The 63674-nt window shown below is 44.8% G+C and overlaps 2 protein-coding genes and 1 long non-coding RNA gene across 3 annotated transcripts; 1 reads left to right on the top strand and 2 right to left on the bottom strand.

The window, feature by feature from the left end:
- Positions 1 to 7138: 7138 nt before the first annotated feature.
- On the bottom strand, positions 7139 to 20462 carry barx2 (BARX homeobox 2). Its single transcript, XM_027032919.2, has 4 exons — positions 20245 to 20462; positions 13296 to 13608; positions 10119 to 10203; positions 7139 to 8664 (listed from the first exon to the last, which is right to left on the bottom strand). The coding sequence occupies exons 1-4, from the start codon at positions 20429 to 20431 to the stop codon at positions 8353 to 8355; spliced, it is 897 nt and encodes a 298-aa protein (XP_026888720.2). The 5' UTR covers positions 20432 to 20462; the 3' UTR covers positions 7139 to 8352.
- Positions 20463 to 22771: 2309 nt separating this feature from the next.
- LOC113592155 lies at positions 22772 to 57766 on the top strand. The gene is made up of 3 exons (XR_003412282.2): positions 22772 to 22917; positions 56360 to 56535; positions 57525 to 57766. It is a non-coding gene; the product is annotated as an uncharacterized LOC113592155 (long non-coding RNA).
- On the bottom strand, positions 24365 to 27456 carry rbm7 (RNA binding motif protein 7). Its single transcript, XM_035524860.1, has 5 exons — positions 27235 to 27456; positions 26411 to 26573; positions 26227 to 26314; positions 26037 to 26139; positions 24365 to 25690 (listed from the first exon to the last, which is right to left on the bottom strand). The coding sequence occupies exons 1-5, from the start codon at positions 27325 to 27327 to the stop codon at positions 25346 to 25348; spliced, it is 792 nt and encodes a 263-aa protein (XP_035380753.1). The 5' UTR covers positions 27328 to 27456; the 3' UTR covers positions 24365 to 25345.
- Positions 57767 to 63674: the final 5908 nt, after the last annotated feature.

The following is a 63674-nucleotide window of genomic DNA, read 5'->3' as shown; positions in this document are numbered from 1 at the left end:
AGAATCGGCTGCACTATGACAAAGTCTGCAATAGCTTTCCAGTCCGAGTCGATGCCCGTAAAACCGTTTAGAGGTGTAATGTTGTTCCTTTTTCCCCTCCTGCAGATCCCCGCCGTACCTGTCGAACTAGGCGGGAGCTGTCAGCCTGAGCTCCTCTTACCTGCACGCTCATGACTTTAGCCTTGCTTTCTTTTAAGGAGCCGGGTGCATCCTAAAAATCCACAAGGCGCTTAATCGTGCCGAGCACGAGGACGATTATGTGCAGAGAGCTTGTTTTCTTTAAAGGTCGCCTAGATTTTTATATATAGTTCTGTGGTTATTAACCCAAACGTTATTTACTGCCACTTTATTTTAGAGTCCATTACTTTCAAGGTTTCCGTAAATCATAACAAGTGCATGGACGAAAAAAAAACATGCGCACATGGTAAGAGGGTGTGTGTGTGTGTGTGTGTGTGTGTGTGTGTGTGTGTGTGTGTGTGTGTGTGTGTGTGTGTGTGTGTGTGTGTATGTGTGTGTGTGTGTGGGTGTGTGTGTGTGTGTATGAGTGAGTGAGAGTGTGTATGTGCAGTTCTCTAAAGTTTTCTAACAAATATCCAAAGCTGAATGCTCTCGGCCTGCCCTGCAGTCTTCAGACCAGCTCTCCAGGCCGGCCTACCCACAGCCTTACTTCCTTTCTGGACTGTTGGCTTTGGGGCTGTCAGTTAAATGGAGTAATCCTGCCCAACGGCTATCCCGTGACCTCTGACATCAGCCGGCGCGGGGAGCAGGTCACTGCAGGATAATCCTGACATCTATATGTGAGCACACTTGACAGGAGCGTAAAGGCTCGAAATTAAAAACAAAACAAAACAATGCATTGTGTCTCCTGGAATGGAAAAGATCGTGCGGAGACACACTAGCTGACAGGAATTGTCAACAATGGCAATGATAATAATGAGAATTAAAAATAAAAAACATGTAGGTTGACATTAACGGAGCTGACGCTCCTTCTCTCTGTTCGCGCTGAGACGTGAAGGCGAGCGCTTCGAGATCTGGTCCACTGACACTGGAACGTGCTAGCGGGGGATTAGTGTCAGGAAATCGTCAGTGGCTTCGTGTTTGCACGAGATCGAAAATAATGTATAGGATGTTTTCTTAGGCTTAGCGCTCTCAGCCAATGGAACACAAACGATTCATTCAAAGACTGAGCTCCACTGGAATATGCGAATGCAATGAGATTAAGTCTGTTTACTCCTTATGTAAAGTTTGTTCGAATAGGAAAGGGGGGAAATTATTGCGTCAGAATCCGAATATCACGTCTTCCTCGTGGGATTTGCTCATGTAAGATGGGAGCATGCTGGCCCAACAAAACACTTTTGAAATAGCCTGTCAACAAATACGTAACTGCACAGCAATTTCCAAAGGCAGTTGATCCTACATTACACAGTGCATGGCCAGCCGCTCTCGGGGGCGCGCGCTCAGGGGCGCTTTCTTGGCTTGGAGTACTGCTTCCTGGTGCAAAATGAGGAGTGCGCATTTCGTGATTAAATGAAGCGCGTTAGAGTCCCTTAATCATTACTGGGAAAGCAGAGAAAAGGGCCTGCAAGAGAAGTGGTGGAGAGGGGAAGGAATGCTAGGAGAGGCATGGGATGTCTCTTCAAAGTCGCACAGCCAAGTTGGCTGCACAAAGAACCAGCTCGAAAGACTTTATGATTTTGGCTCTGCACTGGCGGGAGACTTCAAGGCCGCTGAGTGGAACGCGCCGAATGAAAGGCCTGAACTAATGCACACCGTAGCCCAGTTAGGAGCAGCTCCAGAATCCTGGAGCAGAGTGAACTGCAGTAACAGTCTCTCTCTCTCTCTCTCTCTCTCTCTCTCTGTCTCTCTCTCTCTCTCTCTCTCTCTCTCTGTCTCTCTCTGATGTCTGGCTGCAGCTGTGTAGCATGATGACTTATCGCTTCAGCAGTTGTGCGACAGTAACCGCTCCCGCTGCGGCTGCTCACCCTACCAATATGACTCCGTCATTGCAGGCTGGTGCGTTACAGCCTGGTGGGTTACAGCCTGGTGGTTTATAGCCTGGTGGGGTTAGTGCCTGGTGGGTTATAGCCTGGTGGGGTTAGTGCCTGGTGGGTTATAGCCTGGTGGGGTTAGTGCCTGGTGGGTTATAGCCTGGTGGGGTTAGTGCCTGGTGGGTTATAGCCTGGTGGGGTTAGTGCCTGGTGGGTTATAGCCTGGTGGGGTTAGTGCCTGGTGGGTTATAGCCTGGTGGGGTTAGTGCCTGGTGGGTTATAGCCTGGTGGGGTTAGTGCCTGGTGCTTTATAGCCTGGTGGGGTTAGTGCCTGGTGGGTTATAGCCTGGTGGGGTTAGTGCCTGGTGGGTTATAGCCTGGTGGGGTTAGTGCCTGGTGGGTTAATGCCTGGTGGGTTAGTGCCTGGTGAGTTACAGCCTGGTGAGTTACTCGGGCACCCGCAACACATGCAGATGGTTTTACCTTGTGTTTCTGTCCATGTGAGAACCAGCGGGTGACTCCCTTGACCCTATTGGAACATGTAGTGTTACAAAATCATTTACAGTTTTGAGAAACGTCATGGGGTGTGTGGTGGTTGTGAGGTGAAGGAAAGACAGAGGAGGGTCATGGTCCACTGTGCAAAGGCCCCTGGCTGGGAAAACTGCTAACGCTCACCCACCTCACAAACCCCGAAGCCTGCTACCTGCATCAGTGATGCCCTCTACGTTCCTATCATCCAAACGCGGAAATGAACTTATGACACAAGGGAGCCTATGAGGGTTTGTGTGTGTTTTTGTATATATGTGTATGTGTCTATGTGTGTCTCAGTGTGTGGGCGTGTGTGTGTGTGTGTGTGTGTGTGTACGTGTATGTATGTGTCTGTATGTGTAGGGGTGAGTGTGTGTGTGCGTGTATGTATGTTTCTGTATGTGTAGGGGTGAGTGTGTGTGTGAGTGTGTGTGTGTGTGTGTACGTGTATGTATGTGTCTGTATGTGTAGGGGTGAGTGTGTGTGTGTGTGTGCGTGTATGTATGTGTCTGTATGTGTAGGGGTGAGTGTGTGTGTGTGCGTGTATGTATGTGTCTGTATGTGTAGGGGTGAGTGTTTGTGTGTGTGTGTGTGTGTGTGTGTGTGTGTACGTGTATGTATGTGTCTGTATGTGTAGGGGTGAGTGTGTGTGTGTGTGTGTGTGTGTGTGTGTGCGTGTATGTATGTGTCTGTATGTGTAGGGGTGAGTGTTTGTGTGTGTGTGTGTGTGTACGTGTATGTATGTGTCTGTATGTGTAGGGGTGAGTGTGTGTGTGTGTGTGCGTGTATGTATGTGTCTGTATGTGTAAGGGTGAGTGTGTGTGTGTGTACGTGTATGTATGTGTCTGTATGTGTAGGGGTGAATGTGTGTGTGTGTGTGTGTGCGTGTATGTATGTGTCTGTATGTGTAGGGGTGAGTGTTTGTGTGTGTGTGTGTACGTGTGTACGTGTGTGTGTGTGTACGTGTGTGTGTGTGTGTGTGTGTGTGTGTGTGTGTGTGTGTGTGTACGTGTATGTATGTGTCTGTATGTGTAGGGGTGAGTGTGTGTGTGTGTGTGTGTGTGTGTGTGTATGTATGTGTCTCTATGTGTGTGTGTGTGAGTGTTTGTGTGTGTGTGTGTGTGTGTGTGTGTGTGTGTATGTGTGTACATGTATGTATGTGTCTGTATGTGTAGGGGTGAGTGTTTGTGTGTGTGTGTGTGTGTGTGTGTGTGTGTGTGTGTGTGTGTGTGTGTGTGTGTGTGTACGTGTGTGTGTGTGTGTGTGTGTACGTGTATGTATGTGTCTGTATGTGTAGGGGTGAGTGTTTGTGTGTGTGTGTGTGTGTGTGTGAGTGTGTGTGTGTGTGTGTATCTGCGTGTGTGTGTGGGGGGTGGGGAGGCAGACGCCTGACAGCATGTTGACCTGTATATCAGCATTAAAAGCAAGCATGGGCGGCTGGTAGAAGGCTAATCACTCCTTTAAATACGTTAGCTAAAGCTCTGAAACAAAGCCAGCAGCTGTCTGAGCCCAAGAGCTCCGTGCTGCTGTTCCTGAGGTGTTGGGGGAAGGAGACTGATTACTGCCCAAGCTGCTGATTGGTTAATGATAGGAAGGGATTCAAAGACAATCAAATTGATTGGGCCTCCCCCACAGATGATGTCAAACAGAATTTATTTTGGTGCCATAATTTCAAAGCTGAAAGGAAATCTTGCCTTTTGGAGAGAGGAGTAAATTGATTTTTAGGACGGAAAAAGAAATGACGCTGATAATGGTTTAATTTCATGAAGCAGTCAGACACTGTTTGCTGTAAGGCAAGTATTTGTAAATAAATCATATGGCGAGAAGTATAAATTCTTAATTTTTTTCTTAAATTACTTGTCTGTTTGTTTTAAAACTACAGAACTTGTACAAAAATGTACAATACTTTCTGTACCAATAGGGCATTTGCAATATGCTGAATATCGTCTACTAAGATCAGCAATGCAAAAAAAAAAAGTTTATTTAACATTGCATTTGTGCTAATTAGAAATCTTGCGAAATTCAATATACTTCCAGGCAGGTTTTTTGTATCAGACCTGGTTAAGGTGCAGTCCCACTATCGGCTGTGTATGGACTTCATTCGTGTTTACGGCAAGCACAGGTTTTCACCCTCGGCAGGGGAGGACAGGAGGGTCATTGTTTGTGTAGTTTAGGGGAGGATCCGCCTCTCTGGTGGAGATGTGGTTTCAGTTCGTGGCACGCAGAAAACGCTTCCCCTGTCAGAACAGCGATGGAAGGCGATGCACGGATGTGCCAGCAAGCTTTCCTTCCCCCGCCGAACTGGAAAGCACTGGGGAGGGAGCTAAGCTGACAGGTGAAGACGTGCGATGGATGGAGGGTTTGGGGCTCTGGGCAGGCAGAGGCGGGAAGATTGACGTTACGGCACCCTGCCTGACCCTCGCCTGAACCTGGTGGGGTTACGAGAAAATTACAGCCTTTTCAATTAGGGCTGCTCTTACCTGCTCTTACCTGTTTTCCATTATCCTTCCTCACCTCGCCGCACAACAATTACCCAGAGTGCCACGGGCCTGCTGTGACCTGCCATGCCAAAACACAGTTGTAATACCCCTCTTGCTCTCTCTCTGTCTTGTTCTCTGCTGGGAGTTGCACGTGCACTGATCAGATACCATGTCTTTGTAGTCATGTACCGAATCCAGCAGGCTGAAGTTGACTAACCAAGGATTTCTTTGCACAGTCCCCTGCCTACAACTCTTACCGACAGTGGTGATAACATACAGGCATGATCGACACTAAAAGTCCCGAATGAAGAGCTCCAGTCTCTCCACGGCGATGAGGATGTAAATGTTGCCAGGATGCAAGCGTGCTGGGGAGATGAAGGTGCTTCATTCCTGCTTCAGTCTCTGATCCTCACGCACTGAAATGAAGCCAAAGGAAACAGAGGCTCCGCCGCCGCCTACGGCCTGTTAAGGTCGTCAGTCATCGCCATGTCGACCGTGTCACTGTGCAACGTGTGTGAACGCTGCTTGTACTTCGTGTTGGTGTGCTTGTGCACCTGTGAGGTGGTGGAAAGTCGAGCGAACATCTGTTCGCAGGGGAGTCGAGTCGAAGTCAGTGATCTGTTTGCAGTGGAGTTGCAACAGTTGGGCAGGTTGTTTTCTTGTGTCCTGAAATGCTAAAAACAGCTGTTAAATATTTGCAATGATTGAGAGGATTTAAATCCAATCGTTAATGATGGCTTACTACATGTATGCATGCATGTATGCACTGTGCTCTTCGGTAATGCAACTGAGCACTGCCTTTGACTTTTAAAGGTATTTAAAAACTCCTAGCCAGAAGAGCCAGTGAAGGTTGTGACATTTAGAACAAAAGATGAGTCTAAGCAGCACGTTCTTCTGGAACGTTTTCCAAAGACACGGTTTATTTATCACTCCTAGCACAGCTTCCAGTCTTTGCACCTTTACGTGACCCCACCTGCCTCTGCTAGCCTCAGGCCTACTCTTACCCTGACCCTCACCTAAATTCCTCACACGTGCACGCACCTTCGTGCATTCTCAAGCCAAGAAATTCACCCATACACACACGTACATACACGAACACCAATGCGCGTGCATTGCTAGCTCGAAAGCATGTCCAGTGTGTTTGTGTAGGAAATAGAAGTTCCCTTTATGTGTCGCTGCTAGTTTACACTCTGTCAAGCGATCATCCATGAACGCTACCTTCCCACATGAACGCTGTACTGCAAACTAGTCGGATTGGCTTGCGGTGGGGCTCTCGGGGTTACTGCGGGGCAGCTCCAAAGTGCAGGGTAAATGTGCCAGTCATCACACTGCAGCACGCTTGTTTATATGCTACTCGGATCGGCCGAGCCTCGCTACCTCAAGACGAGTCGTTTGTGTGTATGCGCACGCAGCGTTATCTCGCGTTTCGGCTGGCCGCAGACGCAGCGTAGAATAGCAGCACGAACGCCGGTAACTAGTTGTTTTATGACTTGACCGTGTCAGCTCTCCATAGCCTTTGGAAAACTGATTCTGGCAACATCTGAAAAAAAAAAACGGAACTACAGATATGCTGTGAAATGCAAGACACTTGTTCTGAATGTCCAGGGATAAGTTAGTGGGGGGTTTCTGAGACTGGAATCTTTGCCTAAAGCTTGGCGTCTTAAACAAGACACCTTCCGTTTCTGGGCAGCACATCTGCCTTGTCACCTCGAGGTGGAAAAGAAGACGACATTCCACTGGAGAAGATATGCTGCTCTGAGTGACTCCTGACCAGTGTACATGAATATCATCTTTATTAAATGTCTTTAAATATGAAACACACACACGCACACATATGCACACACGCAAGCACGCACACACACACACACAGTCAAGGTAGAAATTACATAGTTTGCTTGGGATAAAGTGAAAAACAAAATACATCATTGGCTCACCAACAAAACACATGTGCATCAGAATTTATATGAATATATATATATATATATATATATATATATATATATATATATTTATATATATATATATATATATATATATATATATATATATATATATATATATATATATATATATATATATATATCAGTTTTCATATGTATGTTTTTTTTTCCAAACAAATTCAAAAAAAAACCACAACAGCTTTACATAGACGTGGCCACGAGGATTGCGCGTAGCATGCGACGTGGAGCAAAGGCGCAAACAGCTCCGGTTGTGCCGACGGTTAGCGCAGCTGGCTGGAGGCGTGCGTCTGCATGCGTCTGCGGCGTCTCCGGCAGCTTCTCCTCTGTTTTTTTTTACCGTCATCGACAGTGATTTACTATATTCCCCCACGTCGCTGACAGATTCCGATGCTTCCGGGCTGCCTGCTTCAGCTCAACAACACTTTAGAGGGAGGACTGAGCATGCGTTCATTCCCAGACATAAGAAAAAAAAAAACACTTTACGTATCAGATAAGATAGTTCCTCACAATATGTACTTTTCCCTCTTGGACTATGTCGCTGCGAAAGGGTTTGAAAGATTTTAAATTAAGCTCGACTATACGCAAGCAGGCCTAATACATAGAGATTCCAAGACTCAGATATTCGGATATGATGATACGGAAAGCTGTCACACACTACAAAAAACGGAAATAAGCTCTTCAGACGATCCGTTAAAAATTACAGACGACAACAGGCATATTAGCTCCACTATACAGAAAATTTAGAAAGTTTACAAAATAGCTGCTTTTTACCAATTTTCCATTTAAGTCCTAAACAGAGCTCTGTTTTTGCCCATGATTGGCAAGCTTGCTTACAAAGTCATATTTGTGGATATATAAAAGACTGTACATATACCCCTGGGTTCAATACTTGTCTCATGTTTGGCATTTACTGGGGTACGCTGTTAAAGAAGAAAAGGCACTCTAAGGGCATTTTAGTATTTAAGTTATATTATCTTTGGCAGAGAGCACAGTGCTGCAGTAAACATATGGACCACATTCGACAGAAGCAATGATCTGGGATGTTGTTATGATGTAAGAAGAAATCATTCAGGAAAAAAAACAAAAAAAAACACGTATGGTTTCCCCATTTAGAACATGATGCACTTGTGACAGAGTAACGTGCAACTGCCTGTGTGATGCGATTTTGTGCGTTTGGCTGTACCCTGCCGATCATAAAATACTGATGTCAGAAAGGTAACCGAAGCATGTCAAGCAGAGTTAACTGACTGTGTTTTAGTCCAATCGGCTCGGAAGGGGCGTCGGCCTCACCCCATTCATGTCTTTGGTGCTTCGCTGATCAGAGGCACTAAGTGCTTTTGTACACTCTCAGTCCTAGGCTGCGCGGGAGAGCGGCATGACGGACACGAAGCAGGTTTAGCTCGCTGTCACGGCGTCTGGCGTTAACTGCAGGGCCTGGTCCTGGCCTGGAGTCTCCAGGGACAGGGCCAGAAGAGGCTCGCTCAGTCTGCTACTGGTGCTCAGGTCCTGAGATTGTGGCAGGAAGGCTTCCCCATGGGTTTGTAGCTGTGTCCGGGCCTCCGCCCGCACCTCCATGCGCTGCCTCTCCTCTGCAGCCAACTGTGCCAGTCGCCGCTCCTCTGCCTCGATCTCCTCCGTGGTGGGGATGGAGTTCTTCTTGGGCCGGCCTTTGGGTTTGGTGGGGGCCTCATGCCCTCCTTTCAGCACCTAAAGAAACACACACACGCGTGTGCGTGCGCGCGCACACACACACACACACACACACACACACACACACACACACACACTGGTTAAATGGGGCCCAGGTCAAAGGTGAATGTGGTTATTACAGCATTTAGGGGGAATGTGTGGCGCTGAGGGACCGTGTTGGTGCGCTCATTAATCTCAGAAGAAACATGCACCACAGCTTTGGTTCCTCGATCAGGCTGACAGCACTGACACGGCCCTTCACTGTCCTTTAAATCATCACACACACACACACACACACACAGTGCCCCTTGGCTATAGCTTGACATTTTGCTGTATTTGGAGTAGTCTGGGGAGAGCAGGTTAAAAACTGTGTAATGGATTTTTAATGACACGGTCCAGGTTCTCTGATAGGTGGTCCGTTTTGTTGTGAAACCAGAGGTACTCGGTGAGTCACACAATGTGAAGGGAGATAATGATAATGTGCAGATAATTTATAGCACCAGAAGTAACTCAAAGAGAGGGTTGTGCCCATCCGAGATAAAGATAAAGATAAAGATATAGGCAGGGAGACGCTGATTGCCTCTGCTAACCGCTACAGAGCCTCCATTTCTCCCATTGCCTCATCTGTTTTATGCCAGTTAGGCCCAACCCCAACTAGTATTACTCTGCCTTTTGGTTATAAATCATTTTACCAATAATGAAATGTCAAAATTATCGTTCTGCTGCACTACAAGAATCCTCATTTTGTAATTCGTATCATAATGTGTGTTAGATATGTGCGAAAGTATCAAAATTTCATTTTATTACTGTATTATTTATTATTTTATTGTATTGTTGTCTTGTTTTTTTGTATTATTTTATTACATTATTTCCTTATTATGTATTTGGTATACTGCCTACTATACTGGAATGTATTATGTATTATGTATTTCATATTCTAGTATACTGGATTATGTATTTGGTATACCTTCTAGTATACTGGATTATGTATTTGGTATACCGCCTACTTTACTGTATTATGTATTTGGTATTTCAGTGTACTGGATTATGTATTTTGTTTACCTTCTAGTATACTGGATTATGTATTTGGTATACCGCCTACTCTATTGTATTATGTATTTGGTATTTTAGTGTACTGGATTATGTATTTTGTTTACCTTCTAGTATACTGGATTATGTATTTGGTATACCTTCTAGTATACTGGATTATGTATTTGGTATACCACCTACTATACTGTATTATGCATTTGGTATTCTAATATAATGGATTACGTATTTGGTATACCTTCTAGTATACTGGATTATGTATTTGGTATACCGCCACCTATACTGTATTATGCATTTGGTATTCTAGTATACTGGATTATGTATTTGGTATACCACCTACTATACTGTATTATGTATTTGGTATTCTAGTATACTGTATTATGTATTTGGTATACTGCCTACTGTACTGTATATATTTCACTTACCATTTTCTTCCATTTCATGCGTCTGTTCTGATACCAGGTCTTGACTTGGAGCTGAGTGAGTCCCAGAGACTGAGCCAGGTCCAATCTGTGCCCAAATACACACACACACACACACACACACACACACACACACACACACACACACACACACACACACACACACACACACACACAAACAAATAAAAACAGTATGTAATTTGCCACAAGACACATAGAGCAAATACATAAGATACCACAATATCCAATACAATATAGCACAACAGGAAGAGCCAGCACTAGAGCAGGTATAGAGCAGTCTTATCACTGACTTTGGACACGAACAATGAAGCTGCTATTGTAAATGTCACCTCTGAGAGATGTGGGCAAGGCTCACTCAAAAACATGCCTTTTGTCCCATTTAGGAAGCAAACAACACTAGTTGTGTTAACTTGGCAGTGCAGAGGAAGGGTACTGATGCAACGAGACACCTGTTGCCCTACACTGAAAGGCCGTGGGTGGCCGTCTGTGCTCCAGGGGTCCACCTAATCGCTGAAGCTGCCCCAACCTATCAGAGAGGGGTTACATGACTGATCGCAACGCTCTTCTCAGACTGACTCAAATCGCAGACCTCCCGTCCTGTTTATTTCAGCAGGAAAAGGTAATCCCATCAAGGGCACTCCCAGCTCGGCTCGGGGCAGCCGACGTTCCCTCTGCCACTCCGGAGTGCTTTTCCATGACTTCCATGACTAATGTGGCAATTGGTTGGATGGTAACACGATAGCCGCGGCAAGGCATATGGATGGGGGGGGGGGGGGGGGGGGGGCGTATCAAATGCTGCAGGCTATCAAACGGTCGGCCGGAGATTCTTGCCCATGTCTGCCCTCAGAGTGTCTTCTGACAGGCCAGAGAAGTTAGCACCGAAGTGATCAGTCACTTCAAATGTGGTACAGAGATCTGCTGGAAATTAGTAGATTATCACATTCTCTCTTTCTGTCTGTCTCTCCCTCTCTCTGTTTCTCTGTCTTTCTTGCTCAATCTTTTGTTCCACTTAAAATGTAATCTGTTACAGTCAAAAACTTCAGTTTGTCAGCAAACAAAACTACATTTATAAGGGTGAAAACCTTTGACTGAACCACACTGTAATTCTGTGCTGCTGTCTATCAAAATCAAGATGAAGAGAACCTACAATTGAAAACGTCCCATAATCTCCATCTCCATCATGTAAGGCTGGACCTGCCTCTCTGACTTATTGCTCAACATTAGCGTTCAGGGAAGAAACACACACACACACACACACACACTCATATATATACAAACTACTTTACCCTTTACCTAGATAGCTTTAAGGGTTTTGTTCTTAAAGCTTACATTATGAAAGTTATTTTTGACTAGGTCTTGATGATTATAATCGTTTCTGCTTCATAAAAACAATTATGACAAAATGACATAAATCATTATGATCTGTTGAGGCATGTTGCTCATTACTTTTATGAGGTTTTGATTGTCTAGTTGCTTACACGTGCTCAGCTCTGAGGCAAATGAATTCTGAAATTTAAAAAAAAAAAAAAAAAAAAAAAGAATCACATTGCCTTGTAAAAAGAGCAACCTGAAAGGGGAAGAAACAGGCCAAGTGATAGTGAGAAAGCAAGAGATAGAGAGAGAAACAGACAGAAAAGAAGGAAAGAGACCTAGAGAGAGAGAGAGAGAGAGGCTGTGTGGGGCCGTGGCAGCACTCAGACCTGAGGCGGTGTGGTGATCCCCTCATTCGAGCAGGAATTCCCCCAGTTTGGGTTTCTCATTCAGCTGGGACTTCAATTAGCTCTAAGTAGTAGTAAAACCTAGCAGCAGATGTAAGCGTATATCTGGTATGCGTGTGTGTGTGTGTGTGTGTGTGTGTGTGTATATGTGTTTATGTGGGGGCATGTCTATGTGTGTGTGTCTACGTGGGGGCATGTCTGTTTGTGTGTGTGTGTGTGTGTGTGTGTGTGTGTGTGTGTGTGTATTAGTGAATTAAAACCAGAGTGTATGCAGGTGTTTGAAGCTGCAGGTTTCCAGGTGAAGTGTGATTGTGGGTGGGCCAAGCCCCGGACCCTTTCATCATCCACTGTCACATTTTCTCTCCGAAGAGTTGGCCTCAGCTCAGCTGAATACTCACAGCCCAAAAGCCTGTTTCTTTTTCAGGCAGAAACAAATACATCAGTGCCTCTGACTGAGCAGGGCCGAAGGACTCATACATTCCCCAGCCCTGGTAGGTCGGACAGTGGAGGGCTTTTGGGGACCTCTGTCTGCACGTTTGGGTCATAAAACGCGAAGCCCAAATTAAAATGGAAAACGCGTAAAGATGGAGAAGAACTGAGCCGTGAGAGGTGATCTAAGACATCTAGATTACCTCATCACCCTGCACAAACCTCTAAAGTGGTTTATATACACCTGCATGTGTATTAAATGATTGGCATAGAATCAGTGTAATACATTTCTGTTTGCTGTTATTGGCATATGTCCCTGTTCTCTTGAATGGGGATAGTGTTTCTCTTAAAGGCTTTCTGATGGTATTCAAATGCAGGGTTATATATAACCCGTGTCTAGAGTACAGCACGTAAAGTGCGTAATCCTTTGGCTCACGCTAGTTAACCTCGCTCAAGACGTTCCCAAAAACATTCATCAAAATGTCACAATGATAATCGGTGCTACTGAGTGGCCAACATCTGCTTCGGGTTCTGCCTTTCTAAGTCTGAAAATCCATTACCCTTACATGTCATTGAAAGTTCTGGTTTCTACTGGCTTTAAAGTCTTGCGCCATAAGCCCGTATGACTGATGACCGCGCTGAAGGTTGTTTGATTTACCAACACTGAAAACATTCTGATACTTGTTTGCCATAATGGACTTTAAAAAGTAGGTCTTGCATGGTCGTATGCATCGCAGTAACTACTAGCTGTTCCACAAATACAGACATCAGGATGTTATCAGTCACTGGCTCACAGTTCCCATCAGTCAACAGCTTCTGCATACCTTTTGTGGTGTTTTACTGCAGACCTGGTATCCATTACCACATCATAACTGCACTTTGGTGCATTTTCATACATTGGAAAAACAATAAAATAAATCACCATTTTGCATAGTTTTTAAAAGTAAAAGTAAACAGGAAGTTGCCCGTGTTGTGAGGTGAGCTGGTTGAGCCACTTTGGGCAGGTGCTCACCTGTCTGGCGTGGAAAGATACTTCTGCTTCTGAAACTTCTTCTCCAGACCCATGAGCTGCAGCTCGGTGAAGATTGTGCGACTGCGGCGGGGCTTCTTTGGGCGGGGCCCACTAAGCTCCGCCTCTGACTCGCTGCTGATGCTGACGGGAGTCTCGCTGGTCACCGGCTCTCCGGCCCCTGGGTGCTGGGGCGACAGCAGGGGTAAATGGGTGACCCGGCCAGGCGGAGAGGCCTCAGCGAGCTGGGGCACGCTGCCCGGAGGCTGGCGGGTGATGACGGACAGTAGGGGGTATGCCCTGAGTGACGAAGGGCCTGGGGGTATGAGAGAGACAGGTGAGGTAGGGGCAGTGGGGCAAAGGGGAGGTAGGGGTAGTAGGGGAGGTAAGGGAGGTAGGGGCAGTAGGGAAGTTAGGAGCATTAGCGGCAGTAAGAGAGACGGGGGGGGGGCAGGCAATAAACAAACAAGAACATTCTCATTTGTCAAATAATGACAACACATATGGGAAAATTCATAAGAGATAACATTTAAATGAACTTTGACACACTGAAATAGTATAGTTTTTAATATTGAGTATAGAAGAAGATATGGTTCTCTTCGGGTCTCTCAGATGGTCTGAGGACAGGATTTAACAAGAGTAAAAAAGGATTTTGTGGGTAACACCCAAATGACACTGCAACTCAGTCCAACAGTGTACATAATCTATGTTCAGAACATTGACCCTAAATTGCACCATGAGACCCATTGTGTTGCTTTCATCGTGAGGCTGTATATAGTTGTTGCATGGCCAATTTAAGCAACCATTATGTCCAACTGAAATAAATCCCCCCTAATGGCGAGTCCCCTGTCACTTTAATGGTAGAGAGAAAAGTGAAGAGGTCCGACCCCCCTGATGTAGGTGACTGAACCGCACTGCGAACCACACTGTGATGATGACGCAACGGCTGTTTTACACAGAACCTCTGAGCCCCTGCAAGATAATGACTCTACTGTGATACTTGTGTTCGTGGTCGCAGTGCACTCTGGGTAATAAATTTGCGAGGGGACTCTGTGTTTTTGTCCCTGGGAGTGATCCCCTAACCCGAACCTTAATCTCCTCCTTTCTCTCTCTATCTCTCTCTTTCTCAGACAGAAATTAGACGCCAGAGTCCATAAAATGCAGAGCAGGACTTAACTAAGCTGAGAGTAATAACAGGTTTATAGAAGGTCACCGCAGAAATACAATGATCCTTGTGTTATTAACTCATTAGAAAAGAACAGAGAAAGAATGAAAGAACAGTGTGAGATTTATATTTATGTGACATATGACTCCCGGGATAACCCACTCAAAGCAATGTTTCACTCAGTGTTTCACATAGTTTGATCACTTAGCGATAAGCCATGAATGGTGCACCTTTTCATTATTTTAGTCAGCAGGTGCCTTACTGAAGAAGCATTACAAGTTCACAAGCTGACTGATGGAAAGATCAATGACTGGGTAGCAGCTCTAACTCACACACACACAACACACAGGTATGTACACATGTTTGCATGCATGTGCACGTAGGCAAGCATGCACACACAGCGAGGATGACTTCATCTCAGAGGGGCTGAGCTCACCACGAATGTTCTGCATGTTCAGACATGGAACCTCTTCACCTTTTTATTTTTTCCCTTCTTCTCCCTCACCATCTCTTTCTCTCTCTCTTGTACACAGACACAATTCAATATACATTTCCAGAAATTAAGCACTTTTTACACTTTACACTTTTTAAGTGTAAGGGTTTTAATACATAACAGATCATTGGAAATCTAGACTGATCACCATCATACACTGGCCCTCGTCCTTCAGTCTGGTTGTAAAAGCTGTCAATACTGAATGCATTCTTACTGAGTGCAGAAATATGCAGGCTCTGTTTACATGTGCACACTTCATGGGAACAGTGTTTCCACCGATTGCACGAATGCTGTGCTCTTCTTAGTGCTGTGTGAACGCTAACAAGGACATACTCTTCACACGGGGCACCTTACATCATTCACACGGGCTCTGATGTCAAGCTAAAGATTGGGACGTCGATAATAACCTTTATGGTCCATTAGCCTGCATCAGGAGATGAATGTATTCATGGACAACACACGTTCTAAAATGAACCTTGAGATGAGATGTGAAATTAGCCATGGGGAAACTGGTAGTTACAGTTCCTTATTGCAACATGCCTTGGATTTTGAATAGCTTTGCGCTGCAGCGTTCAGCCCCATTGCCTGTCAGTCATCTATTGTGGTCTGACTGTCAGAGTTTACACAGCCCTTCTAAGAAAGGCGAAACCTGTGTTTTTTCAACTGAACCCGGTAGCAAAACTTTAAGCTCATGATTGCTCTCCACCAGTCCCGTTCAATTTCGCTACGGCTCCTCGAGGGATCGGATGCCGTGGAGATGAGTTCACCTGGCACTCGACGTGCACTTGAGCTTTCGGTAAGACGGTATGCAGTGTTTTTGCTTCAGATGAGTGCTGACAGCATGAGTGGAGGTTCATTAGATGTCTGAAATTTTTCACTCTCCACTCAGTAGCTATCAAACCAACTTAATGGATGAACCTGAATGAGTGTTCGGGGGTTGGAAAGGAACACATTTCTTTTCGGTATGACGTTTGGTGATGAGCCAAACGTTTAGTCATTTCAGCCATGCATGACAGATTTCTGATAAAGTAGCATAAGCCAATCTGATAAGAGTTATTTTAGTCTTAACAGAGAGGCCGCCACCACCACACTCTCGGTCTGAATGTCCCGGCCGCGTTCTGGATAGCTTGTCGTTAACAATATCTCTTCTGGTCAAAAGGTAAGCGCTGGGGTGGAACACGATAAGGAGAATGTCGGGCGGAACAGCTGTCAGTATCGCCTTGCTTCTAAGTGTTATAGAAGTGCTAAGACTTGAAATACAAGCCTGTGAATTTTCTTTCAGCACTCTTAAATTCCCGTAGGCATAAAACCCCAGATCCCCAGATGGATCACCTGTAGGTCTCAGCCCCAAAGACACAGAGGCAATAGTATGAAACAGTATGAAAATCAGAGCCTCACCTTTTTTTTAGGTACCATCGCACAGTAACACTGCTTGTGTGTGTGTGTGTGTGTGTGTGTGTGTGTATGTGTGTGAGTGTGTGTGTGTGTGTGTATGTGTGTGAGTGTGTGTGTGTGTGTGTGTGTGTGTGTGTGTGTGTGTGTGTGTGTGTGTGTGAGTATGTTTCTTTCCTTTTTAAATGATGTCTTCCTTGTATCTTACAGAACTACACAAGGCCCACCTTGCTGTAGCTTTTCAAGCAAGCAGCAGGTCTTCTCTGTTCTCGGTGTGCAAAAGAAGCCCTGCTTTTCACCGTCCTGGTCATAGGAGATTACGCCAGCACGATCTTCATCTCCCTCGTCTCTCTGCACAAACGCTCCGGATAAGCTTTCTGCCTGTTTCTCGCTGAGAGACGAGACTCTAAATGAAGCCGTGTGGCCCACCATTACACTAGCCCTGGCTCAGAAGGGCTGCTTTCTCTCTTTCTCGCTCTCTAAATGGATTCTGCAGAGACCCAGGATAGCTTGGCTTTGAACACTTGGTCCCTTCTCCATCAGAAATACAATCTTAGATAAACAAGATAAACAATAAATAAACAAGATAAAAAAATGCAGTCTTAAATAAACATGTCTGTTCAGTCAAACTGTAAAGGTGGCTCATTACTCTTGCCGTGTGGCCTCGGTTAATGGTGGGAAAGTGATTAGCGTGATTACATGCTGATTAAGAAATTGATATGCAGATATTCTTATCTCCAAACTGTAAAATAATAGTTTTGCTGTATCCCATTTAACAGAAACTATTTAAATCACCGTTGTCATGGGACATTTAAGAACACTAAGTAAGGGTTATCATTTACCCTATGGATGTTTGAGTTTGAAGACATTATTTGAATTACTCTAAACAAGATCTGAGTAAGACAATACATAAATTAAACTATATTAGCCATCTGAGTTTGTGGACTCTCTGAAACACAACACTGAGCACACACTAACCCTTAACTTTTCATTTTCAGCAGCATTTTCCTGTACTCTCCCTTCCCGCAATTTACTGACACACACCCAGTTAATCTGTATATGTTACAGCGGCCCCTTCTGGTACGACGTGGTCACAGCAGTGGATGGCATCTTCGAGATGCCACGGCTCTGCTGTGTGTGTCGAAAGCCGTAAGGCAACGGGATCTCGGTGAGTGCCAGCCACTGTGCCAGCCAAAGTCTAAATTCAGAATTACAAGCCACTGGAGTATTGGCGTATAGAATGTCTCACACCAGGTCTGCTTAAAAAGAGACGGTGGGCGTAGGGTTCCGATATTTGGAATGGACACCCAATCCTTCTGCCCCAAGCTGCCAAAAACTACAGACTACCTCTCCAGCATATAGGTAGCCCTATACATTAAAGAAGATAGGAAGCAACGGAACACAGGGTGTGTGTGTGTGTGTGTGTGTGTGTGTGTGTGTGTGTGTGTGTGTGTGTATCTGAGAGAGAGAGAGAGAGAGAGAGAGAGAGAGAGAGAGAGAGAGAGAGAGAGAGAGAGAGAGAGAGAGAGAGTTGGGGATATTTTGTGTTATTTTGTCTCGTCGGCCACGTACTGAAGTGTAATGGCTCGCCATTTCGCCGTTTACTCCTCAGGTATAAGGAATAGAGTTGTACAACGTCAGCTCTAAATAAGCTATTTCAGATTTGTCACAACTACTGGACATGTACAACAGCTGGTACGAATATCGCGTACAAAAAATATCTTAAGGCATGGTCAGGTGGGCAAAAACACCGACATTATGCAAGAGGACACAAAAGCGTTGTGTTGCGTTTAGTAAATCTGAAAGTAGATAAATTAGTAGATCATAAGTAAAAACAGTAGTTCATAAGTAAAAAAAATAATCAGTAGGACGAACACTTAGTCTGACCATTTTACACGGCAAATCGTGTATTCCGTATCACTTCAAGTAAACTGGTACAGCTGCATTTTAGCTGAACTCCCTGTCGCCAATGGTCATAACGATGCGAGATGTTATGTGCCCTAATGCTGTGGCCTTGTTTCGCCCTGTGGGAATTTTCACGTGGAACTGTAGAGTTAAGCCCCTGCTAAAATCGGCGGACAACGCGCAACTGGTGCAAGAATTCACAAATGCGCTGAAATAATTCCTTATCCTTATACTAATTACAAAAGTACTGCCACGCATTAACCACCGCGCGCTGCTAAGTGACGCGTCTTCCTATTTCTGAATAATTGGATTGCGCGGCAGACTTGTGCAAAACTGCCCGACCACTCATGGCCTATAAGCAAAATACGCATGAATGTTTATAGTGAATTGTTCACTGATTGCAGTCAGAATCTAAGAGCAAAGCCTTGAGCCTAGGTTGCACGCAATTATGTGTGTGTCACACACCTATTCCAAGTATGAAACAACGGTGCGACAAAAAAAGCAACTGAACGCTCGAGCCTTAGGGCAAGAGCGAGATGTTTTAAAAGACAAAAGTTAATTACTGTGGACTAATTGCCGCGGTGTGTCAAGGGAGGAACATTTTGGGTAGCACCTCCACGGCAGTGCGACAGTAACATCGCTTTTTTTGGTTTTCTATTTATTTTTCTTTTTTTAGACGAGATACTGCGATCATTCCATATTTTGGCGTGCAGCTTTCTTTAAGTCCAAATGATTCTAAGAAACACATCTTTTGGGCTTATTGCTCAAAACATACCAAAATCTGAGAAAGCAACTCGTGCTTTAGAGCCCACACCAACAACCTAAAAATGCGCATAATAGCGAGTTATACCACGCGGCTTTGACCAGAACCTTCTAAATGTCGACGTCATAACGCGGGGCAGCCTACTAAGGTGTTTTACGTTCAATCAACAATAAAGTTAAGCGATATTGTACTAGTCCAAAAGAAAGTTGCATTTTATTTATGTTATCCAACGGATAATCAATTACCAACACAATTTTTCTGAGATAGTTTTTCATATTTTAGTATAAGAAATAATGTAGCCTGTAGTTTAAAGATTCTACTTAATAATACTTATTAAGTATTATTATACTTATTATTAAGTTTATATATATATATATATATATATATATATATATATATATATATATATATATATATATATATATATATATATATATATATATATATATATATATAAAAAGTATATATAAAAGTAGAATAAAACACCTGTCCAAAAAGAAATCTGATGACCTGTAAACCATTACTGGGCCGGGAAGCACAGCACACCCGGGGTTTGTAATGTTCGGTATTGTGTAGATAATTGCTTTTTCTTTTTTTTTTGTTTCATGAATCCGTTAAATAATTTGCAATCGACTCGCTTATATCGCGTGTGTATGCTCCAAACGTTCTCTGCTGACCTGATTTATGAGTTCCTCCGTGTAAGTGCGCTCAGGCGCTCGTTTGCGTGCTCCACCGCGAGCTCCGTAGCTAAGCACAAACACGTCTGCTCTGAAGCTGTCAAACCCTCGCACGCGCGGACCAGCTGGCCGTGCGTGGGCCGTAAGCGCACGAGCATTTAACCCAATTAGAACAAGACCAATCGCTAAAATGAACTGGTAATAAATTTCACACAGGATGTCGATTTTACGCGGGGCGTCTGCCCTGTTATCGTTTATTATTGTTGTTGTTATTTAAGCGATAAGTTCTCTCGGCGCATATAAAGACCTGAAAAGATTTTACAGACTATACAACTCCGAACAGGTGCGCCTCACCTTTATAGACAATTTCAGTGGCATTTTGTGACCAGTACAGAAATTGACTGTGCTTTAAAATAATTTTCGGACTAATATGAAACGTCACCAAACATTTCTTACAGATTTATGTTTAATGACATCGATGCATGTATTATTTTGTGATGTGCTGTGTAAATGGCTGTTTTTCGTTTAACCAAAAAGAACTAAAACAGATAACTTACCAGAGCACGTGTGCAGCGGTTTTGGTCGTACTAGCAGAGAAGGGCACACCGAGTAAAGAGAAAGTTTCTCGAAGTAATCACAAGTTTCCTTGGAAAGAATTTCATCAATCATGAAAGTCTTGTACCGACGTCTGGCTGCTTTGAGTTGCCCGGCGTTGGCAGGTCTTAACTCGGCTTGGCAGTGCATTGTGTCCCGTCCTGCTTGTCCTTGGCGGAGTTATTTCACTGGATCAAAACTCAGAAACTGGCAGTGTGCAAAACGGTGTCAAATTCGTGAGATGCAGTTGGTTTAGACAAGCATTGTGCATGAGTCGATTCCGGATTTGTAGCGCGCTGTTCGCCTTGGTGGCTGTGCTCAACTGAGAGACCGCCTCAATAGTGAAGCCCTCCTCACTCGCTCACATACTTCCGTGAGCTCGAAAACTCTGAGCGTGCGCTGCACTCAGAGCAGCCGCTATATAACCCAACTCCCGACACTGTTCCAAAAGTGGGCACACGCTATGTCAGTCTCTCTCTCTCTCTCTCTCTCTCTCTCTCTCTCTCTCTCTCTCTCTCTCTCTCTCGATGCGATCGATTTCCTTTTTTTCGTCCTTCAATGCTCGATGATTCAATTAAACATGGCATATGTAATCCAATAAACCAACAGTACGATAATGAAATTATTCACAGTTCTAATAAAAAAAAACATGCATAAGCAATCTGTCTTCTTTTTATCTTCATTTATTATTAGTAGTAGTAGTAGTAGTTGCAGTAGAAGCAGTAGTAGTAGTGCTTTATAGATTACGTTTTTCCCACGAATATACTAGCATCAAATATTGACAAGCCCAATTCAAACTCTTATTAAAAACTAGAAACTTTCGAAACCTTTATTCGAATATGCAAAAGAATCAGCATTATGTTAACCAAATATAGGACTCGTCACTGGTCGTTGAATGCTGCATGTGTATCTTACACAGATCTAAGACGGAGTTTGAAGCATGAATAGATTTACGGAGGATGTTTAAGCAATTGAAACTGAATAGATTATATGATATGCAGTGCCTACACAACGATTAAAACGTAAAGTTAAATAAACAAAGAAGAGTTTGGGGTGTTAATATTTTGATTATCTGCTACAATAAGCGATTTTGTTGCAGAACGTTGTGTTCATTAATACAAAACATCATTTCCAATGAGTTATTTAAAATTTAAATGACAGTCATTTATTACACATTTATTACTGTCGTTGCTGCCGTCGTCATGATGTTGTTTATATTAATACGCTAATATATAGCAATTAAACTTCTCAGACAATAAGAAGTAGCCTAACTGCGTCTAGTATTATTACCAATCTTGGTATTGATTTTCCTATTACAAATAGGCCTAGATAAGCACGCTTTGGAAGTAAGCTTTGGCGGAGCTCTACAAAAAGCTCTACAAAATATTTTGGAACAATTACGTTAATTTAGACGCGTTTGTTTGTGCCACAAAATCTGAAATAATTTTAAAAGCGCGGGCGGGTTTATTTATTTTATACAATCAGATTCAGTTATTCATAGAAACCCAGGGCTCTTTGGCGGATAATGTAGGCTACTTGAACACAATATATTTAACAGTTCAGTTTCGTTGTGCAAATCATTAAAGTGTTCAGTACATTCATATATTGCAAACCTTCGATCCCTTTGGCCTCATATAGGTAACAAAGTTTTCTAAACCGTTTGAAAAGTCATATGTGCTCGTGACTAATTAATCACCCGCAAAACTGTGTATCTGTAGTGTAGGTTATTTATTACAATGTGAAAAGGACCCAATGCGATGAAGTATGACAAAGTGTGGGCGTAGGCTCGAAACCTCGCTCGACAAAGCTAAAAACAACATTAACAGACTGTAAAGAAGTCCTACATTATCTTTCAGCTTACGGGTTAGTTAGCCAGTTGGTCCCGTCATAATGTGTGACATTTATTTCCTCAATATTATAATCCATTGTTTTTTTGTTTTTTTTCCAATGTTAAATACGTTTTAATGGAAACATGTAAAATACTAAACATACACGGAACGATTCAGAAGCTGCATACCTGAATTTTATAACATGTCAATTAGAACTGAAATTTGAATTAAAATATCTGAAAATGTTTTTGTTTCCTGAGGGGATATATGTTTATAGAAATCCACATAGATATTCGCTCCTAGTGGACTTAAATTTAAATGTGAAAAAAATTAAAAAGAAGTTGTTTTATATGGCGTATTAGACTTTATTTAGTCTGTTACTATCTGAAATATTCGTTTAAAATTCACCCTAAAAAATGAAAAACAGGCCTACTGGCGAAAAATGAAGAGAAAAGGTAGACCGAATTCTTGTCTTACTGCACTATTCGTAATCTTAATCAGGCTCTGCTCTTAATATGAAACGTTTTACGTGACTGAAACGCGCATGACCAAAGAAGCCGCACATAATGGCATTTTTTAAGGTTTCATCGATCAACCCGGAAAGCCCGAATAACGTCGCATTTCATTTGTTTCCTCCGCATCGCTGTTTTGTATGCGACGAGTCCGGTACTTCGCACTTGTAGTCTCATTCCGACTTTTGCCGGTCCGAGAACTACGCGTTTGGAGGGGGCTGTTTTCGGATGGATCTCTGCTTTGATGTCGTGTCCGGCGGGGGGAGAATCAACTAAACTGAACTCCCTGGGAGAGGTTAGTGTCGGGTTCTCGTTTACAGGATTCCAAGCCGTTCTCGAAATGATTATCATTTTCCCAGGCAGAGTAAAAATAACTTACAGAAGGGCCGAGATTACCAGCGCGGTGTTCAAAGTGCGGGGGATTATTCGCAGGAAATATGAAGATCTGCGCTGGAAAGTTGACGCTCTTGGGAGTGAGTGTTTGATCAAAGGGAGGAGATGGGAACAACTGCGTTAGAGACATGGGTGGGGAGGGTCGACATGGCACCTATGAACCCCGCGACCTGATTTCTATTAGCCCGGTGATGGAAACCCGGGTTACACCGAAGTGTGTGAGCCGTTATCTTAGTCGTCGCGTCTTAAGGTCTGGAATAACGCCGAGGTCCTTCTTGGACAGGGCCATATGGGACAACGCTTCCCTTAATGTCTCCACACCGGCACGCACTTGTGGGGCTACGTGTGGGGATACTTTAGCCAGCGGCTCCCCGGCCGGTGACGCCAAGCAGCTAAATCAATTAAAGCAGCAGGTTAAATACAGAAGACAGCGCTCTCCAACAAAGCTCTTCCCGCTACCGCCGCGCACTTATCTAAAGCGCTTCTAAGCATCAGGGCGCAATTCGATCCTCGCCAAATTAGTGGTAAGACAAAGAGCCTCTATGCGCGTGGTGCAAATGCACCTCCACTTATGGAGCGCGAGGCTTTGTCGGTATGAACGAGGTGATACGCAACGGGAGCCGCTGGTAGCAGGCTAAGCTCTTTCGGAAGGGTTGCTATGACCTTAGCGTGGACGTTACAGAACTTCGTCTGTCACGTTGTCGTACGCGTGGCACTGCGGGCGACAGATGCATCCTTCAGCAGCGCGAGGCGTAACATGAGCGCTAAGGTCTTCTTGATTCGAATTTCGGCCACGTGGAGTTACGTCTCTTTGATGTTCTATGGGGGGAAATTAGCCTGGTAGATGCAGACTTGCAAGTAGCTGAATGCATATGATTTCCACGGAGTGTAAAAATAACGCTAGTCGAAACTACATGCTTTCTCACATCAAGCCATACAGCCGTACCCCAGCTACGCAGCAAACTTGCTTTGCGGTAGTATGCCAATGTGCTCATTTTGTAAACATCCAACATGACACACCCATGCCAACGCTCATATAAGTCTACTCATCCATTTTGAAAAGTTGTCAGTACCTAAACGTTTACTTGTGGTTGGCTATGCGTAGTTTGTCCAGTGAAAAAAACAAGCACGTTTTGACAGCCGAATCGTTTTGGAAACATTAGGTGTGTATAGCATACGCTAAAACCTACCTTTGCTGAACAAGGTGTAGGCTCGTGCGTTTATTTCAGTTCTAAGCGTGCTTCTTGTTCTTACCTAAGCGAATGCACAGAAAAAAGTAAGGAACAAACTGGAGGAAAACGTGTGCTTTACGACGTAAAGCACAAATAAATGGACACCGATGGCAAATCGACCATTTCATTGAAAACGCTGCTGTGTTTATTTTTGCAGTATTTCTCTGGTCAGAAGAGAAAAATGTCACTGTACACAGGTTTAACAAGTTCATATTTGAAAATCTGAAACAAACTATCTCTGAAAGGCAAAAGAGCACTAGGAACACTACTTTCAATACCAAAAATCTCCTGAGAAATCACAGAATGAAAAAAAATCTGTTGTCTTTTTCTAGCAAACAGTTTAGGAATCAGGTATAGCAAAATCCTTATTTTGCCAGAATACATATAGTCACCATAAGAAAAAAATCCCTGCTGCTCAAATGCATGAATGCCCTTGTGTACTATCCATTCACCATACAAAAAGATGTATTGCTGATTGCAATGGGTTAGAAAGCCAGTGACCAGCCTGTCACTGCTTGCCCTAAAAAAGTAGACCAACGTATTACGTGATAAATTCCAAGATAAATCTGGCCCATCAAAACACAATTACTGGGCCCAAAATCAAAATTAAATTGCTCTATATAGGCTACATCTCTCATAAAATCCCATAGGGAAAAAAAAAAACCAAAACAAAAAAAAAAACGAACTAGACTGACATATTGGAATCTACCTATTCTAGCAAGCATTAAAACTATTCAGAATACATATTAAAAAAAATGAAGTGATATTTTCTGTGAATTACTTTTGACAATGTGGATGCTTTTCTTTTTAGTCATATTTTAATGCATCATCTTTTTGTACTAAATAAAATTATTAGGTCATTTGTCCAATCATATCTTCGTCCATACAACATAAAGGGAGACAACACCCCTAACACACATCAGTTTAAAACAGTTTAAAAAGGTCTCATTTAGAAAACAATATAAAACAGCTGTTTTTCTTCCATTAAAAAAGCCTGTTAAAGAAGTTAGCTGTGGAGGTCTTCACCTACCTCTACATCTAGCTTGTTTAAGAGAGCTTTTTGTTTTTGTGTAATTTGGTTTTAACCCATACTCTCGCTCAGTGTCGTTTCCAGCGTCCATCTCTGCCTTCTCTAGAGTCTCTGTGTCTGTCTGGGGGGTAGTCTCTATTCCGGCTGACGCTCCGGTCGTCATGGTGATGGGACTCGCCTCGCTGGCCATCGCGGTGATGACGGTCATTGCTGTTGTGCCGGTGCTCCCGGCCATGATGGCCACCGCTGTCTTGCTGTTGGGTGTGGCGTTGGCCCCTGTGGGCGGAGCTGTCCTGTTGCCATGGGCTACAGACCCCACCCCTGAACTGCTGCTGATGCTGCTGCATGCCAAGAGCGAACACTCCATTCAGCTGCTGCAGCTGCTGCATCTGGACCTGCCACATGTTGTTTATCTGGGGGGTGGGGGGAAGAGAAATTCTAACCACTCGTGGAACTACCCGATAGCAGCTAATACAAATTTTATATATATATATATATATATATATACACACACACACACACATATACATATACATACATACATACATACACAGACACACACACACGGAATTGTGCTTGTGGTATTTATTTATCTACACCTCCTTCTACCACTTACTGACAGTGAAAAGGAAACACATCGTATGTTGTCCACCATCTATGCTTGTGATGCCTGGTGTTCTGCTTCATGTGTTTAGCTGTATTCAGCACTAGGAACACTAAGAAGAACAAGCACTTAGTAGCAAACAAAGATGTGCTCACCAGAGCTTGCCTCTGCAGACTGTCTGGTGAAGAAAAGGACCTCTGGAAGTGTTGAGGTGGGGAGTATGATGGAGAGCCCATCTGCTCTGGAGTCCTGTCATATCTGCACATTAACACAGGGCACGGACACCTTCTATAAATAAGCAGACACCAAACAAACCTCCCTACAAAATATAGCTGCGAGATATACCTGCCACCGCGATGAGTAGGTGTGTTTGCTGGACTTGGATTCTGGGAATTTGCAGGACTTTTGCCCTCTTGATTAATATGACTGCTGCCTGTCAGAGACCCATAAGAGTCATAAACACCGTTAGCGTATCTACTAGCACCCAGTTCGCAACATTAACAATCATTGGGGGGGGGGGCGCTCCCACCTGCTCTGTATTGTATGTTTAGCTGCCTTCCAAAAAGCCGGATTCCGTTAAGCAGGTTCATGCTATACGGGACAGAGACTTCATGTTTAAAGTTCACAAAGGCAAACTGTTTGGATTTCCCCTCGTTGTCCTTTGGGATTTTTACTTTGATCAAAGGACCAGCCTGCACCAGCGGGGAAAGAAATCAGACAGCTTTAGCTCTTTCATAAGCATCATCAAAACGAACACAGTAAGGTAATTGCAGCTAGCTATGGTGCGTTATTAAACCAAAAGCGATGAGCTAACCTAGCTAGCTCGCTGTCTGCCTAACAGCTACCGAGTCAAGCATCTCAGCGTTAAGATAGCAAGCTAGCTGAGCTAACTAGAACATTACGTTTCGAGTTACATTTATCAAACAACAGTTAGCTAGACTGCTACAGTAGCTACCAATGAAGAGAATAACTAGACTAAGATAGCTAGCTTGACTAACGCTAACTAACCTAGGTTGGCTAACCCCAGTTAACATACCACCATATCAAATATATTGGCTAACCTCGCTAAATGGAGCTTAACCTAGCTACTAGCTAAGACGCTACACTCAAAACCTAATTTTCCACATACAGACCACAATGCTAGCTAGGTGTAATTACAGTTTGGACCTGTCCTGACTAATCAGCTAACTAGCTAGCTAACTAACAGACTCAGTCTTCAAGGTTACTATCTAGCTAGTTGTTAGCTGATTTGCTAGCTAGCTAACTAACTACTCTTCCAATACCAAACCAAGCTATCTAGTTGATTAGCTAACCTAGATGGTTATCTAAGACTAGTGAGAACCGGCAACTTGCCTGTAAAAATAACTCGAACAAAAGCTCTTCGGTTACTTGGGGATCCAAGTTACCAACAAAAAGAGTCCGATCTGCTTCATCGGCTATCCCCATTCTGGCGAAACAGGCCGAACGCACTAACCTAAATTGCCAACTATGCGCGCTCCCGCGTTAGCAATGTTTAGATCTGCAGATTAATGCCGTAAAAACGACACCATACGTCGACAGTGACCGTTGTGCTAAGCTATTGCTTTGCGACAATCTTTAACAATTCTCTGTATAACCTTGAAGAGGCGCTGTTCCACACGCGCCTATTTATCAAGTTGTGCACCATGACGTTTCCTGCGGTTGCGGGCGTCAAACTGGGCTTTGACAATGGATGCTTCCCACATTACCTCGTTTCCTGTGCTTTTGTATTCACCCAGTGTGTGGTGATGTATAATAGACTAGCTTTTGCAGGCAGGTAGTCTCATATAACGCATTTCTGCTGTGTCGGTTTTGTGTAGCGACACAGCAGATCCAAGCCCGCAGGTGGTCCCTGTTTCTGCAAATAATGTGATAATAAGCCAGTGCATGCCTAGATCAAACCGCTGGCACAGGTATCTTCAGTAGCGCCTCGGGCATGGCATGCCCAGAGTCTAAGAGACGCAATGTAGACATGCCATCCTAATCAGCTAAGATGGAGGTCTGGACACTGGCTCCTGTATTAATAGGGCTAATTTTATAAATCTTATTATTTTATATAATTTTTTTATTCCCTCCTGTGCTAGGGACATCGGATGAGTGTCACAGAGAATTGTGATATTTAATGTGGTCTCACTACTGGTGCTGAAAATGATGAATATTCATCATATTTTCATATTCAAGTCAAAGATACACATGAATGCCTAGACATTTTGGAATCTCAGCACGCTTGCCGTCCCAACCTAGGTTTCCGTTATTTCATGACTGGTTGGGGAGTCAGTCATGTGTGCTCAGTCATAAACACCAGTGATGTATTGAGGCCACTTCTGTTGTTCTGCATCCAAATACCAACGTAGTATTTCCAACTGGCAGTTCAAAATGTACTAGGCTAGCCCTGCCCCGCGAGGCGGCACCCGTGTAACCCTCACCTCCAAAATGAGTGCACGCGTATTTCACCTGCCCACAGCAGGGATTTCATTCTCACCGGGGCCCTATTCTGCTGTGGGCCAGTGATGACATTGTTGGGCAGCTTTGCCTAGCATCAAGAAACTGGAATTCTGTGGAACAAATGATCTGAGCATGGAAAAGGGAAATGGCTATGGATGTAATGGCTAGCACGGTTGAATGTCAGGCCCTCTTGCAGTCTCACATAAACACATAAACAGGTATTCAACCTCTCCATGCTTTAATGCTTTTTGCATTAAAATATGACCTTGCTTGTGATTTGTTCATGTTTCTAGTTGACCCCAAGCGCTGGCTGTATCAGGTGCACGGCCAACTTTCTCGGAGGTAATGTGCAAGTGCAATGTGACAATCTGAATTAAAAAGTGAGTTTTTGTGCCCTGTACCAGTCTCTCAGGAGCACCCTTTCATTTAGTCTACTCCATGCTACACTTCAGTGCAAGCGCATAGTCTCAGCTCAGCTTGCAGAGAAATGACTATGTTTAACACTGGTCAGTCGCCAGAGTCTTGCCACACTCGTGAAGCGAAATGTTTGAAGGTCGAAGCAGTGGTAAAGGCAATGGGCCATTCAGCAAGATGCTTCCAGGCTTCCCACCCTGAGAAATGGCAGTCTTTAGTGAGCCTTTACTATAAAAGAACATGATGCCTGCCTTTTATAATAATACTTATGAACTAAGGTGTTTTCATCAGTGCGTTGATGTCACCGCTTACTACTGTGTTAAGGTTATGATGGTGTTTTTGGTGGGTGGGGGTTGGGGTGAAGTGGTATGGGGTGAGTGTTGTTACACATTTGAACAGAAGATGGCAGTGTTGATCCTCACTAGTTCTCCTTGTAGTTCAAAACAGCTGAAGAAGTTCACAGTGCACTGCGCTTTTCGTTTAGTCTATTCAATAAAAGTCAGACGAAGAAGAAATAAGGAGGGGAAAAAAGAACAAGAATGTGCATCTTGCTGCCCCGTGCCTGCTCTCTATATGAAATATTAAAAACGGTTTCCATAGGATTGGACAGACAGACAGACTGGTCGTGCGCTTAATGCTGGACGGGGCGAGGCAGGAGGTGGGGGTGACCGGGGTTGTATTTGCATTTGCTTGTCACGACTTGGATGGAAGCCGCCATTAAAGGGAAAACTAATTACACACGGAATTACCTCATCACACATCCCTTTATCTGGCCAGAATTAAAGCACTGCGCTGGTATGAGTGCCTATAACATAATAAGCCTTTAGTGACTTCATTAACCTCACCGTATCTGACTGACGTGCCCTGACCTATCTCGGTAACGGCTTCCACTTTGTGTTATTGACTTAACGTGTAACTTCAATTGTTCTTCCATTTTTATGTTCATTTTAGGCTCAGCGACATCTTAACACAAGGTCAAAATGTCCCCTTTACCATGTTGGCATTTGTGTTTTCAGGTTTTTCAGTGTATAGTGCGCTTCAATGTAGTCAAGGTTTCAATTAATTCAACTATTGAATGCAGTGCCTATACAAGCCTGGTTGAACTAATTGATTGACGCGACCGTTACAAGACTAGAAAATCCAAATGGAGTTAACAAAACACTTAAGCATTACTGAGCCCTAGATTTAAACGTGTCTACGTCCAATGGGCGCAACAGTGCCAAACATTGGGACGATTAACACAGGAGATTCATCGTTTATACTGGCGTGAAAGCGCGTTTAGCGAGTCAGCAGCGTTTTCACTGAAGAGCGGGTGTTGACGCGGGGCGCGCGGAACGGTAGACTTATCGGTCGGCGGTGGAGAAAGCCTGAGCTGAACTCTGCCATCCGCCGCGCCGTGTCTTCGCAGAGAGCCACCCTGCCGGTCGTATGGAGCCGAGCCGAGCTGAACATGTCTTAACGGCCGGAGAAAGCTGCCTTCGCGGTAACCTCCGGCAATCTCCGAGGGGCTTTTCGAACGTTGCCACCGGGAACAGAGGGGTCAGTCATGTTTAATGCACCTGGCTGGCAGATCTCTTAGCGCATCTGTGAACGAATGCCTGGAATTATTTATGACTCTGCGGAGTGCATTTATACGCATACACGTACATGCGTTTTAGAAGAGCACATAAACAGAAGCGTTGTATATTGTAACGTATACTATACATATGTGAGACACGGAGACGTGGTTTTAAAGGACTAAGATAAAGAAGCCCCTGGCATTTAGCAGGGAGTTTAAGGAGGTTGGCATTGCTAGAAAGTTAAATAAGGGCTAGACTTAGACATTTAGACAACAGGGTGAAATGCCAACATATGTTTTGTCTTTTGTTTAGATCAGGCTAAGTTTCAGTATAGAGTCAGGCATGGACTAGTTTGCGCAAATGACTGCATTGCATGAATCTGAACCTTAGAGTCAGGTGTGGTGGAATTAGATGCAATTGCTTTATAAAGGAGGATACGTGGATTAAGTATGTAAAAAATGACTGCCTGTCTACATTTACATTTGTTCGTCTTATAGAAAACAGAGTGCTGTTGTGGCCTGCTCTTTCTCACAGTTTTGCTCATAACAGTTGTACCACATTCTACAGGGAAGGTCATAAAGACGTGAGGCACTGGTCAGCCGGTCAGCTAGGGTGGGTAGCTGAACATTACCTTTTAACTTTGGAAAATGTGTGCGGACAGCAAGGCTGTTCCTAGGCAGGGAATGTTTCGTGTGAAATGCAGGACATCAAAAATCACCGCTGCGCAGGGCGCACGTCTTGGGTGCTTGTGCTGGAAATCCGATTTTAAAATCCCCCCCCCCCCCCCCCCCCTTTCAGAATGTCCCTGTGTTTCTTTGGAGGTGCGCTGCAGAGTAGAGCTGTAACTCGATGATGGCAGCCTTCACGGCTGGATGTAAACCACCGTGCAACGCCACTCGAAACCCCGTTCTCAGAGGAAAAAGTGGACGGGTTTGGAGCGCCTCTGACCTCTTTTATTCATGACAAAAAAAAACGTCACTTTCATCCGTAGGAAATCGATCCTTTATCTGCAGGACACATCTGGTGACAAGGCGGGATTTTCCTGCCCTCCTTTCTTTGAGGAAAGCTGATCAAATAGGGGGCCGGGGGTCTAGACACGCATGCTGATGAGACCAGTCGGGATCCAGAAGTCCTGCAAAAATCCAGGAAAGCTATGCCACAAGGTATTGTGTGCTAGTGGAATGCTCCCGTACGGCAAAGCTGCCAGCACATGCTGCTGCTCACTCCTGGAGCTTCAGCTGCCGAAGATGTCTGATGAACGTATAACGACTTCATGCATGTCTTTTATCTAGAGGATTTTTTTTTTTTAAATAGCTAACAAATGAATCCCTTTACATGCAACGATTAAGGACAGTTACAAGTCAGGTCATGTAATGTATACATTGTTACTCTTGTAGTGTCTGTTGTCAGCCAGAGGAGGACTTTTGAGTCTTGGTTCCTCTCAAGGTTTCCTCCTCATTACATTTATATTTACAGCATTTAGCTGTACTTGACTAGTAATCTGAAGGTTGCCAGTTCAAACCCAACCGTTGTCAGGTTGCCACTGTTGGGGCCCTGAGCAAGGCCCTCAGTTGCTCAAGTTGTATTCAGTCATAATTGTTGCTTTGGATAAAAGCATCAGCAAAATCCCACAAATGTATTATGTTTATTTGTATACAGATTTACAGGAAACATAGTTGCAAGGCAGCATAGCAGAAATCCTGGATTCAGTCCCAAATGAGCAAGCCAAGAGCAGAAAGAGACTGACCGAGATGGTATGAGCATGAAACATTGAAAAGAGCCAAACTCACAAAGGAAACCCAACATTCTGTGGTTAACCCTACATACTCAGGTTTTGATTAGCTGGAAAAGTTTGTGGTGATAAGCATTGTATAGTGTGTGTCTGTGTGTGCTGTCCACACAGCTTGGATGAGAGTTCTCTCTGTCTGTGTTGATTCATGGCCTTGTTAGCTGTAAAGTATGATGAAATCACATTCTGACTGGAAGTCCAATTATAACCAGGCAGGGTGACCCTACAGCCAACAGTTGCTTCAGGGCTGCAGTACTTAGAAATACTCCTACACCCACACTCACATACTTACACTGTGTCATGGTGGCCATTAGCACCTCAGCATCATGTCACTTCCTTTACCCCCACCTCACACTCCACTCTACATACACACACACACCCCTGCTCACTCTCAGTGGAGTTTGATGATCACAGTAAAGTTATATCATTGCATGCACAGTGCGAAGGTCGTTTTGCTGTGAACCAGAGCTCCTCTCCATCTCCCAGCCTGCCTGGAGTGAGCGAACTCTCTCCGGAAGAGTCCCAGGCACTGCGCCCTGCTTTGTTGGGCAAGGACGGCTGTGTTAGCTGCAGGCATGTGGGAGTAATTAATGGATGGGTGGCAGGAACAGTGCATTTCTAATCTCCAGCCTCCCGCGGGCTCGGAGCGCCAGTGCACACTCTCGCCACATTTGAAGCCGCAGATCAATCAATCCAGACGGTGGCTGGCCGCCGTCGGAAAGTCAGGTCTTCGCGCAAATTTTCGGGCAGCCAAAGTATCACCCAAACAAGGGAGGAAATGAAAAGTCTCAGCTGTGCTAGCATTTGTCTGAGGCAGTCAGGAAGACGTTTGGGCCGAGCGCCGTGCGTCGATTCTCCGCAGTTCTCAAGTTAATGGCTGCGTGCTGGTGGAGAAAATTACACACCAACCAAGCAGTTTGTCCCATTGGTGAATTTAATCTTGTGGAATTAACATGAACCTAACCCAAATCATCGCTAGTCATTAAAATCGATTTGTTTCCATAAAGCGCATTGCCCCTCGGTCCACTGACCTCTCCTGCTAAAATTAAGGAAGAGTCACCCGGGAGTCCGAATCAATAATCGGAGACAGGGACGTCCCGCGTGTGCCTTATGTCCTTGCCCAGGTCCCAGGCCTAAAAGACATTCTGCTATACTGCCCATTCAACGCTCGCCTGTTGGGGTCAGCAAGGTGGCCGATGCCTCACAATCTGCTGCTGGAAACAGGCCGCATGTCAGAGAAGTCACCCTCATCAGCGTAGCTGTTTTATACACACATCCTATTTACACACACAGTGCTCTCCCTGCAACCTAATTTGATCCCAAGTGCCATGCGGGCAGATGAAAAATGTGTCTTACATGTGAGGCCTGTACGAAAAACTCCGATGGCGAGTAATTGTCTTAGTGGTGAATATCTGAAGTGTGACACATCAGAGAGGCATGGGACAATCCGCGGCCTTGAGTGAGACGCTTGGAGCTCAGGAATCCGTGACACTGTAGACACAGACATGCAAAAAGCGCCTTCATCTGGCTGCATACTTGCCAGAGGAAGCAGATTGGTTTAGGCCAGCATTTCCGAAGGGTGCCAACAAGGTCCCAGAATCCTCCTCTTCACACAGTCAGTGCAGTTTCCACAGACATTGCTGCTTCGTGAATTATGGGTTTCTTTTTTAAAGATTTGCTTAGGTCCTGGAATCTTACCTTTTCCCGTTGTTTTCCAAGCAAAGGACAGGTGTAGGGAAGATCTATGAAGAACTACTATTATGTCCATGTTTGAAAACCTACCAGGAACCTGAACATGCAATATGCAGCCAAAACTGCTTGGTGTGTTTGGTTTTATTTTCTGATCTGCATCTTTCTGATCTGCGCCCGGATTTGTTGATGGCATTTACTGGACGTTTACTAAAATATCCTTCCAATGGAAGTCTGGAGAGGAGACCATGTCTGTAATAAAATTCACTGCTTAATTCAGTTTGTTCAATGGATATTAATTTGGTGTACACATTTTTCCATTGTATATTTTTTTGTTGCTGATGCATTTTAAAGATTTGTAACGATGCCGTCACTGCAACAAACGTCTGTAGTGGAATTATCACATCAATAGCTTAATAAACTTGTTAACAACGTGCCTGATTCATTTTGAGAGTGGCCCTTTGTTTGTAAACCTTCAGCCAATAAATGTTATGTTGCTTTACCATGTCTTCATTGTGAAAAATGGGGTTTTTATGGTCCCCTTTGCAATAGAAGTTTTGAATGACCCACCAGATGATAGCGACAGTTCTTTTGTTGCCTTTATACAGCCGGAGTTATTACAGTTAAATTAAAACCAGAATTTGTTTGTTTTTCGTTGCCCCCAAGACGTTTCAGAAGCCTCACGCTGGCCTTAACGCAGGCTCCTAACCATTCCACTGTGATCGTTCCAATGGAATGAAGATCAGTAATGCTCATGTCATTTTGTCATATTAATTACACTGCATAAGGAGATATTTTATCAGCAGATTCATATTGCCCAGTTTGATCAAAGTCATTTTTGGTGGACAGTACCTATACAAAGCACAATACATACATAATTTATCTTCGTGGCAAGATGATATTTGTACTGGCATGACAGAATTACTTCAGAATCAGCAGTTCAGAATCAGTAGTTCTAAATCACTACTTCAGAATCAGTACTACGGAATCAGTGCTTCAGAATTTCAGAATCAGTATTAGCAGCAAAACGTGTTGGTGCATCACACAAGCATACATATATATATATATATATATATATATATATATATATATATATATATATATATATATTAGGATTCGTGTAATAATGCACATGTGGAGTCCAGCAGGACATTACTATCTAGTTTTTGCTTCCAGTTTGCAATTCATGTTGCCTATGAATGTGTATAAGTATGAGTGCAGCTTGTGTGTAACTACTATATATATATATATATATATATATATATATATATATATATATATATATATATATATATATATATATATACACACACACACATACATACATACATACATATACATACACATACAGCGCCACACACACACGGTGGTGTGAAAAAGTGTTTGCCCCCTTCCTGATATATATATATATATATTTTTTTTTTTTTTGCATGTTTGCCACATGTTTTGTATTTCAAACAAATTAAAATATTAGACAAAGATAACACAAGTAAACACAAAATACAGTTTTTAAATGAAGGTTTTTATTATTAAGGGGAAAAAAATCCAAAACTACATGGTCCTTTATGAAAAAGTGATTGCCCCCTAAACCTAATAACTGATTGGGCTACCCTTAGCAGCAACAGCTGCAATCAAGCATTTGCGATAACTGGCAATGAGTCTTTTACAGTGCTGTGGAGGAATTTTGGCCCACTCATCTTTGCATAATTATTGTAATTCAGCCATGTCAGGGGGTTTTCGAGCATGAACCACCTATTTAAGGTCATACCACAGCATCTCAATCGGATTCAGGTCAGGACATTGACTAGGCCACTCCAAAGTCTTCATTTTGTTTTTCTTAAGCCATTCAGAGGTGGACTTGCTGGTGTGTTTTGGATCATTGTCCTGCTGCAGAACCCAAGTGCGCTTCAGCTTGAGGTCGCGAACGGATGGCCGGACATTCTCCTTTTTTGGTAGACAGCAGGATTCATGGTTCCATTTACCACAGAAAGTCTTCCAGGTCCTGAAGCAGCAAAACAGCCCAGACCATCACACTACCATCACCATATTTTACTGCTGGTATGATGTTCCTTTTCTGAAATGTGTTACTTTTATGGCAGATGTAATGGGACATACGCCTTCCAAAAAGTTCAACTTTGAGTATTTTCCCAAAGGTCTTGGGGATCATCAAGATGTTTTCTGGAAACGAGCCTTTATGTTCTTTTTGCTCAGCAGTGGTTTTCGTCTTGGAACTCTGCCATGCAGGCCATTTTTGCACAGTCTCTTTCTTATGGTGGAGTCATGAACACTGACCTTAACTGAGGCAAGTGAGGCCTGCAGTTCTTTGGATGTTGTTGTGGGGTCTTTTGTGACCTCTTGGATGAGTCATTGCTGCACTCTTGGGGTAATTTTGGTTAGCCGGCCACTCCTGGGAAGGTTCACCACTGTTCCAAGTTTTCGCCATTTGTGGATAATGGCTCTCAGTGTGGTTTGCTGGAGTCCCAAAGCTTTATAAATGGCTTTATAACCTTTTCCGGACTGATAGATTGCAATTACTTTGTGTCTCATTTGTTCCTGAATTTCTTTGGATCGCAGCATGCTGTCTAGCTTTTGAGGATCTTTTGGTCTACTTCACTTTGTCAGGCAGTAATCAGGCCTGGGTGTGGCTAGAAAAATTGAACTCGCCTTTCCAAAGATGTGATAAACCAGTTAATTTATGTTTTAACAGGGGGGCAATCACTTTTTTCACACAGGCCATGTAGGTTTAGATTTTTTTTTCCCCTTAATAATAAAAATCTTCATTTAAAAACTGCATTTTGTGTTTGCTTGTGTTATCTTTGTCTAATATTATATTTGTTTGATGATCCGAAACATTTAAGTGTGAGAAACATGCAGAAAAATAAGATATCAGGAAGGGTGCAAACTCTTTTTCACACCACTGTATATAGAGTGTGTATATATATATATATATATATATATATATATATATATATATATATATAGAGAGAGAGAGAGAGAGAGAGAGATTCAACGATGTAGACATATCCAGAAAGAGAAACGGAACGTTTTGGACAGAAGTCCTTCATCAGCAAGCAAAGTGCTTCTGAATTTGTGAACTGGTTCCTTCTCCTAATTCAGAAGCACTTTGCTTGCACAGCTGATGAAGGATCTCTGTCCAAAATGTTCTGTTTCTCTGAAAACTCTGTGTACTTCACTACCATTTTGAATATATTATATAAATAAATATATATATAAAATCACAAAGAAATTTCAAGGTGAGTAACAGCAGTGTACTTTAGTAAAAGATGAAGTGAAGTACACAAGGTTTCCAGAGAAACAGGACGTTTCGGACAGTGATCCTTCATCAGCTGTGCAAGCAAAGTGGAAAGTGCAAGGTTTGTGTCCTTCAGTGTAATTTTGAAAATCTCTCTGTCTGTCTGTCTGTCTGTCTCTCTCTCTCTCTCTCTCTCTCTCTCTCTCTCTCTCTCTCTCTCTCTCTCTCTCTCTCTGTCTCCATATATATATATATATATATATATATATATATATATATATATATATATATATATATATCTTGAAATGCTTCTAAATATAGCTCGTGTATCAACACCCACACACTAGGGTTCATGCTTTGCTCCTGGCCATCATATTACATCAATCCTTCAGCCACTTACTGACGGGATGTCCACACATATTTGGCTGACGTCCCATTGGTGCAGCGCGAAATATTGCTTTCTAAATTCGGAGGCCTACAACCGTGGATGTGGGCGGAAAAGTGTTGCCTGTGGCGTGAAGTAGCACTCCTCAGCGTCGACACGCCGCACCGGGCACCTGTGCTCTGTGGACCCTGCATGCGCCTCAAAGCAAACCTTTGGAAAGAGTTCACCAGTCGGAGGAGGCACGTTCTCACTTGACTTGTTGTGCGCTAAACTCCGCTCCACAGGGTGCACTAAGCTATTTGGTTGGATGCGGCTGAAACCCCAACCCCCTCGCCACGTGTTCTTTAATTTCACTCAGACGGCGTGGCTCTCTGGTTTATGCACCCCACCCACGCGCTCTAATTGAGGACCAGCCCGTGAAATATTAACCGGCCCACGACAGAGGGCGTGGCTTGTCACCACACGCTGGCTTTAGAAGTCCGCTTAGAGAACCTCCCAAGGTTGTGTCATAGCTTGGCACTTCTTATCTGAAGTCTGTGGGAAAGTAAATAAATTATGCACATCAATCCACATGATTGCAGCAGGGAGGGGAGACATTCAGTGTAATTATAAGACCATGTATGGATGGCAGAATATGGAAGAGGTGAGAGATTGCCATAAATCATCTGCACTGCTCTGCGGGGCACAGGACATGGGTCTGACCCTACCATGTGGGTCTTCTGCGCACACACAGGACCTCATACCTGTAAAATGGAGATGACAAGTTGTATGTAGTTATACAGTACGAGGGTGAAGGGATTGGTTAGGGTGTATGTGTTTAGCTAGAAGCCTGACCAAGGTTCTAGACTGCACAGGGTACATGGGAGCTTGTGGCTGGGTTTAGGGTAGCATGAATCAGCGAGAGCTTGACTGAAGTGGCTACATGGCTCATATGAATTGACGTTGGGGTTATGCATGCAGATATAAGAGCACTTCAGAAGAACACTGGATATAAACAAAGGTCCTCCCCTGGGTATTTGGAGAGAGAAAGACAGTATGGGTAATAAATCCTCAGTCTTTGTGCTAATATGCACTGTTTGGATGCATTTGGGAAAAAAAAGCAGGTGAATATTCAGGTGTGCGTGCGTGTGTGTGTGCTTGGGCTCCACACTTATAATGCTTTCCTAATTTGCTCAGGTTTGATTAGAGTTGATTTTGTATCATGCCCAGAGGTGGTAGTGTTTGTTTTCTGCTATTTTGCCACTTGGCTAAATGTTAATGGGGCAATTTCCTCTCGTGTCATATGAGCCGAGTTATTATAATGCACAGTGACTGTCACTGAGGGGCTGCAGAGTGAACATCTTAAGTAGCTGTTAAAATTCCACACTTTAGTGCCTGTTTACTTAATCACTGGGTGTTATCAGATCATGTTACTCTTCCTAAGAAACCATCAGGAGATTCACGAAAAACAGTGATTTGTAACACAATAATGAGGCACCCCCCCCCCCCCCAAAAAAAAGATAAAATGCCTTTGGTGGTGGAAATTAGTGTTCTTTTAGCCTTGAGCCAGGAAGCCACAAATTCTTAGTTAATTTTTAGCACTCACAGCTGGGGAGCATGTGTTTACCATCTCTGAAGAGGAAACTTTTAAAGGTCCTAACATGGGTGTTGTCACCCTTCACTAGTCATCAGAGAGAAAGAAGACTTAAAGAGACATATATGAGACTCTGTTTACATTGTTGCCCAGTTACAAACAGCCAATTGCTTCCTTCAGCGGCTACCAATCCGTTCGTTATCTTTGTTCCAAAGGATGTCTGTCTGACCATATCAAGTATCCTTTGCAAGGGTTGGAACAGAGGCCTTCTTACACATGCAGCCAGTGAATGAACTATCCATAATACTTAAGCCATATGAATTATGAGCACAAATGCAGTGTAAAACATGAGAAAGGGTAATTTATGAATGAAACGTAAAAAGATCAATACCACAGTAGTTTGGAAAATGGCCTGATCTCTGAGCGTGATAGCCCGCAAGGCTTACTGTAGAGTTTTCAGTCTCTGTGTTAGCTCCACTCCAGTGGCGTTGTGTCCATTTTATACCAGAGCTATTCCCTGAGGACCCGCGGCTGGTTACCACTTGTATTACATTCCGGTTCTTTACATTTGTGCGGTAGATAAATGACACTCTCCTTGGTTACCTGGTTTAACAGAACTGACAGCCGGGTTGGAATGAAAGCGTGGATGGGGTAGTGGTCCTAAGGGGCTCCACTGAGTGGGGAGCCTGGGAAATAGACAGTGTTATTAGTCCCATGTGTCCACTGTTTAACCCTGTTTAATCCTGGAGAGGGCTGCTTCACGGTTAGGATGTTGGAAATAATCTAGAGTACATCAGAAGGTGATGTCTGTGTCATTTTTTCCTGAGAAAAGATACAGATTAACAGAAATAGAGTGGTAATGCCAGCTGCTTATGGTGGAATATCATAAAGGAAGCACACAGGTACAGGTTGTAGTATTGTATTAGTAACAGACATCCTCTATGAAAAAAGACTTGTGAAAAAAGACTTGTGCACCACAATGCACAAGAGACTTTGAACGAGGCTGAGTAGGACCAGGCTGAGAAGGACCAGGCTGAGTAGGACCAAGATGTGAAGATCCAGGCTGTGGAGAAGCAGGGTGGGTGATATTTTCAAGTATTGGTTCCATAACATTAGCCTTGCAGCCAATATAAGCATAACCATTTTTGAAGCACTTTTTTGCAAGAGTTTATGCAACTGGAGTGGGCGTGTCTGGTGGTGTAGGCTTGTTCGATAGAGTAGGCATGTCTGGTGGAGTGGGCATGTCCAGTGGAGTGTACTTGCGCAGTGGTATAGGCGCGTCCGGTGGAGAGGGCATGTCTGGTGGAGTGGGTGTGCCCACTGGAGTGTGCGTGTCTGGTGAAGTGGGCGTGTCCGGTGAAGTGAGCGTGCCCGGTGGAGTGGCAGAACAAGCTGACTAGCACCAGGATGCCACACATAACCGGAACGGTGCTCACTGTAGCACGTCTTGTTTGAAAATGTTTTTTGATTTTCGCTTTGGTCTCAGAGCATTCTGCAGTTTCTCCTGGGATCATTAAACCTGACTTTGATCTATAAATGTTTCTTACATTTTGCATCATTTTTCTCCATTTTCTCCATTACCTTCATTGTATTTTGATTACCCTTTCTTTTAAATTCTGTATTTGTTCTCAATTATGTTTATTTTTTACTTCAGTTTATGTAAATTACCTTGAATCTGAACCTGAATATGCCATGTGCTATATCAATAAACTTGATCTTGAACTGTACATGTTTACAGGTTCTCAGCTGTAGACCTGAAGTAGCAGGCACATTATATTTAAGTACCAATAAAGTACTAATAAAGTACTACAATATAATCTATATCTTAATAAAAGTGATTTTTTTTCTGCCAGACACCAATCCCAGGGGTCTCTGGAGAGGAGCATGTGTGGTGTTTTTTTTTTTGTTTATTTCTTTGTTTGTTTTGTTGTTGTTGTTGTTGTTCTGACTCAACATGTTCATTTCAAATAAGAGCACTTGTATTTCAGCTTCACTACCCTTTTTAGACCTGAGCTGTTCAACAATGTCCTTGAGGATCCTCTGGTTAGTTTGCATTATTCTGGTAATCATGCAAAAAACATCATTTTTAAGAACATTTTTCTTTTTTTTAGTATCTTTAGTAGCAATAGGAGTAGGATGGCTAGTAGAGGTAGTATCTATGGAGCTTGAATAAAATAGAGATGGAGGCTTAGTTTGCCTTTAAAAAGCTTCATGTGAGGGATGTGCTTTTTTCCCCACTCTTAGTGTGCGGTGCATGGAGAGAGGAGAGAGTCCACCCCCCCACCCCCCACAACCACCACCCTGGCCTCATCCAATTATGGTCAAGTCTGCTGCTCGGATTAGCTGGTCTGCGGCAAGGGGAAAGAGCTGATTGGCTTGACGCTGCGCTCGAGTGGCTCGGCCTGATTCCCTCCGCGCCGATTCGCCCTCATACCCACTTCACAGAAATATTGCCCCTTACCCATAAAGATGGAGGATTTGTCACTCTTTTCTCACATTAACTTTTTACTCTATCTATCTATCTATCTATCTATCTATCTATCTATCTATCTATCTATCTATCTATCTATCTATCTATCTATCTATCTATCTATCTATCTATCTATCTGTCTGTCTGTCTTTCTGTCTGTCTGTCTGTCTGTCTGTCAATCTATCTATCGATCTATCTATCCAGCTATCTACTTCTCTCTTCACCTGTGTTTAAAGGTGCCTGATAGAATGTCCCTTAATGACATTTGCAGTGTGGCGATCAGTGTAGGTGGCCAGTCTCTGTTGGGGTGGGGAGGAGGGATGTGTGGACAGACACGGGGTTTCCGGGGGGGGCTGGAAGCCAGAGTTGCTGTGATACGGCTGGCAGGGCCACAGCAGAGCAGGTCGCCCGCTCGCCTGCCGGCGTGACATAAACAAACAAAAGGCAGGTGCCGTGTGTGGGTTTGTCCCTGAAGCAGAGGAGGAAGGATATTTTTAACCAGCAAATGTGGGTTGCTGTCGATTTTTTTGTTTTCTTGCCTTCTTTCTTTATCTTTTCCTCAGCGAGGGTGAGAGGGAGGGGAATTAACAAGCAAACCTCAAACTTTCCTCACCTACCCCAGCACCCCAGAAGGCTGTGAGTGACCCTCTGCTTCTCCATCTTTCCAGCAACAGCGGGGCCATGGAGCAGAAATATATGTTTTTTAGTTTGGGCTTTATTAGTTTAGTTTTGTGTTTTTTCTCCTTTTTTAACCTATAACTTTGCCTAGGCAACATCTCAGCAGAGTCTCGTATCATTCCCAGGAGTGTCTCTGGTGGAACCACGACATCAGCCAGGCCTCGATTCCAGTTGAGGTGGGCTAGGCTTCAAAAGATCCAGATCCGCAGCGGATGGCTCCGGAATGCTAAACGGCTCTGCGGGCGACAAATTACGGAGTGTTTATTTTTAGGGAGCGGGTGCCGGCGGTGAGACGTGCCCAGCACCCACTCCACTTATCTCCCGTCTCCCACGGCAGGAAGCGGCGGGAGTGGGGGGGTGGGGTGGGCGGCAGGGTGCTTCCCTGTGGGATGGCATCCGACATTTCAGATTAATCTGCCGTGGCGCTTAACATATCTGTCCATAAGCGATTGCCACTGTTCATTATTGCTGAAGGGTTATGCGGCCGGGATGCAATATTATCCTTCACGCTGCAGTAGGGAGGTCGCAAGATTACGCTATAAACATAGCATGATGTTTGCAACTTTAGAGTGGAGTGTGTGTCACTTTTTTCATGCCATTGTGATCTTACAAGGCATTGTGAGTTGTCAGAAGCTGCATAGGGTGTTCACGGCCTGGCGGTGGACCCTTGGAGCCAAAGAAATGTGTTGCCATGGTCATTCATCATACTGCCCTTCTTATGTCATACCCCACGGTTCCTTCTCGCCCCGGTGTCACCTGACTGCAAAGGACACTGGGAGCTGTAGTAAGGCTTTCAGTCCTGCCTTCATCATGCGCTGTGCATCCAATCAGCGCTCCCTGCTCTTAGCCCTGCCTCGATCGCCCATCTCCCGAGCCCCTCCTCTTCAAGCCAACCCCGCCCTCGAGCGTTCCTCCCACGTTGTCCCCTTGACCCCGCGGTTAGTGCCCGTGAATTCCGTTTTGGCCTTCCAGCTCTGCTCAGCTGTCACATTGCGTCTCCCACATGCAGATGGCGAACGGTGAGTGTGTGAGCTCCTTGCGTTTCCCATCGTCCCTTTCACTCGCCCACCCATCCTCAATCCGAGACGGGCAGTGTCTAAATGTGTCTTACTCTGCTCGCTCACTCTGTCTCACTCTCCTTCTGTCCATATGTTTCTCTTTCTCTTTTGCCATCTGTCTTTTTCTCTCCATCCCTGTCTCTTTATTTCTGTTTCTGACTGTCCCTCTGACTATCTCTTTCCTTCTGTCTTTCCAGCATGGCTCCCTAAGGACATGGCTCTCTCTTTCACTCTGTTTTCTTTCTTATTCTTTTTTTAATTATTTTTTATCATTCTCCGACTACTTCTAACCATTCGTTTCTACCTCTCTCTCTTCCCAAATGGATATCCAAATCAAAATTCCAGTTTTCCATATATGCAAGGCTTTTCTTTATCCCCGTGGTACCCAGAAAGTCAATCAGGAGTAAATCAATGTCATTAACATGCCCCCCATGTCAAACGCTCTATCACCAAAACCAATCTACAGTAAACAGTCCATATACCGAGAGCAAATGTTGAGATCAAGGACAAGGCAAGGACATCGTGTGTAGGAAATGACTGAGAGTGCCATGGACGAGCAAACTTGTCAATCAGATCAAATCCCCTTTCCAGGTAAATTTGAGTGTACTGGGGGGGGGGAAAAATTTCAACTTTACCTGTGGAGGAACAAGAACATAATAAAAAAGAAGTCTGGCAAGCCTGTGGGAATAGAGCCTAATGGAAGCAGAAAGTAGGGCAGGAGTCATGGGGACATTCTGGCAGAGGAGAACAAAAGTCCTGCTGAACAGTCAAGATGACGAGGTTTGTACAAGCCTTGCTGCCTCAGCGCCCCGATGGGACGCAACAAAAATGAATGGACAGACAGAGAAGAAGCGCTAGTGCTCGGGAGGCAGCAGGCGTGCATGAGAAGGCTGAGAATTCTGAGTCTTAAAAGCTTTCCTGGACGCACCTGAGCATTTCAAAGCAGCCTGGAGCACACCTGAGCTGGCCTGCCCTCACCGCCAACCAGGCAGCTTGGGGGAAGTCGGCGGAGGCCGGCGTTCCAGGACACCCAGGTGCCAGGCGGTGTGTCCTAGCATTAACGAGCATGGATGGTGGGAAGCAAGCCGGTGAGCGTGGGTTGGCCTATGCCAGCAGGATCTGGTGTACCTCAGGTCTCGCAGGGTTGCAGGTTGCGGGGTGTGCACGGAGGCTACCCGGGAGCAGTTGTAGGGTCATGCAACAGCAAAGCAATTCTGCAGGGTTCTGGATCATACTGACATTTTCCCCTCATTTCCAGGTGAAGGATATAATGAATTCTACTGTGGGTTGACCTGGTTGACACCGACGGATCATGGCTTGTATTCACCACGCATCCCTCAATGGCAGAAAAGTTTGTTCCCACGGTCATCATGAATGGATGTGTAATCAGGCGCTTCATATGTCCTGGGTTGCTTCATAAAGATCAGGCCAGCAGCCAAACTGAGCAAAGGGCTTTCCTGCTGAGCATAACAAAAAGTTCTTCCAATATCCACTGCAGTTGTTTTGCTTTTTCCAAACGCTACCGATCACGTGCAACTCCGGCCATTTTTCGCTGACCATACCATCGCCTTCCACGGCATCCTGTTGGCCAACGCCGCCCTCTGGACACGCTGTGTCTGAGGTGTGAGTGCGTGCTGTAGATGTGAAAGGATGACTCTGCTGTGTTTTTGAAGGAGAAAAAAATACAGCACCTCCCATCTTCCCAGTTAGCCAACAACAAGAGTGTTGTCTCGTTTAGAGGTCATCGTAAATTCGGACCTCGTTTCATGTCGTTATAGGAGACCGATTCATAATGATGCTGAAATTAATAGAAGGGCATTTGTATCTACTAGCTAGTAAAAGGGTTCATAATGGCTAAACTAATGCTGGAGTCAGAGATTCATTGCACACCCAGCCTTCTCCGGGAACAGGATGTGGTGTTTGACTTAATCATCACAGAGCAGAGGCCTTTACCACCAACATGACACAGCGAGAGAACCAATGGGACGTGAACGGCACCGCTGCCGTGATTTACATAAGCCCTGCGCTGGCTCTGCTCCCCATGGCTTCGCTCGCTGTGTAAATATTATTGCGGAGATAACATCACATCCGAGGCCCCACTCGCCTTCAGCTGCCGGCGCCAACAAGTCAGAGGCGCGTACGGCGCCGGTGGCCTTTTGCCTGCAAGGATGGCGCCCCCTGCCTGTGGGGGGGTCTGACCGCAGGGAAAAGCGCCACCTGTCTTCGGGTCAAGCGCCGGCCACTCCTCCGATACAGCGCGCGCCCGTTGTGTTCGTCTGCAAGGAGGGGGAAAGTGAGGGGTCCTGGGGGCGAATTAAATCCTCGAAAGGGCAGTCACACATTGGTGAGCCGGGCATTCTGAAATAGAAAGAAAGAGCGAAAGAACAAAAGATCGAAAGAAAGGAAAAGTTAAGTGACCACCTTCCCATTTGATATTGAACTTTGCAAAGACAAACCGGGGGGGGGAAGAGAAAAAGTAAACATAGCATGTCAGTTCTTCAATTTCACGCAAGAGTGAGTAGCATCATTGCTGTATATCCCAGTAATAAAGAGAGAGGAAGAGTTGTGCTGCATCGAAATGACCTCCACACAGGCGTGCAGCTTAGCTCCCAGCCCAGGCTGACCTCTTCACCAGGACTCCACCGCCAGCAGGACACGCCAACGGCTTTTTCTCTAGTGTGGTGGTCTTTGAGCTATGAGCACATCTTAAGCCGTGTGTGTGCGCGTGTGTGTGTGTGCGCACGCTTGTCTACACATGACCCCGCACACTGCACGGTTTGGCAGACAGACATCACGTCACTTGTGCCTGTTGCTCACCCCAGACACCCCTAGCGCGGCCCGCATCGACCGACGTGTCCATCAAAGCCCGTCGCCTGCTCTCCCTTGGGTCCTCCTCTCAGCTGACAGTGTTTAGGAATGACGGCAGGCAGGAGTCAAGGACACCCGTCACACTGGCAGGACCTCGTCTCTCCTCCTTATCCTACCTGATCAAAATGGATGGGACACTCATGCCGTGGTCAGCCTCACACTTGTGTTCACAGCCTCATTCGTGCACGCACACGCACACATACGCGCACACACATATACGTGCACTTACACACACACACACGCATACAAAAACATGCGCAAACACCATACACACACATGCATATACACCCATGTGCGCACACAGACCCACAGACACATGCCAACATGCATGCATGCACACACACACACATATATGCATATACACACATGCACGCACGCACACACACCCACACACACACACACATCAGCAAAAAATACAACTTGCGTCAGCAGCCCTGCTTGGTGGTGGTTGCCATTAGCTGTTTTGATTGTGTTACTAGTTTTAGGCATGATTGATGCAGTGGAAAAGGACTGGTGATGTGTCTATCAGAGACATGAGGGAGGGGACATAATCTGCATAGCCTCCCAATTTAGATGCTACACTTGCCTGGATGCAAAGAGTACAACGCCGTAAAACGAAAGTCAAAAGCCAGTCTCACAGCAACAGCAGGGGAAAATCAAGTCACGCTACAGACAGAACCACGCAGGACGGCAAGCGCCTGGTGTGTGCGGGGAGTGAGGAGTGAGCGACGCAGGCCAAACCAAGCACTGGGTGTCATACAGCATCTATAAGGATGCAGGGCTTTGACCTCAGCCTTTAAACGTAACTGTTTTGACACTAGCTGGTGTGGCGGGGCAGTGGCATACAGGCCTGCGAGGAGGAGGGAGGAGGGAGGAAGATGGGAAGTGATGGAGCTGCAGACGCAAAACCCCAAACAAGGAGCGCCCTTCATCCAAGCGGAGGAGGCGCCGGCCCCTCCGCCAAGTCCACTACGGAGCTGCGTCGGCTCTGAGGCCCATGTGCGCCGGACTGGAGGGCTCACAATCCCGTGTGCACCCGGCTGGAGGGCTCACAGTCCCACGTACGCCTGGCGACATGAGCCTGCAGCTGTTAATAATAGCCACGAAGTGCCGGTCTCTCACTCGCCTCACTCTTTACCGTCTTTGGCTTCAGGACGGCATGACTGCTCAACCGTGCGACGCACTAGCACATGTCTGGCCTGTGGGAGCCCTGAAGCCAGACGCTTGTACGGCACCGCTTGCAGGCTGCCGACACGTTTACCTCCAAAAGACCTTGTTCACTGGCTCTTGTCATCGCGTGGGCCATTTTGATGTTCTGCTATTTGGCAGCCTACACACATGAAGACATTATGATAATGTCTTCATGAAATCATGAAGCTCTGGACGAGCGACTTCCTTAACCTCGCCATCACCGACTCTCAGTGAAGCAGTGTCCCAAACCTCAGCCATTAAACTGAATTATTTTGGAACTGATCATTTATTGGGAAGACTTGTTGGTGAATAACAATTTCCTTTCAGGTTTTTCCTACAATTTCTCCCCCTGAAAGGCTGAATGAAGGATGAAAAGAGGTAAACATGTCAGTGGCACTGCCCAAGGAATGCAGGCCTTCTAAATAATTCAAGGACACACAAACATGGAAAGACAGGCTGTCAGTTATCAGGTTCGTTTTGCTTCCCGCGCTTTCTTCTCATTGGGAGACTGTGGAAGCGGGAGAGAGAGAGAGGAGTGTTGCTTCTGGAGCTGGCACGGGTCAAGGCAGCTGACAGAGGTTGTCCGTGACCGCTGGGACACCTCAAGAACACACGAGGAGCTGTACGAGGGCCATCCAATGAAGGCGCGTGTGCCTCCTTAGCTGCAACTCTGATGAGGAGCTTACACTTGTAGCCCCAGATCACTGGGCACTTGCTGCTCCTGTCAGTTTTGATGTGTGTGTGTGTGTGTCAACTTTGAGACATGCTTCCCCACAACCACCCCCACAAAGACACATAGATCCCATCACCTAGGACGGACGCCGATTAAACACCAGGCTTACTCAAAAAGGGTAAATGATTGGACAGGATGTGAAGGATCTGTAAGGATCTGTAAGTTTGTGAGTCTAAGATGGAAGAGGCTTCTTGGAAAGGCATGATGGTGTACTGAGAGACTGAGCTTGATCATATCACAGATTCTAGGAGATTTAAAGACATTTCGAGGAAGTGTGCTAATGTTTCGTATTTGCACATATGCTGCAGTAGAGCTCAGTCTTCACCCAATATCATCCTGCATTAGAGAGAATAGAATTGAACCCATCTCTGGGTCCAAAAAGTTCCCTAATCTAACACACACGATTGAGTTCATCGAGACCTTCAGTGGCATCGGAATATTAGCACAAAGTGTGTTAGAACTCATTTAAGGATGGTGCAAGATCTCAAGAAGGAAACTTGAGTAGCTCTGGATAGAAGGTACATTTTTCAGTGTACATCCACAGCATTCCCAGCTTTGCTGGGATTATCATAACACAAGAGATAATCCTGGGCTGTGATTATCTTTGCGAGAGGCTAGCTTTCTACGATGGATTGGCAATTGTGTCTTTGTCTGTCTGGAGAGGAGCTCAACGAGCATAATTGATACGATTTATTGTGCGGATGCATTCTGCATAGCACAAGCTTTGACTCACTCACCACCTACTCTGCAGTCTGGCAAAACACTGGAGGCAAGAAATTAGGCAAGACATGTGCGTTTCCCAGGGTGGGGAAGCACTGTCTGCACCCAGGCAATGCCGGTGCCCCTGCCAGGGTGTCGCCGGCACGTTGTTGGTAAACAGGGTTGCCAAGACCAGACTTTCTCTTCGTCCATCTGTAGCGTATAATCTGCTAATTGTAACCGAAGGCATGGCGTGTAAACAGCAGTGATGCGAAAGCAACGGGAGTGGAGTAGCCGTACGCGGGATGCCGCCACACCCCAGCCCCTGCCCCCCTGCCCCTGGGTCGGAGCCAAGACTGCTGCTACACCGAGCCCACAAAGCGCCGTGACTCACTCTCAGACAAGGCGCCGGGACTAGTGCGAGAGGGGCCGAGGGCTCCGCCCAGTTCCTCTGTGTGGGCGGAGCCCACCATGGATCACTGGGCATGGCGCCAGCACTTGCATTCATCCCAGCAGTGATTCTCTCTCGCTCTCTTTCTCTCTCTCTTTGGCACTGCACTGCTCCCGCCGTCTTGTTCTTCGTCTTCCTGCCTTTTTCGTTCCCATCCCCGTTTCCCTCAACATGTACGTCTATTAATCTCCCATCTTTCTCCCTCGCTGTACTTATCTGTTCCTCTGTTTCTGTCCTCACTCACTCACTCCCTCTCTCTCTCCCTCTCGCAACTGCCGTGAGGTGATAACTGAATATAGCCTTCCTCAGTAATGTGTCATATATCAGAGCCTCAGAGAGCAAAACCCATTCTGGCCTGTGTGTGTCTCTTACACATGCTAAGAAATAACATAGAGACACTGACGATGTCTATTAGCCTTTTTGATTCTAGAGGGATGACAGTATAAAATGCTGGTATAAAATAAGAAGGACTCCTAAAGAAATAAATCATTGTGATAGAGCTGCAGCGTTTACTGTGGCTGGACCTGGTTACAGTGAAAGTACAGTATAAAAGCATGTTTCATGGACCAAACTTTCTATTTACATCCACTCAGCTGGCAAACTGATCACAGTGCACATGTAAACTTTCTTAAACATTGCTGGATATATCCTACCTGTCATACTCCATGTTTCATATTTGGACTCATTCATGGATACATTCACAGAAAGTAGGAAATTAAATATTAATTGGCATACTAATACACACAGCAGATGCTGAATTTGCACCGAGACAGTGAATCAACTAGGCAAGTAGAGACAGGTTCCAGATGAGGTTCAAAGCAGGTCCATCACGTCTCCTGTCCTGATACTCAACCCAATGAAAAAAAAGATGCAAAATGTTTTAATCATTGTGATTCAATGTAAGTCATCTGTCTGCCACCTCTGGTTTATGCCACCTGGCCAGCCTCACCACGGGCAGTGCCCAGCTCCTGCAGGCAGTTTTCGCCCCCCTGGCTCAGTGCCAAGGTGAGAGCATCACTAGGCTCAGGAGCAAGCAAATTGTTGCTCCTCCCTCTTGGCTGGTGAACAGGGGCGATAAGTGCAAGGACCAGAGAAGTGTTTGTAAGTGTCAGGTGTGTGTGTGTGTGTGTGTGTGTGTGTGTGTGTGTGTGTGTGTGTGTGTGTGTGTGTGTGTGTGTGTGTGTGTGTGTGTGTGTGTGTGTGTTTGCGTGCGTATGTGTGCACGTGTTTGTATTTATGCCTCCAGCCTAAGCGCCAGAACAGACTAACTCAAAAGATATGAAGCAGGTTCCAGAATATTCTCCTGTTTGAGATTCTCCAGAGCTCCATCAAGGTCAGAGGAGATTAAAGGTAGAACAAGCTGGTTGGAGACTGATGTTAAGTGCTCAGTGGAGAAGAGGACGTCAGTGTGCTGTAAACATCAACATCCTGTCCAGCGTCTGGGTGCTTTGCACTCTGTCATGCGGTCTTAAGATATCTTTAGCCCTTTCTCTGGTCCCTATGTGTCATTTCTCAGATGCTTATATAAATTATTCTGTAACAACCTTTCCGTAGCCGTATCTCCTAAACTGAGTGCAAAGGAACATTTTAGACTTTTTTGTTCTCCTTCTTCCACCATTCTTGGCACTCTTGCTCTTTTTCTAAAATGTGGCGACCCATGTTAAAATCCCTGACTTAACTGGATGACACTAACATGGCTCTTGACTGAGAAAATAAAAAAAAGAAAAAGTGGAACCATGGCAAATTTCAAGTGTCTTATGAGATTTTAGTGCCTTTCAACAAGCCAATAAAACAACTAGAGAGAATATTTTCCTGAGAATATATACAGAATTCACCACAGAAATAAAATGTGCTATATAATACAATTAGCTGTGTATTATACCAACCAGTTGAAACATAGTATAGATGTGTCTCTGCATTTTTTATTAGCATGATTACAAATGTCAGGTCATGTTACATCCTCTCTTTTTAATCTTCTAACCATCACAAGTTATATTGCCATTTTTATCAGTCGATCTCCCTCTCTTGATCTTGATACAGAGCTCCACAATAATGTTTGGCCCAGGGCAAAATTTCCATTTCTTTCTAAAGTTATGGGAAAGGCAGTTCTTGCACAATAGTGGCTTAATTAAAATAAAAACAAAAAGGCATCTCCTCAAAATGTTTCAGTGGGGTTTAAAACCTTTCATAGCACAAGATCTGCCTTACTAAAGGTGATGTAATGATTAAGTCTGGTTACTATTCTGTCCTGTAAGATCTCAGTGCTACAGATGACACACAAAATTCTTACTGAATGCCTTGAGCACATAATTTGCTTGAAGGGAATTGTTTGATACTGGTTCTTGTCTGTGTGTAAAAACCTTTTCAGCTAATATTGGCAAATGTTTTTTCCATTTGTGGGAACTATTGGAATGGGAGTCCAGCAAGATTCAATATTAGGGCCTATACTTTTCACACTTCACAGATATCTGCTCTCTCTAGTAATTTATGGAGCATTTATGGAGCATGTGGGTATCAGAGTCTCCCTTCAGGTCATCACATTGAGTCCAGTGGACAGGTAGAGAGACTCAATGAGGAATTTGTCTGTTATCTCCACAGATACTGCGGAGATGGCATGGTGACTGGTGTAGGTTTCTCCCAGGGGCCAAATATGCCCAGAAAGCCTGATCCATTCATCTTCTGCATGTACCCCATTCCAGTGCTACCCTGGTTATCAGCTGCCCAGGTTTCCCTGGAACCCTAGTAGGGAGGATGTTCTGGCAGTTGGCACTGAAGGGCAGTGATGGGGCATCTGCCCACACACACCTGGAAAATGCTGTTAGCAGACAGAATGCCCTAGTCCTAGCAGGCATAACACTGAAACCACTGACATGAATAACATTGGTAATCCTGTTTCAGTGGCACCTGTCAAGGGGTGGGATATATTAAGCAGCGTGTGAACAGTCAATTCTTGAAGCTCTTGATGTGTTGGAAGCAGAAAGAACTGTAAGGATCTGAGTGACTCTGGCAAGGGCTGGAGTGACTCCATGATGAGTAAGATGACTGGGAGAGCGTGTCTCCCAAACGGCAGGTCTTGTGGGGTGTTGCAGGATTGCAGTTGTTAGTACCTACAAAAAGCAGTCCAAGGAAGAACTGGAGAACTAATGATAGGGACTGCAAAAATTCTTCAGGAATGACAAATCTGATTTATGGAGTTCCCACCTTACAACTTACAGGACATAAAGGATCTACTGCTAATGTCTTGGTACCAGATCCTCCTTAATTTGTTTTAATAAACCTAAAATGGAAAAAATAATTTGGGGTGTGGGAATATTCGGAAGATTAAAGGCTTGTAACTGCTAATGGCAGTTGTGGGGTGGCAAGGCTGACCTAAGAATAGAATATCAAAAGCAAGTTTCACTGATTCATGGGAAGAAAACAAATCAATGCTGCCTCTTTTTAGTACCCTAGGCCATTTCTGCTGCCCAGTTGTGTCTACATACAGGTATGCATTGCAATGTTAACATCACCCTTTTCATTGTTATATATGTCACCGTTGCATATATATGACAATAAAGAGGAATAACAAAAGAGAAGATGAGCGGGTTAGATTGCTTCAGCTCCAGTTTGGGAGGGGCAGTTTGCTGCTCTGTTTTGCAGTCTAGTCCCGGTGAGTGAACTTGTAGTTATATTTTACAATGTTTTCTTTTCTCAAAGTTCACCTCATAGTGCGGATTTTGTGTTAAAAATGACCCGGGGCCACAGCCTCACGAGTACCTGCGGTGCTGAGTTGGTCAGAGGCTTGGCATCCCATACGGGTCCCGGCACTGCCAGTCTAATGGGAGAGACGTGAATGGAGAGTGAGACTGAGAGTTGCAGTTTATGGCTTGCCCAGGTGTTGTGTACTATGATGCTGAATGGACTGATGAAACTTTGATGGAGCTTCTTCGAAGGCTGTTGGATGCTGAGGTCTCGGGCAGTGGTCTGGACACACTGCTGCTCCAGACGTCAACATCCACAGAGGACATCTTAATCCCCCTCCCTCTATTCCAAATGCACAGCAGACCTGGTGTGTTTTTGTTTTGTGTGTTTGTTCTCAAACAGAACCCATTGCGTTTAGTAGCCCGTGTCTAGAAAGTAATCTTTAAATAAACAGAACACAATGAAGAAATGATTAATTAAAAAGCCATTTGGAGCATAACCATAAATTGTAATAAAGTACAACCCTGAATATACTTCAGTTGTGTCTTACTAAAGAACAACCCTAAATATATCTCGGCTCTGTCTTACTAAGGTACAACCCTGAATATATCTCAGTTCGGTCTTACACTTTGCTTACTTCACTAAAGTACTCTTACATATGTCTATAAATCGCTAAAAGGTTTATGGCCAACATGTCTGTCTGATATGCTCAAACAATATACTCCAAGCAGGACTCTTACACCCCTAGAAATGAGTCCAATAGGAACTAGTTGGTTGTTCCATCCACATGATAACACAGAGAAGCAGCACTTATATGCTGAAGAACCTTAGAAGCACCTTAGAAGCACCCCAGTAGTGCAACTGAAGACCAACCTTTTAGCACAAGCTTCCCGTTTAAAGCAGTGTTTTGTTTATTTGTATGTTTGTTTTTGTTTTTTGCTTGTTGCATTCAGGGACAGTGTTCTTGCTGATCTTTTCTCTCTTATCCTTTACCTGCCTTTATTTTTTATTTCAATTTAACTTTTATTAACTTTATACTTTCTCCTTAAATCACTTGTCTATTAAAGTTTTATATTTGTGAAGCACCTTTATTTGCCTTGTGTATGAAGAGTTCTTTATAGATAAACTTTGCTTTGCCTTGGTCTCCGCTGTATGACAGTATGCCATTGAACTCATACATTCCCCTAATTCTAATTCTAGTTTTCTAAAGAAATGTACAGTAACTCTCTATAGCAGGGTCGTAGATTGAATTGCATTTTTGTAATATTCCCATTCTTCTCCTTCTCTAGTTTTGCCCACCTCATTTAGCCAACATATCTGTAAGGGCAGTTTGTCATTGAAATATTCTTGACACATATTAACTAGCCCAGAGATACGCCCCCGTCGCTGTGATACAATACTAGAAACGAAGTCAACCGCCAGGGTCGGCCTCTTTCTTATCCTCTCTATGCTGCTTTCATGATCTCTCCCCCCCCTCTCTCTCTCACACACACACACACACACACACACACACACACAATCTCACACGCAATCTCACACGCAATCTCACACACACACACACACACACACTCACACACAATCACACACACACACACACACACACACACACACACACACACACACACACACACACTCTTCACTTTTATTGGTCTTCATAACCTTACCATGACCTGCAATTAACATCCCAATGCACCACAGAGAGGAAGATGGGAAGAGAGCCTCAAGGTTGCTTGCTCTTGCTCTCTCTCTCTCTCTCTCTCTCTCTCTTTCTCTCTCTCGCTCTCTCTCTCTCTCTCTCTCTCTCCTCCAAGCTAGGCTAAATGTCAGGTATTTTTAGCCACTGCCAGGTTTGCAGGTTTGTGGGAGAGACAGGTGGGAGGGGCTGAGATACTAAGGTTGCTATCAGGTGGGCGCTGTGTTTTATACACTTTACCTTTAAGGCCAATATGGGTTTCCAGCAAAATCCGAATTTGGCAGGGAGTGAAATGGAAAGGAGAACAGGAGAATACAATCTGGTGTGCCTTTCTCAGACTACACAAGCAAAGTCTTGTAACTGCAACCAAACAGTGATGCCGCCAATGAATGTGATTGGTCGTGTGATCTAAGAGAACAGCTGCTCCTGTGTTGCAGCTATCGTCATGGCAATAGGACAAATACGCATCAAAAGGCAAAGCAGAGCATGTACACACAGTGGCAGTTCTTCAAGCCTGCTGCCTGGTTTAGGGTTTTCATTCTCTGCTTGGATAATAAGCTGATTTCTTCAATCAGAGGTATTAGAGCAGATAGTCATTGCTCTTTTCACTCATCTGCAGTGTAAATTTCAGTGACGTTGCCTTGTGTCACTCTGAAGCATCGGACTCACCCTGTCTGCACCAGGTTCTCCTTACACCTATTCCCACGGGATGTGCTGTTCCCCGCACCAGGCAAGGTGACATTGACCCAGCCACCCATGCTGGCTGGGCCGCCGATCCACTCCTGCTCACCACAAGAACACGGAGATGCCACGTGAAGAAGAGTGAGGGGCGAGGATGGCAGCGGCCGATCGATCCCCTCTCCCTCGGCGTGCAATGAACTATTTATGCCCTCCTGTTAAGCAGATCCGAAATAAACCTTCTCGGCCCTTTTCGGGTTTGTTTACAGACGCGCTCTTCTTGCGTAAGTGAAACCGGCGATTAAAGGTAGTGTTTCAGCAAGGTACCCGAGTGTTGCCAAAGAGACGAGCGTTGGTCTTTAAACGTGTAGCTCATCTGTGTTTGGTTGTCCTCTCCTACCGAGAGCACGTGTAGCCTTTTGTGCCGGAGCGTGCCCGGTGGACCAGCGGCTGGCGTGGGAGCCCAACCCGGGGTGCGGAAACAGAGATGCAGGCTGCCAGGGTGGAGGTGACCCTCTTAAATCTCCCTACAATGCTTTTCTCCCCCAAATGACTGCCGGCTCCATTACCAGCCGAAGCTGGGGACCCATACTCACCACAGCCTGTTAATGTTCAAGCTCGGTAATATCTGTGGCCATTTTTAGCACACTTTTCTGTTCCCTGTAGCCTGGTGGAAGGCTTTCTGTCTTTTCATCTTTCTAGATAAAAAAGCTGAATACGCACATGCATACACACACGCGCCCGCGCACACACACACTCACACACACACTCAAGTCTTTCCCTTTGGAACTGACTGAGTTAATTAAAAGTGGGCAGATGTGGAGTACGAGACTCATCTTCCTGATGCAAGACTATCTGAAGTGTTCCCATCAAGCAGAGGTCACGCTGTCCCTCTGCTCCACCTGACAGACCCCTCACACCTGCCCACTACACTTGCGTTGGCTCCATTCAGGGACACTTACACAGGCAGAGCCTCTACTGCAGTGCCGGTTTCTCTCTCACCTGTTTCATTAGGGAGCACTATCTACAGGTTCTCTCTTTGGGCTATAAATGACTGATTGAATGCTTTCCATTTTATGTGGCGTTCGCTAACCTCTCTCTGTCCCTCTCTCTCTCGCTCTCTCTTTCGCTCTCTCTCCCCCTCTTCTCAAAGAACCCGGCACATGGTAAAAGCTAATTACACTAACAACACCAGCGGGATCCACTTTTCGGTCTAACACTTCGTGGACTGGTGGAGTCATTAGGTCCAGTGATTCATGACACCTCTTCTGCTCATGCCGTGCTGGGAGTCCCCCGCCTGGTTCGCTCACTTCAGCCTGGGAGGTACAGGTAAAAGGTTGTCAGCAAAACATTTATTTTGCACCTTTGTCACTTATTTGAACCAGGGAGTCCAGGGACGGCTACCGTCAGGCAAGCAGTTTTGCCTTTCATTTGTTCAACACATAATTGTTCAAAACAACAATGGAAAGTGACTGACATGCGTGTAGTTCACATGCTCGGGCTCCACATGAGGACTCCAGATTTAGTTCGATTTTAATGACGCAACAGTAAAGGGATTAAGTGGCCAGGTTTATTATTAGCCACAACTGTTTTATTTATTTATTTATTCCTTTTATTAGAAGATTCAAATGACTTTGCCCTGGGGATACTACAGGAAGTTTAATTGCTTTATTAAAAACAGTTCTCTGGCAGAAAAATTAGTCTGTGAAAGCAGTAAACAAAGCATTCATTCCAGAGCTTGTTAGCCACTGCTGTAGCAGAGCTAATTAAAGCTGTCTGACTCCAGCACTGGACCAACAGGCTATGGAACCTTTGTATGCAGGCAGCGAGGTGGGCACCTGTAGCACAGGGGGTAGGGGGTTAGGCTTGGAGGGGGTAGGGAGTTAGGCTTGGAGGGGGTAGGGGGTTAGGGTTGGAGGGGGTAGGGGGTTAGGCTTGGAGGGGGTAGGGAGTTAGGCTTGGAGGGGGTAGTGGGTTAGGCTTGGAGGGGGTAGGGAGTTAGGCTTGGAGGGGGTAGGGGGTTAGGCTTGGAGGGGGTAGGGAGTTAGGCTTGGAGGGGATAGGGGGTTAGGCTTGGAGGGGATAGGGGGTTAGGGTTGGAGGGGATAGGGGGTTAGGGTTGGAGGAGTAGGAACCTGCCATTCCTCAGGTTTCCAAAACCTCTAGAGCCTGTGCATCATGGCTACTGCCTCTCTCTCTGACCTTCACAATAAAGGAGAAGAGAAAGTCACTTTATTGTAAGCTCAAAAGTAACAAACCACTGCTTTGCTGATTGCACTCAACTCATTTTCTTTTTCCACTTTCCAACACTCCAAAAGGTTTCTACTCATAGCACAGCATCCTCAGCAGACGACTTCACTTGAAGCTAAATCCCAGCCAGACTGGGCTGCTATATAACCCCAAAGATGTCTCCCCAAGTCAAGACCTTGCAATCTCACTAGAGAACTCTTGGATCACTCCAACTGCCAAGGCCTGCAACCTTGGGGTAATTCAGGAGAAATTGGCCATTTCTCTCCATGGAAGGCACTCGGGTGCTTGTTCGGTACCTTGTGGTCTCAAGACTGGACTACTGCACCTCGCTCCTGGCAGGATATTCCCCTCTGTGCCATCAGACCCCCTGTAACTCATCCAGAATGCAGCTGCGTGGCTTCTTCTCAACCTCCTGAAGTCCTCCCATGTCACACCCCTGCTGCGTTCCCTCCACTGACTCCTGCAGCAGCTCACATCAGATCTGAAACACTGACGCTTGTCTACAAAGCCAAACCTGGACCTGCTCCCACCTACCTAACAGCACTAATCAACCCCACTCTGCACCAGGCTGCCTTCCAGGCCAGTGTCCCCTGGCTGTACAGCTAAGACACTTCAGGATGGTGTCCCCTGTCTGTCTGTATGGCTGAGACAGTTCAGGGCGGTGTCACCTGGCCGTCTGTACAGCTGTGACACTACAGGACGGTGTCCCCTGGATGCCTGTACAACTCTGAGCACACTGAGCACTTAAATATCCACTAACAAAAAAAGACAGAAACTTTACTGGCTTTGTTGCTTCTGCCTGATAATATTCTTGACACTAACCTCTCTCTATACTAGCATGAGGATGTTTTTGAGACTACAAAGAACTTTTGTCATTCTGGACAAGGGCGTCTGCCAAATGTTACAAAGGTAAAAGTGTTATAAAGGTAAATGTGATGATAAATGCAGTGGCAGGGAGGAAGAATATAGAGAGCGAGAGAGAGAGAGAGAGAGAGAGAGAGAGAGAGAAAGAGAAAGGGATGGGAGAGAGAGAGAGAGAGAGAGAGAAAGAGAGCACACTAGGAAGTGTTCACTAGGTCTGCTTTGCATTTGGAATAGAGGGAGGGGGGTCAAGAAAAGATATCTAGAAATGATGTGCGACGGCCCGAGTGCCGCAGGGCAAGGAGCAGGACGCACGGACCTCTCTCTCGACGTAGACAGACATTTATTAGACACAACATGAACGATAAACACAATGGCACTCACGTGGAACAAGCAGGATGAACACGAGGAACGGCAAACACAGAGTCGCAAACAGCACCACAAACAAGAGTCAAAGACCAACAATGAGGCACACACCAACAGGGGTTTAATACATACACACATAAAGACACACCAGGTGCAGGTGTGTGTTAACAACAGGGGTGTGGGAACAAACCAGACAGTCAGTGAGCTCCCACTGCATGCGGCGGGCCGTACCACGTGAACAGTGGGAAGCAGAGCGTGCCGTGACAAGATCGACAGGAGAGAAAAGTGAAAGGCAGAGAAACAGGTCGCTTTTATCTCTGAACTTCAATGTGACTCTAAAAATCTTGCTTTTACTAAAATGATCTGCTTATACATGACTAGGGCCCTGCTGCTGGGTGTCTCCCCATCCGCTGAAATGTTTGGGTGTCTTTTGTCGATTATGAACCAATTGTAGAATCCTCACAAATTCAAATACAAATTCAATTCCAATCTCACTGGCAAAGAAATGAATATTTCAGAACACAGAACATTATATGAATTGAATCTGTTTTAATTTGATTAATGAGTTCTTGACTTCTAGCGTTGGAGCCCTGAGCCAAACCGCTGCAGAGGAGTGGGAGTTAAGCTGTCTTTTGGGGTATGATTCAGTGGCAGTAATCACGTCCAAGTCTGAGAGCACACAATGACTGAAGTGGTTTCTCCTTCCGGGCAACCCGTGTGACCTTCAAGAGCTGTTTAGATCAGGCAGACTTAACGCTTTGGAGAAATCCAAAGTGAATCTCTGTTCCTTGTGGACTTTGTATGTGTGTGTGTGTGTGTGTGTGTGTGTGTGTGTATGTGTGTGTGTGTGTGTTTTACACTTTTTTCCTCATCACTGCACATTGCTTTTTCTTTTTTCACCCTTTTGCCACTTGTGAATTGATTGCACCAAACACATATACTACGTGTGACTGTCTCAGTTGTAGTGCATTCCTCGCGCCCCCAGAGTTTGTCTGCTGCCTTACGTAGATCAGTCTCTCTGAGTTTATCCCATTCGGGGGAACAGCCCCACATGATAATGTGGATCCTGTATTTTAAACAACGCCTGGGTGCAGGGAGTACTCAGCAAACCACCGCCGTGGCCGCCATGCAGGCACAACTTCACCGGTCACAGTTCGCAACTCTCCCCCACGAATTGCTGAAGAAACTTGGAATTTCACAATAATCTTAAAGTGACACATCTAAGGCCGCGTTATAGCAGCCAAATAACCGCAGCGCCGAAAATAGACTGTGAGACCAAGTTTGCTGCAGCCAGCAAGGCTCACATCCAGGTCCTGCCAGGCTAGGACAGCCACACCATGTGGACACAATTGCACAACACAGCTGTATTGTTACATATTTAGACATGACAAAATGCACTTGTCCAGGGTGCAGAGCTGTAAAGTGATTTTCATGTAATTGCCACCCACCAGAAAGCCTGGATGGTCTTCTCAAAACATCGCAACATCACAAATGTATGTAATTGGACAGAACATAACATGAACAATTCACTTCACTTTTCCACCGTAACCTTTTCAAACGTTTGAAACATTTAGCCGACTGAGCTGTGTCAGGCGTAATGAAGGGCAGTATGAGTGACTGCGTCGGCGTGTAAGAGTGGCATTTCCAACCTCTCTGGCTGAAGTGGAACATCTTCGCCTTAGGCTCTGTGGACCAGCTGATGCTAAGTTTTCTAAAAGAAACTCGATAGTCTGATGTTTCTCTCTCTCTCTCTCTCTCTCTCTCTCTCTCTCTCTCTCTCTCTCTCTCTCTCTCTCTCTCCTTCTCTCACTAACTCTCTCTCTGTCTCTCTTTACAGTTTTTATGGGGTGGGAGTCTGGTTCAGCAATGTAATCTGACTGAAATAAAAAAATGTTACATAATTTCTTGTGGGTTTTTTTGTATCACCCCAGCCAGAACACTGACAAGAACCAAGAACATCTTGTCAGTTTTTTTGTTTGTTTTCTAGGTGTTATTCTTTTCCCTGGGAAGATGGGTTGACATATTTATAAAAAGTATGAAGTGAGGTGTGTGTGTGTGTGTGTGTGTAAATATACTTAAACAGCGACACTTTCTATATATACTCCCTGTGTATACTTACAAACAGCAAACACTTATATATATATATATATATATATATATATATATATATATATATATATATATAAAACTGATTATAGATGTGCTACATGTCAATCTATTAACACAGCCACAAAAACAATTAGCACAAAAGGATCAGTTGATACACCACAGAAACCAAGAGAAATTCTGAACAACTTCAGAGCACCTGAATTAAGGATAAGTTGTTTCCAGTGACAAGGCATTGCATTAATGACATATCTTTTTGCATTGCCACTGTTGCTATGGCAGCAATGAAGTAGGAAAACTTAAAGAAAAAGAACTCATCTACACTCTCTGAACTTTAGAACACCATGGAGTGAATGTTATGATTTAAACATCTACTGTTTTGAACAAAAACCGATACCAACTTCAGAAATGCTTTGTTTGCACAGCTGATGAAGGACCTCTGTCTCAAACATCCTGTTTCTCTGGAAACCTTGTGTGTTTCATTCAATTTTGGTACTTCTGTAGCGGTAGACAGATAGACAGGCAATCCCCATGGCTGTTCTGAACAGGCCTGAATCCTCTGAGTCAGATCTTCCATAAGAGTGGGTACAGGTACAGATTCAGGAGCAGAACTGCCATCAGCCACCTCCCGTACATGGATGACATCCAGCTGTACAGCACGACGGAACGGGACATCGACTCACTGATCCACCCGTCAAGGATCTACGGCAAGGACACTAGAATGTCATTCAGGCCGAAGAAGTGTGCTCGGCTCATGGTAAAAATGTGATCAGGACAGAGGGAAAGGAACAACCTTGAGGGAAGCTACAAATGTCCAAGGATTCTCTGATCTCATTGGAACGACGAGGCAGAGATTAGAAACACCGCAACATCCAAGTCCCTCCGCGGGGTCGGACAGGTCCTCAAGAGCTGGATGAATGGGAACAATAAGATCAAAGCCAAAAACAATATGCCCTGCGAGTCACCAGATACCCCAGCTGGCTCAGATCGCGTGGGATGCTTCACACCACATCCAACATCCAAAGACCGATGGGGGGATACGGATACCACAGATACAGAGGTGGTGACCTGGTAGGGTAAGTCCCTCCGTAGAGTGTAACGTAGCAGATGTGGCTGACATCAGATGGTCCTGCCAATGCCTGTAAAAGGCAGGGCTGAAGTACAGCGTAGAATCACTATTCACAGCAGCACAAGATCAGTCACTAAGCACTAAGTTGATCGAAGCAGGGATGTATCGCACCAGACAAGACCCAAGGAGCCTCTGAGGCAATCCAACACCTGACAGCATGATGCAAGATGCTGGCAGGAAAACATGCTGAGAAACACCTAAAATGGAGCAGGGATCATATACAGGAACGTGTGCAAGGCACCATATGGAAAAAGCCACAGAGAGTGGTGGAGAACAGGGCACTTAAGGTCCTGCAGACCTCCAAAGCCAAATGGATAAGATACGAAAAACAGCAGGGATAACAGATGTGGGAATGTTGGGGGGAGTGTTGGAGCCATCCAAAGGAAAAAATGTGACAAGGTAAAGAAATACCAGAGAGTGAAAGAAGAACTTTAGAGAACGTGAAGGTTAACATAAACGTGGAGCCAGTATGGATAGAGGCAGCTGGGGCTCCGAGTCTTTCACCGGGAGAGTGACTCTCTGTGACGAAGAACATGCTACATCTTCAAACCCCCGGGCCTCGATAACAAAAAATAAAGATATGACCACTGGAAGCGTGTGACAGAAATTGGATTATACCCCCATCTCTTGCCAAAGGCATCCTACACCATCTCTGTAGTGGTGATGTTGGAGCACAGGTGAAATGTTGAGATTACTCTCAATCCAACAGATTACTCTCCACCCATCAGACGCGTGTAAAAACACCCGCAGCACCGCTGGTGCACTCATGCCACCAGAACAGCCATTGTGACACCTCTACCATGCCAGAGTCACCGCTGTGTTAAGAACGTCACTGGGTGTGGGGAGGGAGTGGCTGGGAAGCTGCAGAGACCATCAGAAGAGCTGCAGTGCGTAACCTCGGACCAAGAACATGTACGGTAGGTGTAAATGACAAAGTGACCAGAGACAGGTGGCATGACAGGTGTGTCAGCTACAGCAGATGTCGAGTGTGAACATATATAAACCTTGCACAGATCAGAGTGCACTTCTAGTCTTGTGGGCAACACATTCTCCATCCTGTTTGCATGTAACAACTATAAACACTTTTCTGGGCGAGAAATATGACTCTTTTTTTTATTCTATTCAATTACTAGTTTAGCATAACGTTAGATTGTTCAGCAGATTCTGATGTTGATTTTTTATTTTTTTGCTGGAAACACAGAATGTGAATGAAACTGAGCAGTTGAGTCAGTGAAGACTGAATCACACCCTATGTGTTACACAGGCTCAGTTTTATTGTGAGTAAGAATCATACAAGAATCATACTTAAACATTACCTAGACCAATAGTCAAAGCCATTCAGAGCCACTTCAATAAAAAAACAATTAACCCCAAACACACATGCACACACACACACACACACACACACACACACACACACACACACACACACACACATATACATACACCTGAGTTTACAACACATGCATTAATGCATAGATACACACTTTGCATACAAATGATTTGTGATGAAAAGTCTTAGTGTTTTTTCGACCTCTTTCTTGAAGTGATTTGTCTATGAGAGCTGGGCGCCTAAGGTGCGTATGTCCGTGTGCATTGCGCTGTGGTAATAAAAGAAACCTTTTCATCTTTTCCTTTCAGAACTCTCTGGTCAGAGACACTGGTCCCAGATATTTACTTCATTTTGACATTTAATCAGTCACTCTTTTCTCCAAAGAGAGTCTTATGTCTACACAATCGATCCTTTAAAAAAAAA

The sequence above is a fragment of the Electrophorus electricus genome, chromosome 4 (assembly GCF_013358815.1).
Source record: "Electrophorus electricus isolate fEleEle1 chromosome 4, fEleEle1.pri, whole genome shotgun sequence".
Classification (NCBI taxonomy): domain Eukaryota; kingdom Metazoa; phylum Chordata; class Actinopteri; order Gymnotiformes; family Gymnotidae; genus Electrophorus; species Electrophorus electricus.
This window is presented reverse-complemented; position numbering and strand designations above follow the sequence as displayed.

Excerpts from the sequence above, each read along its gene's own strand:
- barx2 (XM_027032919.2), bottom strand. The coding sequence starts at position 20,431 with ATGCACTGCCAAGCCGAGTTAAGACCTGCCAACGCCGGGCAACTCAAA. Across the intron at positions 10,204-13,295 it reads TATCTTTCCACGCCAGACAG|ATTGGACCTGGCTCAGTCTC; the intron begins GTGAGCACCTGC and ends ATTTGGGCACAG. Across the intron at positions 8,665-10,118 it reads GCATGAAATGGAAGAAAATG|GTGCTGAAAGGAGGGCATGA; the intron begins GTAAGTGAAATA and ends GTGTTTCTTTAG.
- rbm7 (XM_035524860.1), bottom strand. The coding sequence starts at position 27,327 with ATGGGGATAGCCGATGAAGCAGATCGGACTCTTTTTGTTGGTAACTTG. Across the intron at positions 26,574-27,234 it reads TGTTCGAGTTATTTTTACAG|GCTGGTCCTTTGATCAAAGT; the intron begins GCAAGTTGCCGG and ends CCGCTGGTGCAG. Across the intron at positions 25,691-26,036 it reads GTCTGCAGAGGCAAGCTCTG|ATAAACAACATGTGGCAGGT; the intron begins GTGAGCACATCT and ends CCCACCCCCCAG.